The sequence below is a fragment of the Peromyscus maniculatus genome, chromosome 4, assembly GCF_049852395.1.
Source record: "Peromyscus maniculatus bairdii isolate BWxNUB_F1_BW_parent chromosome 4, HU_Pman_BW_mat_3.1, whole genome shotgun sequence".
Lineage (NCBI taxonomy): Eukaryota > Metazoa > Chordata > Mammalia > Rodentia > Cricetidae > Peromyscus > Peromyscus maniculatus.
Window position 1 is genome coordinate 131155927 of NC_134855.1, and position 62210 is coordinate 131218136.

General features: G+C 46.7%; 1 protein-coding gene across 11 annotated transcripts; it reads left to right on the forward strand.

Moving 5' to 3' along the window:
• The first annotated feature begins 20598 nt into the window (after positions 1-20598).
• Positions 20599-60577, forward strand: Kif3b (kinesin family member 3B). Of its 11 annotated transcripts, XM_076570878.1 has the most exons (12): positions 20646-20759; positions 31874-31976; positions 40267-40436; positions 41328-41479; positions 46013-47480; positions 50477-50578; positions 50788-50910; positions 51016-51134; positions 52984-53097; positions 53741-53846; positions 59284-59462; positions 59742-60577. In XM_076570878.1, the coding sequence occupies exons 5-12, from the start codon at positions 46077-46079 to the stop codon at positions 59836-59838; spliced, it is 2244 nt and encodes a 747-aa protein (XP_076426993.1). In that variant the 5' UTR covers positions 20646-20759; positions 31874-31976; positions 40267-40436; positions 41328-41479; positions 46013-46076; the 3' UTR covers positions 59839-60577. The 11 variants fall into 11 exon arrangements, 8 of the variants coding, with proteins under 8 accessions (XP_006985528.1, XP_076426993.1, XP_042132436.1 ...); XM_042276502.2 differs by lacking the exon at positions 31874-31976; XR_013050877.1 differs by lacking the exons at positions 31874-31976; positions 41328-41479 and having other exon boundaries at positions 20654-20759; positions 59742-60056; positions 60305-60577.
• The last annotated feature ends 1633 nt before the right edge of the window (positions 60578-62210 follow it).

Below are 62210 nucleotides of genomic sequence, written 5' to 3' on the forward strand. Positions count from 1 at the left end.
GGCACTGGGCACTTGCCAAGGTCCCCTCACCGAGGGTACCTAGGAAGCTTGCAGGGAGAGACTAGGAAGATCTTCATGCTTCTTATTACTTTGGGCAATCCTCTGCAGCCCAGGCTCACTCCTGGCTGCCTCCCAGAGGGCTGCAGCAGCTCTGCATTCACAACTTTTTCTATTTTTAAAAATTTGGACAAGGTCTCATTATGTAGCCTTAGCTGGCCTTAAACTTGCTATGTAGACCAGGCTGGCCTCAAAGATCCATGTGCCTCTGTTTCCCAGGTGTCCCATGGGATTAAACCACTCCCTGTTTTAAATTATTTTTTGCATGTATACATGGTATATGTGTACATGTTTGTGTGTGTGTGTGTGTGTGTGTGTGTGTGTGTGTGTGTGTGTGTGTGTAAGCCAGAGATCAATATTTCTTCCTGATTTGGGTGCATATGTGTATAATGTATGTTGTATATGTGTGTGATGTGTGTGTAAGTATAATGTGTGTGTAATGTATGTATAATGTGTTTGTGATGTATATAAGTGTTGTGGAATAATCTTTTTGTACACTGTGAAGATGTGTCTTTGCTAAGACACCTGATTGGTTTAATAAAGAGCTAAATGGCCAATAGCTAGGCAGGAGGAATAGGTGGGACTTCTAAGCACAGAAAGGACTCTGGGAAGAAGAGAGGCAGAAAAGCTAGCATGACATGGAAGAGTTGGACACAGAATGGGAGAGAGGTAAAAGCCACATGGTAGAATGTAGATTAATAAAAATATGGGTTAAGGCTGGGTGGTGGTGGCGCACACCTTTAATCCCAGCACTTGGGAGGCAGAGGCAGGTGGATCTCTGTGAGTTTGAGGCTAGCCTGGGCTACTGAGTGAGTTCCAGGAAAGGCACAAAGCTACACAGAGAAACCCTGTCTCAAAAAATTAAAAAAAAATATATATATATATATATATATATATATATATATATATATATATGGGTTAATTGAAGTTATAAGAGCTAGTGGGACAAGTCTAAGTTAAGGCTGAGCTTTCATAATTACTGTAAGTCTCTGTGTTGTTATTTGGGAGCTGGCTGGTGGGACAAAAAGAACTTATTACCTACAAGTGTGTGTGTGTGTGTGTGTGTGTGTGTGTGTGTGTTAACATGTCAGAGGATGAACCCAAGCCTTGTTTGACACAGGGTCTCTCTTTTTGTTCACTACTGCATATGCCCAGCCAGTTAGCCCAAGAACTTCGCAGAGTTCCCCTGTTAACCCCTTCCATTTCTTACAGGGCACAATGGGATTACAGACAAGTGCTGTCGTGTCCAGTTTTTAGGGGTGCCCTGGGGATCCCAAGTCAGGTAATTAGACTTGCACTACACATAGATTTACCCACTGAAGTACCTGCCCATCCTCCAACCTTGTTATTGAGACAGGGTCTCTCACTGAGCCTCTCACCAATTAAACTAGATTTCTTGACAAGTGAGTCTGGGGACCTTCCTGTCCCTGACTCCCCTGCACTGTGCTGGGATTACAGGCGTGCACTGTGCTTGCTGGCTTTATTATTGTTGTTGTTATATTAATGTGTAAGTGTTTGCCTGCATGTATGTCTGCATACCACATCAGACAGAAAGAGGGTTTGGATTCCCTAGAACTAGAGTTACAGATGGTTGTGAGCCACCATGTGTGTGCTGGGAATTGAACCCAGGTCCTCTACAAGAGCAGCCCGTTCTCTTAACTGCTGAGCCATCTCTCCAGGCCTCTTCCCAGCTTTTTTGCATGAGTTCTGAGGTTCAAACTCAAGTCCTTATATTTGCATAGCAAGAATTTCACCTACTGACTCATCTCCCCAATCAGATGAAATTTAATTGTATTGGAACATAAAAATTATACTTGGAGACAGTAAGATGGCTCAGCAGGTAAAGAAAGGCATTTACCACCCAAGCCTGAACCCCTGAGTTTAATCCCTGCATCCCATGTAAGAGCCAAAGAGAAGTGACTCCACAAACTGTCCTCTGGCCTTTACACATGCTCCCATTCCCCTCCCCCATCATACATACACAATAATAATAATAATAATAATAATTATTATTATTATTATTATTATAATGTATCTTTAATCGTACATACTAACGCCGCCCCAGCCCGTGAAGCCTGTGTGACCTCACTCCACTCTGCCCTGCCAGGTCACTGTGAGCACTGAAATTGCAGTCCTAGCCAATGCATCGCAGGTGCTTGGTGATGCCACAGCATCGCCATTCCAGGAGGCTGCTCAGCCTTTCTGAAGCTGTTTCTTCAACTGTGAGCAGTGGGCACAGGACTGCCAGAGAGATCAAGCCATCCTGCCTGAAATGCCTGGGGAGGCTGGGAGAGCCTCAGAAGGGGTTGAAGCAGTCCTGGGAGTGTGTCACCCTGCTGGGCACTGCCTTCCAGAAGGGTTCTTGTGCTTTCCCACACTGTTTGCTCAAGGTGAGACCATCTTTCCCAGCTGTTGCCAGAGAGCAAACAGGAAGTTGAGAGCTTAGCTGCCTGGGGAGGAAGCCCCTCCTGCCTCCAGAGGATTAGGATTAGGCTTCTGGGGGTAGAGCTCAGAGGGCCCAAGGCCTGCAGTCAATGATGTGAAAGGGATAGTGAGAGGTAAAAAAACTCCTTGCTGGTAACAGGCTCTGTCCACTCTGTACCATTGTCTCTTCTTCAACTGTGAAACTGAGGGTCTGAGGCTGGATGATCCTTTGGAAAGGACACCAGGCTTGTGACCCAAAGGCTTGTGCACATGACCCAGCTTTACCACTAACCAGTGTGTAACCACTTACAACTGGCTTGATGTTCTCATCCATACAAAGTACAGGGCCAAGGAAATGGCTCAGTAGTAAAGTGTCTGCTGTGTAAGCCTGAAGACCTGTGTTGGGATCCCCAGCCTCCATATGGGAAGGCCTATGTATGGCAGTGGTCACCAGTAACCCCAATGCTAGACTTGTGAAGACAGGTGGTTCCCTTGTTGACCAGCCAATGTAGCAAAACAATGAGTTCCAGGATCAGAAAGAAAACCTGTCTCAAAAATTATGGAGAATGTCCACCATGGTGCACATCTTTAATCCTAGCACCTAGGATGCAGAAACAGGCAGATCTCTGACAGTTTGAGGGCAGTCTGGATTAAACAGTGAGTTCTAGGCTACCCAGGGCTACATACTGAGATCCTATCTCAAAACAGCAACAACAAAAAATTAAATGGAGTGTAGCACAAATTCTAATTGATCTTAATAATAAAAACCTGGAGCCAGATATTGGGGGTAGTGGTGTAAATGCTGAAAGATCAGAGAAGCAGAGCAGCCAGCCACTAGAAAGATTTACAGAAGTAAGAGAATGGGAAAAGTCCAAAGGCAAAAGGCAGACAGGATAATTTAAGGAAAGCTGGCAAGAAACAAGTCAAGTTAGACCAAGCATTTATAAGTAAGAATAAGCCTCCATGTGTGATTTATTTGGGAGCTGGATATCAGGCCCCCAAAAGAGCCAAAACAAACAACAACAATGATAGAGGAACACCTCTGGCCTCCACATGCATACATACAGGTTGAAAGCTTGCATACACACGTGCACGTGCACGTGCACATCACACACACACACACACACACACATGAATCAATATGAATTAAGTCCCTGCTCCCATTTTTAATAGATAAGAAAGAGTTTGGAAGATTACAAATTTCAAGACAGACTGAACTACGTAGTGAAACTCTAAAAAAAAAAAAAGAAAGGAAGAAAGAAAAAAGGAAGGAAGGAAGGAAGAAAGGAAGGAAGGAAGGAAGGAAGAGAAAAAGAAAAAAGGAAAAGCAACAAATGAATCATGTATTGTCTCTCAGTTTATACCCACCAGGAATTCCAGAGCATGGCCCAGGGTCTGTGGTGAGGCCACAGTCAGATGCTGGCTGGAGCCCAGGCAGTTGCCTAGAGGCTTAGCCAGCGCCAGGAGCTCCATTTCCAAGGACTCCAGCTGGTGGGCTGGAGCTGGCAATTGACTGAGAACATTGTTTCCTCCCCTAGGGCCACTCTGGAGTTTTTGCGGCAGTGGTCCAACTTCCAGAAAGTGCATGGCTCTAGACATCTAGAAAAAAAAAATGACCAGCTTCAGAAGTCACACGCTGTCACTTCTGTAATTTTTCTGGATCCCTAGGCTAGCCCTGGTTAGTGGGAGAGTAGACACCAGGTCACAAATACAAGGAGGCAAGGGTGGTTGTGGATCAGCTGAGAAGTTGGCTCCTACAGGCCATTGGTTTGTCTTAGTTGACAGTAAAATTCACCCTGTTCTCTTTCTGCTGTGTACAGATAGTTTTACAAATTTTCACACATGCGGGTTTGCATAATCAACACCGCAAACAGGATACAGAGCAGTTCTGTCGCCTGAAAGAAAGAAAAAAAAACCTCGAATTTCCCCTTTGTAGTGACACAGCCCTCCCACCCCCAACCTGGGCAAACACAGACCCATCGCTGTGGTTTCACTTTTCACATAAGCGACATCCTATGGAAGTAACCCTTTTAAATGTACTTTTTATTTTAGGTATGAGCATTTGCCTGTGTGTACATCTGTGTACCATATGCTGTGTGCAGTGCCATTGGAGGCCAGAAGAGGGTGTCAGATACCCCTGGACCTGGAGCCACAGATGGTTGTCACCATGTGGATCCTGGGGACAGAACTCAGGTTGTCAGGTTTGGCAGCATGCACCTTTATCTGCTGAGCCATCTCTCTAACCCTTCTTTAGTTCCTCCTCCTCCTCCTCCTCTTCTTCTTGTACTTTTGTTTTGTTTTTTCAAGACAGGGTTTCTCTGTGTAGTTTTGGTGCCTGTCCTGGATCTCGCTCTGTAGACTAGGCTGGCCTCGAACTCACAGAGATCCGCCTGGCTCTGCCTCCTGACTGCTGGGATTAAAGGCGTGTGCCACCACTGCCTGGCCCTTCTTATACTTTTTATATATTTTTAAACTTTTATGGTTTTTTTTTTTAGCTAGGCTATCATGTATCCCAGGTTAGCCTTAAATGTATGATGTTGCAAAGGATGACCTTGAACTTCTGATCCTTCTGCCTCCACATCACACTGCTAAGATTATACCTGTGTGCTACATCTAGTTTATGTGGTACTGGGTATTGTTTGTTTTTGCTCTTTTGGGGGGCCCACCACCCAGCTCCCAAACAAATCATACACATAGGTTTTTTCTTAATTACAAATGCCCGGCCTTAGCTTGGCTTGTTTCTAGCCAGCTTTTCTTAACTTAAAGTATCCTGTCAGTCTTTTGCCTCTGGGCTTTTTCCTTTTCTTACCCCTTGATCTAGCTCCCTTCTCCAGATTTCTTCTATTTATTCTCTCTTCCTGCCAACCCCACCTCTATCCCTTCTCCTGCCTTGCTATTGGCCATTCAGTTCTTTATTAGACCAATCAGGTATTTTAGACAGGCAAAGTAACACAGCTTCACGGGGTTAAACAAGTGCGACATAAAAGAATGCAACACATCTTTGCATCATTAAACAAATGTTCCACAGCCTAAACAAATATAACACCTCTTAAAATAATATTCTGCAACAACTGGGGATTAAATGTAAGGCTCAGTGTATGCAGGGCAAGTACTCTATCAACTGAGCTGCATCCCTAGCTCCAGGGGAATTCTCAATTTCAGCATGTAAGTTAGGAGTCACTGACAAGAGCCCTTGAAGGGGACCTTTGGTTTCAAGCCCCTTTCTACTTCCCATGCTTGCCTCCTGGCCACAAGTGCAGTTTTACTCTACCATGAGGTCCGGCCACAATGTGTTCCCTCAGCACAGCTCCCAAAAGCAATAGATCCAGGGACTTTTTGTTTTTTTGTTTGTTTTTTATTTGTTTGTTAAGAGACAGGTATTCTTTGTGTAGTCCTGGCTGTCCTATAACTCATTCTGTAGACTAGGTTGGACTGAAACTCAGGGATTCACCTGCCTCTGCCCACCTAGCCAGACTAAACTGTGAGCCAAAACGAACCTTTCATATACATAAACCGATTTATCTTGAGTATCAGTTTCAGTAATGACATTCTGCCCAATATGCTTCAGCAAGCCTCAAGTGAAGGATGACGGGCTGGGACATGGTGAAGGCCAAGCGCTGTGAGAGAAGGCCATGGAAGTCAGGAGCTGGAGCCGAAGTTAAAAGGTGGATCTTGAGCTCTGGTTTCTGTAAGTTAAAGAAGAACAGGGCTGAGGAGACGGCTCAGTGGCTAAAGTGCCTGCTACACAATCATGAGAACCTGCGTTCAGATCCCCAGAAGATGGTATCAGGTTAGTAAGAGGCCTCATTGGTAAAGGCACCAGCCAGCAAGACCGAGGACCCGAGTTTGAGTCCTGAGACCCACATGGTAGAAGGAGAGAACTGACTCCTGCAGGTTGCCCTCTGACCTCCACATGCATCATAACATGCACACACCTCCCCATAAATATATATGTGTGTGTGTGTGTGTGTGTGTGTGTGTGTGTGTGTGTGTGTGTGTGTGTGTGTTTGTACACACAGATATACACAGACAAAGTAAGCAAATTTGATTTAAAAGAGATAAAACGCTATGTGTGAGAGGTCATGCCTGGGCTGGTGCAGAGGTGATGGGAGGCTGGTGGGGAAGGGGGAGGGAGAGACTGATAATTGGATCCCTACAGTCAGTCTAGCCAAACTGATGAACTTCAGATTCAGTGAGAGATTTTGGTCATCCCCCAAAATTGTTGAGCCATTGAGGAAAGACACCTGATGTCTACCTTGGGCCTTCACATGCATACACATACACACACACACACACACACACACACACACACACACACACACACAGAAAAAGGACAAGTGATATTTTCCACATGTGTGACGAGGGGAAGCCCCCACCCTCAGATGAGAGACAGGATGTGGGGATACAAGGGGGTGATGAGAGCTGGGCAGGGAAAGGTGGCGTCTCTGGGGAGGGAGGGGCTTGTGTTCACAGCCACCCAGCTTCTCTGGGGCCGGGGGAGCTGTGAGAGTGGCCCAAGCTGTGTCACCTTATTTCCAAAGGGCACATGAGATGGAGCGTGTGGGAGAGGATGTGTCACCCATGCAGATGTGGCTGTGACAAAGAGCCCCAGCTTCTCTCCTTTTTTGGACCATCTGTTTTGTATATTACCACGAATAAATCACCCCCAGCTCAGCAGGGAAGGCAACAAACAGTGCCTGAGGGTAAGGGATCTGGAATCAGCCTTGCTGGGTGCTCTGGCTCAAGTTTCCTTTTTCTTTTTATTTAACGTGTGTGTGTGGGGGTTCTTTTGTTGTTGTTGTTGTCAGTTTGTAGTGAAGATGTTGACTGGGGCAGGAGATCTACTTTCAGGATGCTGTACTCAATGGCTATTGGCTGCTGAAGTTCCAAACAGGCTGTTGTTCAGAGGCCTCCGTTCTTCGTTCTTCGTTTGGACCTCTCCACAGGGCTGCCCCCAGCTAGCCTTTCCCGTAGCAGAGGGTCTGAGAGACAAGACACCAACACGGGAGCTGAACTATCTTTGTCAACTGAACCTCACAAGTGGCTCATAACTTCATTTCTGCCATATTTTATTGGTCACACAAATCATTCCTGGTTCAGTGTAGGAAAGGACCATGCAAGGATTTAATACAAGGTGGAGATCATTGAGAGCCATCGTGGAGGCTGGCTACCACAATACGTTAATGTGTTATCAAATTGAAGTTATTCTGTAAATTTAAATGGATCACTGAGACACTCATGGGGAAAAAAGGACAAATTACCTTGTCTCTGCATGTGTATATGTGCATGTTCGTGCATGTTTACGTGTGTGCAGTCATATGTGAGCAGTTGTGTGGAGGCCTGTAGTTGACATTGGGTGTCTTCCTCAATCACTCCCCACCGTATATATCAAGGCAGGGGCTCGTGCTGAACTCCGAGGTCGCCATTTAGGCTAGTCTGGTTGGCCGGCTTGTTCTGGCTTCTCGCCTCCATCTCCCCAGCACTGGGATTACAGATTTGCTTCTGTGTGAGTGCTGGGATCCGGATGCAGCAGGTGCTTTACCCACTGAGCCATCTCTGGAGCCTTCCGCCCTCACTTTCCAGGTGGTCTCTCACTGAACGTGGAGCTCACTGATTAGACTGGTTAAGCAGCAATCCCTAGGAATCCTGCTGTCACCATCCCAGCTCTGGAATTACAGATGGACCCTGCTTTTTACATGGATGCTGAGGATCTGAACTTGAGTCTTCATGATTTACAACTTCACCAATTAAATCATCTCTCCAGTACTGGGATGAAACTCCCCCCCCGCCCCCCCCAAAAAAAACAAAAAAAAAACAAAAAACCAGCCACAGACACAGATTTGTTTATTATGTATACAGAAGAGGGTACCAGATCTCATTACAGATGGTTGTGAGCCACCATGTGGTTGCTGGGAATTGAACTCAGGACCTCTGGAAGAGCAGTCAGTGCTCTTAACCTCTGAGCCATCTCTCCAGCCTCCACACAGATACAGATTTTAAAAATCCATTTTAAAGTCTAGTGTGGTATCCAATAACTTTAATCGGAGCAGAGGCATAGGGATCTCTGTGAGTTCAAGACCAGCCTGGTCTATACATCGAGTTCCAGGACAGCCAGGGCTCTGTAGAGTGACCCTGTCTCAAAAAACAAAAGCAAAAGAGAGTCCATTCAAAGCAGTGGTTCTCAACCCGTGGGTCTAGACCCCCTCAGGTGTTCAAATGATCTCTTCATAGGGGTTCACCAGAGACCATTGGAAAACACAGATAGTTATGTTACAATACATAACAGTAATAAAATTACAATTATGAAGTAGCAATGAAAATAATTTTATGATCGGGAGTCACTGCAACACGAGGAGCTGTATTAAAGGGTCACAGCGTTAGGAAGGTTGAGAACCCCTGATTTAAAGCAAAGAGCCAGGTGAATGAAACCCAAAGACACAGCAAAGGGTGCTCAGGTGCACCCCCCATCCCCCCCATTCCTCCTAGCTGCCACCCCAGACTGAGCTCCTTACCACTTCTCCTGGAGCTCAAATATCACAGGGAAACTGAGGCAGTTGGAACTTAGACTTTTCTTTTATTTCCTTTCAGCACCTGGAACCAAGCCCTTGAACAAGCATTTAAGTAGAGGTTAGTTTGTCTTCCATGCCGAGTCCCAGAAAGGATTTGAGGAAGCTTACAGGAAAGCGTGTAAGAAAGAAGTCAGACACTAAACTCTGCCAACAGGTGAGACACAAGGGTGATTGGGAAGGAAAGACTGAACTAGTAAGCTGAGACCAAAGGGGAAGTTAGTTACTGGTCTTCAGCCAGCCTTAAGTAAGTATTTGCCAATGCATGCCTGAGAGGAACGCTGCAGCTCTGAGTTGCCTCCCTACCTGGCTTTTTGAAAACTTATATTTATTGTTTGAGAACTTCATGTGTACATACGCTGTGTTCTGCAAATGTGTTTCCACTCCCTCCCTCCCAACTCCTCTTCACCTCCTCCTCCCTCTCCCTCCAAACTTCATGGGTTTTTTGTTTAACCCGCTGAGTCCATTTAGAGCTGCCAGTATGTCTGTGGGTGTGGGGACATCCGCTGGAGCATGCGCAACACCACCAGGGATGGCATCCCTGAGGGGAACGGACTCTCCTTCCCCAGCAGCCATCAATTGCCAATAGCTGCTCCTCAGCTATGGGCGGCAGTTCGTGAACCTCACTCCCATTCATGCTGGGATTTTGGCTGGCTTGATCTCGTGCAGTTACAGCCCTTGGGAGCGCTTATGTGAGATGTCCCTGTCATGTCGGGAAAACATTGTTTTGCAAGGCTCCTCTGCAGCCTCTGGCTCTACAATTCTTTCTGCCCCTGTTCCTTGATGATCCCTGAGCTTTGCGAGGAGAGGGTGTGAAATCCATGTCCCATTTAGGGCTGAGCATTCCACTGTCTCTTATTCTCTGCATTCTGACCAGTTGTGAGTCTCTATACAAATTGCCGTCTACTGCAAAAAGAAGCTTCTCTGATGAGGGTTGAGAGCTGCACTAATCTATAGCTATAAAGATAGCTATTATGTCCATTTAGCAAAATAATAGTAGTAGGTTCTCCCCTAGCGCCTATGACCTCGCCACCCATGAGTCTATATTCGATAGTAATATACATGAGTTCCTTTTCTTTTCTTTCTGGTGTGTGTGTGTGTGTGTGTGTGTGTGTGTGTGTGTGTGTGTGTGAGAGAGAGAGAGAGAGAGAGAGAGAGAGAGAGAGAGAGAGAGAGAGAGAGAGAGAGTTGTACACCTGACTAGCCTGGAATTCACTATGCAAACTAGGCTGGCCTTGAACTCACAAGACCCATCTGCCTTGGCTTCCCAGGTGCTAGGATTGAAGGCATACATTACCACATCTGGTCTTGATTTCCTTTTCCTGAAGCCGGTAATAAATCCATCAGAAAGTGGTCGATTACTCCCATAACGCTCATACCGTTATTGCATCAATGGACACATCTCTCCAAGCTAGTTGTTGTAGCTTCCGGGGTCACAGTCTCACAGCTGACTAAAACTGTTGATTACTTTTCTACCCAGCAGACCGTGTAGCACCTTTCGGCACTAAGAAAGCCAGCCAGGAGGGATGAAACTTCTAGGTCATTACCAACTTGATTTCTCCATATCCTGTGACACAAGTATGTGGTTATCTTTAGCAATAGGGTCTTACTGTCAGGTTCTGAATGGTAACCAAGAGCAGTGGCAGTACCTGTAATGCTTAGAAGCGGAGGTTGTCTATGGGACCTCCCTGGTCAACAACTCAAAGAGAGATAATCCACATCTAACACTGATCTTTTTGTTTGATAGTCTCTGGCATCTGGGAGCATTAGCACCCTGTCCCCAGTATAGGGTAACTTCATTTAAACTCTTTTTACATATGTTCACATTCATATATACACATGCATACTTTACAAAGCTTCTGAAAAAGATCTTTAGTGTTTATCCCTCCTGATAGCCCCTTCTCTGCTCTGTCCTTCCATCCCCTTCCCAACTCAAACCCTTCCTTTCTCTCTTCAGACCACTGGTGTTTTCCTATCTTCACCCCTTAAGAATGCTCTGAAAAGTGCTAAGTAAGTGTTCACCATTTCCGCCTGGAAGGAGCTACATCTGCATTCTGTAATCTAGGTTCTCTAACTGCATTTGGTTTTGTTTTTAAGATCTGTATCCCAGGCTGACCTCAAATTTGCCAGGTGGCTGAGAAGAAGATGGCCTAGAACTTCTGGTCCTTTCGGGCTCCATCTCCTGAGAGCTGGAATTATAGGCCTGTGTCACCATGCTCGTTTTTTTGTGCTGTGCAAGGGTTCGATCCCAGGGCTTTGAGTATGCTCGGCAAGAGCTCTGTCAACTGAGCTACATCTCCAGCTACCCCTTCCCAGGCTTTTGAAATCCCTACCTACGACCTCTAACAAGTAGCTCCTGAGCCTCAGCTCAGTATAAGTTCAGTGTGAGGGAGCCAGTATAACTTGTATAAGTTCAGTGTGAGGGAACCAGTATAACTTGTATAACTTCAGTGTGAGGGAGCCAGGACCCAGTCATTCCAACTGATATGAACCCAGCATGGCAAAGTCAAATGCTTCTAAGAGCCAGGCAGGTAATGAGAAGAAAGGAGACAGACTGGGTGGGAAAACATCAAAGGAAGTGCACATTTCCTGCTTAGTAGGGGTATACTGCTCCTTTCTGCCACTGGCTGTCATGAGAAGCCTCAGGGCCAGTGTAGCCAGGTTTAGGGATTTGGATTGTGTGTGTGTGTGTGTGTGTGTGTGTGTGTGTGTGTGTGTGTGTGTGTTAGTATGTGCATATGGATGCAAGTACCCATGGTGATCCGAAGAAGGCATCAGATCCCCTAGAGCTGGATCTGGCAGTTGTGAACTGCCTAATATGGGTGCTGGGAACCTAACCTGGGGCCTCTGGAAGAGTAGCCAATGTTCTTGTTTTGTTTTGTTGTTGTTTTAAGACAGGGTTCACGTGGGTGCCAAGTGTTGTTGTATGGGTGTCAGTTTGCTTGGATCTGTGGAAAGAAGATACAGTGCGCTTTTAGGATGTCTCTAGCCTTTCCAGCTGCAGGGGAAATCAGCCTCTCTCCAGACTGAGACATCTTCCCTCGGCCAAGGGCATTTTTATTGTCCTCCAGATTTACATTTTTAGCAAGTTGATTTCCATATCCCCAAAACACCTTGAGGAAACTTCCAAAGAGACAGTGCCAAATGCAAATTCTCAATTAAGGAATATCACAGTTTGCTGGATTTTTCCCAAACAAGTTTTGCATGTGCTTGTACCCTTGGGAAACTCTCAGACAAGATTCACATAGAGAGCAACAAGAGCAACAAGGTAACCAATAAACAAAAGATGGATTAAGGCTAGGTGCTAGCGTTTTGGAGCCAGGCCAGGTATAACCCAATGGGAATTCTTTTATCAGGGTTTCCCTGTGTAGCCTTGGCCATCCTGGCTAGGCTTGAACTCACGGAGATCTACCTGCCTCTGCCTACTGAATGCTGAGATTAAAGGCATCATGATTTTGTTTTTTGAGACAGGCTTCACTTTGTATGCCAGGCTGGCCTTGAACTGGCAATTCTGCTTTAGCCTCTTCAGTGCTGGGGTTACATGTATGTGCCACCCTGCTCAGCATCTTACCCTTGTACTGACATCTCCCCATTCCTCTACTGTTGAACATGTTTTCCTGCTGGAAACTGAAGTCAGGATGGGGATGTAGCTCGGTTGGTAGAATGCTTACCTAGTTAGTACACATGCAGCCATGGGTTCGATCTCCAGCACTGTATTAGTGCCAGGTATGGTGGTGCTTGGCTTTAATTCCAGCGTTTGGGAAGTTGTGGGAGGGGAGCAGGAAGATCAAGAGTTTAAGATCAGCCGGGTGGTGGTGGCAGGGGCAGTACAAGCCTTTAATCTCAGCACTGAAGAGGTAAAGGTAGGTGGATCTCTGTGAGTTCCAGGCCAGCCTGGTCTACACAGTGAGTTCCAGGACAGTCAGGGCTACACAGAGAAACCCTGTCTTGAAAAACAAACAAACAAACAAACAAAGAGTTCAAGATCATCTTTGGTTACACAGAGATTTCCAGACCAGTCTGGGCTGTAAGAGACCTTGAGACAGAAAGAAAGAAAACGTTGGAAGGAAGGAAAGAGGAAGCAGAGGAAGGAAGGAAGGGACAGAGGTGGATATGTCTAAATCTTTGGGAGCATGTCTCATCGTTTTCTGAAAATAAAATCTAAAAGGAAAAAGGTTCAACTGCAGTGGCTTCTCATAGCTGAGTTTTCCTTACTGTCTGGGCCAGTTTCCCACTGTCATCCTCAGGGGACAGAAGCACTTCGCTCTCCACCCTTTACAATACTAATATGAGGCTTAAAAAAAAAAAAAGCTGCTGCCAAGAAATAAAGGATGGCTTTTTCCTCCTCTCCCTGAAGATCTGCCATGTAGTCCAAGCTGTAGTTACTCTTCTTGTTTGTGTGACCGACTATATGATAAAAAGGAACTTCAGGAAGGAAGAGCTTATCCTGGCTCATGGTTCAAGGGGACACAGTGCACCACCCTGGGGGAGGCATGGTGGCAGCAGCAGGTGGTGGCTGGTCTCACTACATCTGCGGCCAGCAGAAACCACAGTGCTGCTCCGTATGATTTTTCCCTGTCTAATCCATAGCTGAACCCTGGGCCGTCCCCACTCAGTCAAATCTTTCTGGAAGCACCCTGCTAGACATACCCAGAGGTAGGGCTCTGTGATGATCCCGAGGGAGTCAAATTGACAAGGACAATTAACCATAACATTGCCCTTGAGCTTGCAAGCCTCCTGCCTCAGGACTCTGGGAGCCAAGATCATGGGTATGTGCCACTACCACACTTTAAATAGTATACTTTTTTTTGCCTTGGTTTTTAGAAACTGCTTTTCTAATTGTGTGCGAGGGTGGATGGGTGGGAGACTATGTGGTGTACGTGTACATGTATGTGTTGGGGTGGGTTGCACATGCCTGTGCATAGATGCACATGAGGAAGTTGGAGGAAGATATCAGATAATCCTGTACAACTTTCTGCCCCATTCCTTGGAAGCAATCCTGTTGCTGCTGCCCACAGCACTGGGGTTATAGGCTATCTCAAGACCGTGTCTGGGTTGGTTGGTACATGGGTGCTGGGATCCAAACTCAAAGTCAGCATGGTTTGCACACTAAACACTCTTAACCACTCAGCAATCTCTCCAGGCCCCTATAATTTATGTTTTTAACATTTATTTATTATGTGTGTGGGTGCACATGTACCATGGCATGCATGAGGAGGTAAGAATTTGGGAATTCTATCCTTCCACCATGTATATCCGGAAGACTGAACTCAGGTCATCAGTCTTAGCAGCAAACATCATGCTAGCCCTAATGTGTGCTTCTCCTTGTTTTGTTTTTGACAGAGGGTCTCACTCTGTAGCCCCGGCTGGCCTCACAGAGATCCGCCTGCCTCTGCCTCCCAAGTGCTGGGATTAAAGCCTTCTAATGTATGTTTTTAATAGGTGTCTTTGTATGCTGCTATGCGCTGGCCACTGTGATACAGAGATGCACATACAAAAGACAAAATCCAGTCCTGGGAGCTATGTACAAGCCCTGGTTTGGTTACCTGGGTGCTGTGACTCCTGGCTCTGATGGTGACACATTACTCTCACCATTCCTTGTCATTTAGTGTGCCTTACATTCAGGGTAGTGTTTCATGCTTATTATCCCTTCAGCAAATCCTCACAGGAACCCTTCAAGGAGACACCATGGAAAATGAGGTCCAAGGGTTAGAGATTTAGATCAGTGTAGAGCTTCCCTAGGAAGTTCAAGGCTGTGGGTTACATCCCAGCACTGGGGGTGGGAACTGGGGTGGGAGGGAGAGAGAGGCGAACATGATCAAGGTCACATAGCCATTAAGTGCCTGAGGAGGAAGCAATTATCATCCAGCTCTTGCCTGGCTTGCTTCAAAAACATCAAAGATGTGAATTTAGAAGCTGTTAGCTCCATCCCAGTCTTCTGAGCCTCTCTCTCAGGTCACACAGTCTCATCCATGCTGAACCTGGGCACCTAGCCAAGTGACAACCATTAAGCCTGTCTCGTGTACTTGGCCTCCATCCAAGCTCAACGTCTTATTTCCTCTTGAAAGGGGCTCAGGGATACCACCTCCTTACCATGCAATAAATAATTCCCATTCCTCTACTGTCTTCTTACACAACCCCCTTACAGCCCTCTTCCCCAAATAGCATCAAATTTCAAAGAACTCTGAGCTCTATTACCGGCAGGGCTTCTCACCTGGGCAGTTGCTGGTCCCCTAGGACACCAGGGGCCTATCTAATAAAGTTTTGTGTTTTTGTTCTTTCCCATCCATGGGGTAGGGATTGGAATCCAGGGCCCTGTGCTTGCTCATCAAGTGCTGTAGCACTCACTCCATAGTTCAAGCTAGACCAGAACTCCTAATGCCCTTGCTTCTGCCACCTCCCAGGTGCTGGGAGGAGGGGCATGCTACACCATACCTGACTCCATATTTTATCTAGTATGTATGACAAACCTGGACAGTGTCACTTATGGATGTATTTTACAGGTGGAGAAACTGAGTCCTAAAGAGGTGAGTGACTTACATTGGGTCACTGGCTAGATAAAGGAAGGAATTGGAATTCAAGCCTCAAATGGTCTACACCTGAAATCTCTGTTGGATAGCCTGGAACTGTGCTGTGTAGTATGACAGCCAGTAGTCACAGGTAACAACTCAAATATAAATTATCAAAACTAAGTAAACAGGACTCAGGTCCTCAATAGCTCTAGTATTGTTTTAGAAACTGAGTAGCTACATGTGACTGCTTATTGGATGGTGCCAATATAGAACATTTTCACCACAGTCACAGACCTGTCAGCCCTGTTCTAGAATGTCAGAGAAGAAGGGAAATGGTCCTTTTGCCATGCCATGGAAAGCCGGGCCATGCTATTGGTCAACTCTGTAGGAAGTTTATGAGGAGTTCCTTCCTGTAGGCAAGTTCATAATCAAGACCAGGGATGCTGGCACAAGCCTTTAATTATAGTATTCAGGAGACAGATGCAGATGGATCTCCATGAATATGAGGATAGCCTGGTCTACACTGTGAGTTCTATACATAGTGAGACCCTGTCTAAAAAAATCACAGTAAAGCCAGCCATAGTAGTCTAGGGTGATAGCTCAGTGGGTTGTCTCCACGAGAGATCATGGAGATCTGAGTTCAGTCCCCAGCACCCATGTTAAAAAGCCACATGGGGGCTGGAGAGTTGGCTCAGTGGTTGAGAGCACTTATTGCTCTTGCAGAGGACCAAGGTTCAGTTCCCAGCACCCACATGGCAGCTCACAACTGTCTGTAACTCCAGTTCCAGTGGATCTGATACCCTCTTCTGACCTCCTCAGGAACCAGGCAATCACATGGTGCACATACCTACATGTAGGCAAACACTCATACACATAAAATAATAAAATAAAGAAGTCTAAAAACAATTAAAAATCCATGTGGTATCATGCATTTGTAATCTGAGTGCTTGAGGGCAGAGGCAGATGCCAATAAAATCCTCTCTTTTATAAATTACACGGGTCATGGGTTTTGTCAGAGCAATAGAAAAATAAATACAAGGTTCCTGTCCTTTCTGTAATATGAAGTGGATTAATCATCTCCCCCCATCTAGGAAGAATTACCCCTTAATTGGTTCAAATTTAAGAAACATCCTATGGATTGCCCCTACATATCTCTTTCCCAGAGTCTCAGGAACAAAGCACCTTTAGATCATGATGCTTTCTTGACATCCATGATTGGCATATGGCCTGCTAGGACCCTATCGTGATGAGGATTACAATTATAAGCAACTGTTCCTAACTATAAATACAACTTCTCCACAACCTTCATTCAGGGAGTAACCCAGCACAGGGAGTCAGTATCTTTGACAAGAGGCTCCCTGGCAGGAGACGCAGTTCTCCAGCTGGAGGTGATACAAAAGCCAGTGCTTGCCCCCAGAGCTACCCAGCTGAAAGGAGACCTAAGTTCCCGAGGAACTCAGTTCTAAGCTAAGATGGTATCGGTACCTATCCAGGCCAAGGCACTAAAGATGTTCAGTATCCTAAGAAGGGGTTCCACTGGGGGATGCTTTGGGAATCCACACACACACACACCCTGCTCTCCTTAAGGGAACACACTTTCGGATGAAACAGACCAGCCGTTCTCCATGTTCCCCTCCTTTCATCTTCTCCCGTCTCCATTGCAGGCCATCATGGAACACTCCCCCTTTGTTCTACCGGCCTCTGCCTTTGAATGTATCCCTAACCACTGCTCTGCTGACCCATATGACCTCAGAAAAAAGCACATTATATTCTACTGAAATACTGTGTGACCTCAACACCAACTGGGAGGTAGAAAAAAACAGGCCTCACATGGCATCTTTAACTATAACCCTGCCTTTCAGGTAGATATTGACTGCAAAAGGCAAGAAAAACAGCCTGAGATCCCACATGTCCAGGCGTCCATGGCCCCCTCACCGAGATATCTCCAGCTACAATAGAACCCGGAAAACCAAAGGGGTTTCAGAGGTCTAGTTCATTCTCATCAAGGTGGGGAGCATGGTGACACACAGGCAGACATGGTGCTGGAGAGGTAGCTGAGAGTTCTACATCCAGATCAGCAGGCCCCAGGAAGATGGAGCCACTCCGCCTGGCTTGGGCTTCTGAAACCCTGAAGCCTACCCCCAGTGACACACTTCCTCCAACAAGGCCACATGTCCTAATTCTTTCAAATAGTGCCACTCCTTATGAGCCTATGGGGGCCGTTTTCATTCAAACCACCACCCCATCTTACGACCTCTGTGGGCACCATGCATGTACACGGTACACATACATACATACATGCAGGCAAAACACTCAAGCACATAAAATAAATAAATGTAGCTGGGTATGGTGGCACAAACCTTCAATCACATCACTCAGGAGACAGAAGCAGGTTATCTCAGTGAGTGCAAGGCCAGCCTGGTCTACAAGTTGCAAGCTCAAATGTCTGCAGATGAGCATGCTAACCTGATGTCTAAGAGGTGAGACCAGACTCCTTCCACAGAAGAAGCAGATGGGCCCGGAGAAGTCACAGAGCAGAACACAAAAGCTAAAAAGAGAGAGGTGAGGAGAAAAACAAGGAGAAAAATTGTAAGTGGGGTTCACAAGGAACATCTCCAAATAATGAAGGTGTAGAAGGGTGAAAAATGAGAGAAGAAAATTACTAAAGAAATAATACATTTCTAGATCAGAAGAATATAAATCTCTAAATGAAAGAACCCAACTAGCCTTGGATGTACAAAATGGAGAAGTGTTTCAAATTGTTTAAATGTCATGGATAAATAGAACTATCTGGAGGCTGAGGACATGGCTCAGTGGATGAACTGCTTGCCATGTAGGCATGAGGACCAGAGTTTGGATCCCCATGACCCATGTAAAGCCATACACAGTAGTATGCATCTGTAATCCTAGTACACCTGAGATGATGTTAACAAGGCAGCTAACCTGTATATGTATACCCAGCAGTGAGCCATGAGTGACCTGCCTCAAGGAAGGAGAAAACAAACTTTAGCCGGGATTTCATAAAGTTAAACAAATGCAACATAAAAGAATGCAACATATCTTTGCATCATTAAATAAACAAATATTCTGCAGCATAAACAAATGTGACACATCTTTAACTAATATTCTACAACAGGGATGGAGAGATCTCAATAGTCAAGAGCACTTGCTGTTCTTGCAGAGGACCTAGGTTTGGTTCCCAGCACCCACATGGTGGCTCACAATTGTCTCTAACTTCATTTCAAGGGATCCATGCCCTCTTCTGATCTCCTTGGGTACCAGGCAAACATGGGGTGCACAGGCATTCAAGCAGACAAAACACCCATACACATAAAATTAGAACAAAACAAAACAAATAAAAAGCCCTACCAAACAACTAGTCTAGTCTGAGTGTGGAGCTCAGGTGATAGAGTTCACATCATGCATTCATGATGCCCCGGGTTCCATCCTCAGCACCGCGTAAATGGGACGTGGTGCAACATGTGCCTGTAATGTCAGAACTTAGGCAGCAGCAGGAGGACCAGAAGTTCCAGGTTATTTTTGCTTACATAGTGAATTTCAGGCCACCCTGGAATGGGAGAGGGTGCAAACAGCAACAAAAAGAACTAAGGAAAATGGGGGGAAATTTTGGTAATTATTAGCTCTAGAAAATACCAAAGGTTGTATGAAACATAAGCGCATATATTGCATTATGTGTTATTTGCTTGGCACAGTAAAGCATTTGTAACTAATACAGGTAAGCTTTACTTTAAGTCAGTTTAGTATCTTTTTATTACATTCAGTGTGTGTGTGCGTGTTTGTGTGTGTGAGTGTACATGTGCTGAGGTCAGGCGACAACTTTAGTTGTTTCTTTCCTTCTGCCCTGTGGGTCCCTGGGCTCTTCAAGTCCTCAAGTGCCTTTATCCACAGAGCCATCAGAGACGCTGTCTTTTTCCTACAATTGTATGTTGTTGTTTTTGTTTGTTTTGTCTTGGTTTTGGAGACATATTTTAAATAAATTTTTAAAAACCTTATTTATTTATATTTTATATATGAGTGCTCTGCATTATACCTGTGTCCCAGAAGAGGGAGTCAGATCTATTGTAGATGGTTGTGAGCCACCATGTGGATGCTGGGAATTAAACTTAGTATCTCTGGAAGAGCAGCCAGTGCTCTTAACCTTTGAGCCATCTCTCCAGCTCCCCAGAAGGAGTTTGTGTATCCTTGGCTGTCCAGGAACTAGCTTTTTAGACCAGGCTGGCCTCAAACTCACAGAGATCTACTTGCCTCTGCCTCCGGAGTGCTTGGATTAAAGGCGTGCGCCACCACCGCCCGGCAAACTATGTAGATTCATTTTGATATTTGGGGAGGGGGGTCTCGCTGTGTAGTTCAGTCTGGCCACAAACTTGCTCTAAACCTGTCTCCACTTCCCAAGTGCTAGGATTACAGGCACGAGTCATTATGCTCAGCCAAGGCTTTTTGTTTCATGGTGAGAGTAGCGGGACTCCAGAGATGCTATCAAGGGAGGGTGACGTGAGGTGTTTCAGGTTTTAAAATTATTATTTAGGTCATCTCGTCGGGAATGGATTGCCAGAGCAAAAAGTTTATAAACAGAGTAGGAGTAGCAGGTTAGGCTAAAGAAGACAGTGGCCTGGCCTTGTTTGTGGTGCTATCCCTTGTTGGCGAAGAAATGCAGGGATATTTGAAAGGCAGACCGAGGGACGCTGTGGCTGAATGGAAGTGACAGACAGAGGAGAGTCGAGGATTTTCCTAAGGATTTGGCTTCATCCCTGGGTGCCCTCTAATTGGGAGCCGCTCGACACTAATCTGAGACCTAGATCAGAGAACTGACGCAAAAGAGCTCTTGGAAGGGGACGATGAAATCGCGTAGTGCGACCAAGGCACCGAGTTCTGTTTCATAGAAGGAGACGCAGAGGCACGGGAGACCCGCGGATGAAATCGGGGCTCCTAGGTGGGTCAGAGTGTCGGCGCGCGCAGGGAACCTGGGAAGTGCCACTGCACACCGGGTCCCGCCCCTCGGTGGGCTGTCTGCGTCCGAGGCCCAATAAAGTTATTGAAATTGACGCGGTTGCTAAGGAAGTGGGTCGCCGAGCCGGGTTGCTAAGGAAGTGAGCGGCCGCGTTCTCTCCCCATCCGGGGCAGCGGGGAATGGCTGAGCCCGGGGTTCGCCGCCGCCGCCCGCTCTCGGCTGCGGCTGCAGGTGAGTTCGGGATGCGGGGTCCCCGCGGGGCGCCCAGCGTTGTCCCGGCGTCGCTGCTCCGCGAGCCGCAGTATCCTCTGCCCGGCCTCTGGGTTAGCTGAACACCAGGCTCCTTCTCGGGCGCGGCCGGCAGGACCCCCAATCTCGGCCGCCCCTGCGAAGTCCTCACTGCGGTTCCGCGGCCGTAGTCACAGGTTCCGGCTGGGAAAGCAGCCCAGGAAGCAAGCACCTGAGGTCCGAGCCTCGGAGCTATGCCTGGCTGGCTGTGTGACCTTGGACAAACCCCTTGCCCCCTCTGGCAGCAACAGACCTGTCTGTTCAGTGGGGTCCTGACACTTGCAGAGGAGAAGTGTACGTGAAAGGGCTGCAGGTGGGGAGAGGGAGAGCCGCCAGGGTACTCTACTTGGGGACCAAGAGTCCTGTTTGAAGTCTGTGTGCTTGAGTTTGAAGCTGCATCGCGTGGCGCTGAGTCTTTTGCTCATCTGTAAAGTGGGATAATGGTCTGCTGTGGGAAGCCAGTGGGGCAGGGCATCTGGAGTAGCTTGGCACATCTGGCTTTTTATTTATTAATTAGCAGATGTTAATTGCACATAATAACGGGTTTCATTTGTGTATATAATGTATTTTGGTCATGTCCCCCTCCCACTTGACCCCCTTCCCTTCTTCTAGCCCCTTCTAATTCCATTCCCTAGGGCAGCTTGCAAAAACTTGGTACAGGGTTCTTTGCAGGGGCGTGGGCATTTTACCCATGGCTACACTACAGAAGAAAATGCCTCTTACCCCCTCAATCACCATTAACTCGTCTGAGGTGCCGGGTGGGATGGGGGGCCAGCAGGGCACCTCAGGAATGGGCGGGGTCTTGTGAGCCCCTCCCCCTAGCAACCGTTAACTGCCTATAAATCCTCGTGTAGGCGTGGGTACTTGTGAGCCCCCCTCTACAAAACACCTGGTTAGTGCTTACCACACTATAGTGAGGTATTTGGAATGGGATGGAGCCTTCCGGGAGGGGAAAGATGACTTGGGACCAGGGAGCTAAGGTGTGTAGCTTGCCAGCTCCCGGGTATTCCTACCACCCTGGCCATTCCCCACCCACAGTTTTACTTCTTGATCTGCTCAGAGAAGAGGAGATGTTGACCTCTCAAGAGGTCCTGGTGGGAAGAAACCCAGAGATAAGACTTTGTATATGGCGGGGGTTATGGTTTCGTTTTGTACTTGTGCCTTGTTCTTCACCGGTGAATTTATAAGAAGAACAGGGGTATAGCTCTCTCTTCTGCGAAGTGCGTAGAGAGTAGTGATCATTTAGAGCTTGATGATTAAGAAGGTTTTTGAGGCGTGTTATCTCATATAATCTTCACAGACTCTGTCAGGCAGCCCATCTTGTAGATGAGGAACCTGTGCCTGAGAAAATTGAGTTGGCTTGCCTAAGAACCTGAGGCTTCCAGTGCTGGACATGCATTTTATGCCCTGCTCCCCGATGCCTCTGCTTTCTCAACAGTAACTGCTAGGAGGCCACAAGGGTATTTTGAGTTGCTTCTAATTGCTTCGGCTAGAGGTTGTTCTCCCAATGGCATGGAGACACGATCTCAGAAAAAACTTCGTTGCGTTTGTTACTAGCAAACATTCATTTTATCTAATAAATTTCGTTGACCTTTAAAAATACCTTTATTGCTGTAGTTTGTGTGTGTGTGTGTGTGTGTGTGATGTGTGTGTGTGAGTGCCGATATGTGCTATGGCATGTGGAGGTGAGAACTCAGCTTCGTGGAGTTGATTCCTTCCCCCTTTATGTGGGTCCTGGGGATCAAACTCAGGTTGTCAGGCCTGTGTGGCAAGTGCTCTACCCGCTGAGCCGTCTCCCTGCCGCACTGGGACTCTTTTATACGTGAATATAATGTGCTTTGCTCGTATTCACCCGTTATCCTCCCATTCCTGTTGATCTCCTTTCTCTCACCAAATACCCCTCCTTCCACATCTCCCCACGCCTTTGGCAACCCAGCCAGTTTAATTAGGATCGCTTATAGGAACGGGATCCCGCAAGGGTTGGCTATCTATCATCTATTTATGTATTTGTTTATTTGCTTACTTACTTATTTTTGAGGCAGGGTTTCTTTGGCTGTCCTTGAACTCACATAGATCCTCTGCCTCCTGAGTGCTAGAATTAAAAGCATGTGCCATCCCCGCCTGGCAGTGAGGGGTTATTTCTAAGAGCACGGGCAGCTAACTAGTGTTTGGGTGACTGAAGGAAGTGCCTCTTCCTCAGCAACCATCAGGTGCCTGTACCTCCTCCCGGAGGAGTGGGCCTCCCGGAACCCTTCTCCCTCCATGACTGAACATTGACGGGCTCAGTCTCGTGTGTCTACACACAGGTAAGCACAGCTGCTGAGAGTTCAGGGGGCCACAGCCACGTCCTGCCCAAAGACAGCATTCCACGCACTCCACTCCCCGTCCTCTGCCTCTTACGTTCCGTCTGCCTCCTCTTCTGTGGCGTTCTCTGAACCTTGGAGGGGGTACATTTACCCCCTAGGCTGAGCACCTTGACCAGTTATGAGCCTCAGTCACCACTGCCCACTGCCGAAGAAGCTTCTTTGAGCAAAACTGACCTCAGCACTAAATATTTAGAACTTAGTTTGGCAGATACATCGTGTCCATTTAGTAATACAATAGTCGCTTCCCACTAGGGCCTATGTCTTCTCCATGGGCCTTTGACCAGGTTGCAGTACCAGCTGGGAACTCATTTCTGTAGAGCAGGCCTCAGATCCAAGCAGAAGCTGTTCGTTACCTGGGTTACCTGTGACAGTCACGCCTCTGTTGCAGCAGTGGGTGCATCTCCCTGGGCATCCACACCCTATGACACTGTTGGTGACAGTTCTTCCCCCAGCAGGCTGCAGCACCTTCCAGGCCTGTGAACCACAGCCAGCGGCAGGGAGAACTTCCAGCTCAGTTCCAGCTTGGGTTCTCTTGTGTCAGGAAACCAAAGCTTATGTGCCTTCAGCATTAATTCTTACCATCTCATTCTGGCGGGCAACCAGCGGCTGTGGCATTAGCCTGTTGTGGGTCCCTCAAGGGCATCTCCAGTGATTTGAATGGGGACTGCTGAGACATCCAGCCCTGTGGATTGAACAACTGCCTATTTCTTGGCCACTACAGTGAGTAACAGCCATTGCTGGACTACTGCATCCTGTAAGCGAGTCTAATAAATTACCTTTTAATAAATACATTCATTCTCAGTTCTGTTCATTTAGCAAACCCAGACCAAAATAGCATCATTCTCCAACAGCTCATGGTGAGGTAGCCCACTCCTGGTACTAAGGTTTTCCTATAATAATTTATGGCGCTTAGGGGGGAAAGCATCATTGAAATAGATAGCATTCAAAGTATGAATTCCCCCACCCCATGCTGGAATGTGTAAGAGTGGCATTCTGTATCTCTTGGCCCCTCTTTAGTGAGGGGTTTTGGCTGGATGGTACTAAAGGCCCCATCAGTGCTGTTGTGGTTCAAGTCTGCAGTTGGCCTGCTGGGTTAAAAGCTTGGCCAGCCACCTTCAGACTGCACGCCACCCAGCAACGCTTACCGTGTGTATCACCGCTTCCTCACCCTCAGAGCAGATAACATCTTGCAAGGCTATTAGGAAGAGTGACTTGAGCCTGATCCATGTGAACTGCCTAGCACATTTGGTAAACATTAGCCGTCATTATTTGGGTTTAACCTAGCACCTGTACTATATTTCATATCCTATTTGTGGTTGATGAATGAGTACAGTGTGTGGTTATAACCTCAGGTCTGTCAATCTTACAAGATCATCATAAGCATGAGACACTTGCCACTGTGGCCTTATGTAAATGTTGGTGTTATTGCAGGCTTTCTCCAGGAACCAGGACTTCCATGCCAGGATGGGCTGCAAAGAAAGGGGAAATCTGGGGCAAGGAAGGGAGTGTAGATCAGTTGGTAGAATGACTGCCTAGTATGCATGAACCCTGGATTTCACCTCTGGTGCCACATAGAGCCTGGCATGGTGGTATGTGTCTGTAATCCCCGCGCTCAGGTGTTAAAGGCAGAAGAATCAGAATTTCAAGGCCACTTTGGCTATATATCATGTTTGGGGTCAATCTGAGTTACTCAAGGCCTTGTTTTTTGGGTTTTTTTGTTTGTTTGTTTTTCTGGAGCTGAGAACCAAACCCAGGGCCTTGACACTGCTAGGCAAGCGCTCTACCACTAAGCTAAATCCCCAACCCCTCAAGGCCTTGTTTTTATTTGTTTGCTTTAAGGAGGAAATTGGTTATAGAAATCGAGGTTTTGTTGTTTGGCACCAAATTCAGTAAATCTCTGTCCCAGGGATATACAGAATATTATACCCCCACAACCTTCAAGGAACCTAGAACTTAATTTGTAAGTAACTGTCATTTAATAGAATTTGATCTCCCTCCCCCCCCTTCAGTGTTATGGGTTTACCAAGGCCGTGTGCGCGCTAGGCACTCACTCTGCTAACCGACCCCATCTCCGGCCTCTTGGCTTTTGTCACCCTGTTGCTCTGGCCACCCTCTAATTTCCAGGCTCAAGTGATCCTGTCACCTTAGCTTTCCGAGCAGATGAGGCTGGTTATGTGTCAACACACCCGCCTTGACCTTCTGAAGGGATTCGTGTGTTGTGTCTGTCTGGCCAGAGTCAGGCCACTGCTGTCTACTGTGTCCTGAGATGTCTGCCAGGTACCTGGGGGTGGGAGCAGCGTGGGGCGGGGTGGGGTGGGGAGCCTCAGGTTGCGTCTACACCTCTTTATTTCCGTTTTCTTTCCTTCCCCTCCTTTTCCTTTCTCCTCTCTTTTTCCTTCCATTTCTTCTTGTCTTGCCAGGGTCCTGTCATGGAGCCCAGGCTGGCCTTGCACTTGCAGTTTCCCTCCATGCCGGGATCACACATTTCATCTATGGATTTTCAGGTCACTGAGGAACAGCCTTGTCTTGTGGTAGTTGACACACTGCTGTCTGTGTGGATCTTGATGCTTTTGAGTTCTGAAATGGGCTTTACTCGGGCTCACTGGTACTCTTGAGGAAGGGGAGGTGCAGATTCAGCTCTCTAGTGGATGATGGGGAACCCTGAGGAAGAAAAAAAAGCCTTGCTTCCAGGAAGTGGCCCACCTCACATTGGTGCCCGGGTTGTCTGACTCGAAGCACAGTGCGCTTGCTGCTGTGCTCTTGGCTTCATTTGTGTGACATCTGCTGAGCAACTGGTATGTGGCCGCCCTGTGTCGTCTGGGGATGACAGTGAAGAGATGGCCAGGTCCTTGGTCTCACGGTTACAGTTCAGCAGGTGCAAACTGAAAACCAAAGAGTAGACAGACGAGGGAATCTGAGCAGGGTGAGCTCAGTGGTGGGTTAGAACATCACTTCTGGGGGGCGAGGTGCTGCTGGTTCAGTTGAGTGATCAGAAAGGTTATCTGTGAGGAGGTGGTAACATATTTGTTGAGGCTCACTTTCAGGAAGGGGCTCACACTGTTTGAAGGCATACCAAAAGGATAAAGACTCCAAGGTGGGAACAAGCTTGGTAAGTTCCAGAAACTACAAGAAGTGGCTGTGGTGGAGCGAGGTAGCTGGAGTGCCAGTGGGAGTTTCCCATAGAGGGACTAACAGGCGGGAGTAGTCCAGAAGCAGGTGTCATGATGTAGGTGTTCTCGTTTTTGTCGGCTTTTTTTGGAGCCTGTCCCGGATCTCGCTCTGTAGCCCAGGCTGGCCTCGAACTCACAGAGATCCGCCTGCCTCTGCCTCCCGAGTGCTGGGATTAAAGGCGTGCACCACCACCGCCCGGCTTGTTGTTTTTGAGTGGGTGTGGATGTTTTGCCGGTACATGTGCTGGTGTTCCACTTTCAGCATGTCTACAGAGGCCAGAGGAGGTGTGGGATCTCTTGGAAGTGGAGTTACTGAGGGCTGAGAGCCACCATGTGGGTGCTGGAACTTTGGGAAAAGCACTTCCTGAGCCATCTCTCCAGCCTTAGCTGCTTTTTAAATTTATTTAATTTTTTTTTTTTTTTTTTTTTTTTCTTTTTTTGGAGACAAGGTCTCATGTAGCCTAGGCTAACCTTAAGCTCTCTATGTAGTCAACTAAGGATGAACTTGAACTTCTGATTCTTTTGCCCGTCTCCTGTGTGCTGGGGTTTTAGGTACATGCCACGACACCAGCGCATATGGGGCTCGGGCTGAACTCAGAACCTTGTGTATACCAGAGAAGCCCCCCACTAACTGAGCTACACCCCCAGCCCCGAGTTTTTTGTTTTGTTTTGGAATCACTTGGAGGGCAGATGGTGAGGTCCAGTGCAGAGTGCTCCCCTAGTGTGGCCTGCCCTCTGTTCCGTCTCCAGCATCGCAAAAGGAAACACAAGAGAAAGTGAATTCATTCTGGCCTCTGGCTTATGGATTTGGGAGAGCTTTCAGTGGCAGCCAGAAGACTAGGTAGGAGGTTAGTAAGATGGAGGTGGCCTTCTAGGGTGGTGGTAGCAGAAAGACATGTTTTGGAGGTGAGGCCAGCAGGATGGGAGGATTAAGGATGACTCCTAGGTTTCTGGCCCGAGCAGCTAGGTAGATGTTCGAGGGGCCATCTGTCTCCAAAACATTAGAGGACTTTTTGGTGAGGTGCCCTGAGAGAAACAACTGAATTATTCCCAGAGGCCCAAGGTGCAGACAGTACCTTAGGCCCTTGGAAAGAATCTCCAGCTTCTGCTGAAGGAAGGCAGCCAGGAGCATCTGACGGAGCTCCACCTTGGGCACCCAGAAGACCTGCTCTCTCTAGGCTGGCCGTATGCCAGTCTGTGGAGCGGTAGGTGTGGGCCCTGCTAGGGTCGTGCTTACCTGACTCAGGCTGTTAGCATTGCTGTCCTGACTTGTGGATCTTGGCTGATGGAGGTTGGGATGAGCCTAGCCAGCCAGCTCCGGGGGAGCGCATAGACTCACTAGCACAGTTCACTCCCAGTGCCTCAGATGGTCATGTTCTCCCTGCCAAAGTGCCTCTTTCCTGGCCGCTGGACAGTAGGTCTAAAGGTTCAGAGCATGTTAGATGGGGGGAAGGCTTTGAAAAGCTGCTATGTTCTGCCAGAATTCCTAGAGGACTCTTGAGAGTAGTAGCTCATCCAAGCAAGAGATCCAGGCCTCATTTCACATGTACCAGTGACAGCCGTGGTAAATTTGGCATTCAGTGATGCATGTGCAGCATCGTGGACAGTGAGACTTACGACTACACCGTCTGCTACGTGTAGCTCTGGTGTTTATGGTGCTCCTTCCTGGGCTTCTCGTCAGCTGATTCCCAGTCAGTCGTGGTCATGTGGAGTATAGATTGTCCTGTTTTCAGGTGAGGACATTGAGATACTGAGAGGCCATTCCTGTCTGTTAGTGTGTTAAGCGCCCGCAAGTGCTGAGGTAGGTCGATTCTTGCTGGTCCAAGTGTGTTGTGCCTGACAGAAGTACTCTTGTTACTGGGTGCTTCTCGACAATGCAGTCTAAGCCTAGATCGGAAAAATCAGGGTCTGGATTTCACCACGGTCCCTAGGTACACTTGCCTACAAGATCTCTAGTATACTCACCTAGGTGATGGGAAGCAGAACTAGGGACGCCTTCCAGTCAGGCCACTGTAGCTGCAAGCAGTGCAGCCATGACCAAGAAGGAGGAGCTACTGGAAGATCTGAGGGTGGAGCCACCCAAAGAGCTGGATGAATTTTGGGTGGAGCTATTCAAACAGCTGGATGATCTGAAAATGGAGCTGCCCCAGCTGCGGGTCACTAAAATAACTGTTGTTGTCACCATTATCTGTGTATCCAAGATCTGAGTTGTCAGATCCATCTCCCGTGTCACCATGGTGAACCAGATTCAGAAAACCCTATAAGGGAAGAAGTACAAACCCTTGACCCAAAGCCTTAGATGCTGAGAGCCATGCACACCCCCCCCCCACCTCCTTTACCACGGAGTGGCTGTTCCTGTGCAAGGACGGGGTCATGGCCTGAGGTTACCTCATTGATGAAACACAAAGCTGGCTGAAGAAAAACCAAAACCCTCGGACTTGGTAGTGGTAACAGTGAAGTGATAGTGTGTAGTGATAGCTGACGTTTGCTGAGACAAGCGCTTACAGGCCTCTTTCGGTTCAGAGCAGGCTTGCACAGGAACTGTTCCTCCCCGTTCCCAGAAGAGGGAAGGAGAGACACCAGGAGTCAATATTTCCCCTCATACGCTGATCCAAGTCACTGCTCAGCCTGTTACTCACTTCTCTCTAAAGAAAGCTATTTATTTATGAGCCGGTCAGTGATGACACATGCCTTTAATCCCAGCACTCGGGAGGCAGAGGCAGGCGGATCTCTGTGAGTTCGAGGCCAGCCTGGGCTATAGAGTGAGTTCCAGGACAGGCTCCAGAGTTACACAGAGAAACTCTGTCTCGAAAAACCAAAAACAAAAAAAGAAAGCTATTTATTATGTATTATTGTGTATGTTTGTGTGTGCATGGTGTGTGTGCCACAGTGCACCTGTGGAAGCGAGAGGGCATTCTGTAGAGTCAGTTTTCTCCTCCTTCCACCTTTATGTGGGTTTTAGGGTTCAGACACTGCTGTCCACTGAACCATGCCGCTGGCTCTCTACTACCCTCCCTCCCTTCCACAGAGCCCAGAGCCTCTTGCATGCCAAGCACATACTCTACCACAGATCTCCATCCTTGGCCCCATCTGTTCTCCAGTGAGCAGTGACCACAGCGTCCATGAGGTTTGTCACAGGGCTCTCTTCTGTACCTGGATAAGTAATTTGAAATGCTAATAGAAACAGGACACCAATCCAGGTACAGGGCACTAGGTTATAATCCTAGCACTCAGGAGGTGGGCGCAGAAGGGTCACGTGTCCAGGGTCAGGGCTACACAATTCCTTTGAGGTCAGCTGGCCTTACAAGAGACCCACTCCCCCACCCCCCATCTCAACACACAAAGGAGCAGACCAAAAAGTGACGTCAAAGGCTGTTTGAGGAGCTAGGAAACTCCCTGGGCTGTTTTAGAGTAAAGATGAGTCTCAGTATTTGATGGCTGAGGCTACAGAGACCCAGCTGTGGGCTAGCTAGACTAGCCCTCATGCTTTGTAGTAGTCTAGCTCTGGGCCTCTCACAGCTGAAGCTGGACCCCTCAACTGGTTCTTCTTCCTGCCCATCACATCTGCAGGGGGGAGGAGAGGGCGGAAGTCCTGCAGCACCTTTAGAGAGTTTCCTGTCCGGGGCTGGTAAGATGACTCAGTGGATAAAGGTGCTTGATGACCTGAGTCCAAAGTCGAAGACACACTTAGTGGACAGAAAGAAGCAGCTTCCGCAGGTTGTCTTCCAGCCTCGTGTGCACGCACAGTGGCGCTCACCCATGGGTGCACACACAAACAGATCACCACATGTAACAAACGTATTTTTAAAAATTGAAAACAACACAACACAAAACTGGTGACGCGTGCCTTTCCCCAGCACTCAGGAGGCTGAGGCAGGTGGGTCTCTGTGAGTCCAAGGCCATTGTGATCAACATAGCCAGTTTTAGGCTAGCCAGGGCTAAATGGCAAGACCCTGTCTCAAACTCATTCCCCCAAATTTAAAAGTATTTTCAAAGATTTATTGGCCAAGCCTATGCTAGCACAGAAAATTCTGGCAGGATTGTAGCAGTAATTCTGCTACTTTTTTGTGACGTGGCAAATAAGTCAACTTGTCTGGACCTCAGTGTCTGTCTGTCTCTGTGTATGTTTATGTATGTCTGTAGCTGCACACACAAACACACGGCTGGGCCCTGAGGTGGACATTTTCTTCTCTCTTGGTGCCTCTAGGCTGGTCTTTCTCCTAGACCTTCTGGGTGGGGCTTTCAGGGCACATTTCTTAGTCGGCTCTTCTTGTCATGTATCTTTATGTATGTATGTATGTATGTATGTATGTATGTTTGTTTGTTTGTTTTCAGGACAGAGTTTTGCTGTGTAATGGCCTTGGCTGTCCTAGAACCCACTCTATGCACCAGGCTGGCCTCAAACTCCCAGAGATCCGCCTACCTGCCTCCTGAGTGCTGGAGTTAAAGGTAGGCGCCACTATCAACCAGCAGCATTATATCTTGAGGTGGAAATGTTTAAGGATCAGTTAATCCTGGTGACACATTGTGTCTCCTCACTTTGTCACCTGATTGCAGACGCTGAGCTCTTCACTGCTCCAATCTATCTTTAGCATGCTGTTGTATTTAAATCATAGTTTGCATTAGAGATCTCTCTCACCAGTGATAATGGGTTTTTAGTTTGGGCACTAAGCTTTCGTTTTCTTACACTAGAGCACAGTGTAGATGTGGATGTGGTCCAGGCGACATAGAGAGATGACTAGGATTTGGGACAAGAATGCACTGTCACCCACACTGGGGTCCTTCATGGCCCCTTCAGCACTGGTGTCAGTGGGGCTGTGTGGCCTTTTGTGTAGGACACAGACTGGGCAGAGTAGGACTCTGCACGCAGCAGCCCAGGTTGATGACTCAGGAACCTGAGCACAGAGCTCACTGGTAAATGGTGGAACACAGTGTCTGCTCGGGTGACTGAGATGACCACAGAAGGTGCTCTTCGGTTTTTCAGGAGGAGCGATGAGGAGTTAGAGACGCCCTGAGAAATGGCGCCTCTCCTAGGTGCTTCACCCGGCAGCCTTTGTACAATGGGAAAAATTTTCCTGTTTATGAAAAGAAAAATTATTTCCATTGAGGAAATATCAAGGAAATCATGAAAAGGTCAAAGTAAGGTTCACCCCAAGTCCTATCACCTAGAAATAACCCTGTTAGCTGTTATTGCTAGCTGTTCCATGGGTGCAAATGTGTTCTGAAGTGTGTTTGACCTTCGAGATCTGCAGGTTCTGCGTGTGTCCCCTACTGTCCCTAAGGCTGTTTCCAGGGTTTAGAGACTATAAATAATGCTACTGAGAAAACGAGGTAGCGATGGTTCTCCTCCTGCAACTGCATCCTTTGTCCACATTTCTGGTTTTTGTTGTTGTTTGCTGTTATGGTGTTGGGACTGAAACTAGTGTCTCTTGCACACTCGATCACTAATCTGTGTCGTATCTCCCCCCCCCCCCCCCCCCCCCCCCCCCCCCGCCCATTTCTTCATTTTATTTTGAGACAGGCTCTCACTAAACTATCCTTGAACTCAAGCTGGCTTTGACTTTCCATTGTTCTTGCCTCAACCTCCCCAGTGACACTGCTGGTGTGTTCTACTGTAGCTGGTTGTAAGTGTTTATATTTTCAACCATAATTAAAAGAAATTATTTAGTGAAAAGTCATTGGCTAGAGAGTGTTTTTCCCCTTTCCCATTTTGGAAACCTCAAGCACAAAAAGTAGAAAGGAGCTGGATGTGGTGGCACACGTTTTTAATCCCAGCACTAGGAAGTCAGGGGCAGGTGGATCTCTGTGAGTTCAAGGCCAGCCTGGGCTACAGAGTGAGATCCAGGACAGCTAGGACTGTTACACGGAGAAACCCTGTCTCAAAAAAAACAAAAACAACAACAACAAAAAAAAAAAAGAAAGAAAGGAAGGAAGGAAGGAAGGAAGGAAGGAAGGAAGGAAGGAAGGAAGGAAGGAAGAAAGAAAGAAAGAAAGAAAGAAAGAAAGAAAGAAAGAAAGAAAGAAAGAAAGAAAGAAAGAAAGAAAGAAAGAAAGAAAGAAAGAGAAAAGAAAATAAGAAAGTAGAATTAACCGTGACCTGTCTCCTCCAGCCTCTACCAGCATCAGGCAGGCCCTCCACTGGCCCCATCTACTGCACCCTGATTATTTTGAAACAAATTATAGATCATTTAACTTTATCTGAAAATGTGTATATCTATCTAAAAAGATAAACTTATTTTTTAAACATTGATTTTTATTTTATGTGTGTGTGTGTGTGCCTTCATGTATGTGTGTGCAGCACATGCAGAGAGGTGTTGCCCATGGAGATCAAAAGGTGTCAAACCTCCAAAAACTGCAATTACAGGTGGTTGTGAGCCATCTAATATAGATGTTATGAACAAATCTGGGTCCTGTGCAGGAGCAGCAAATATTCTTAAGTGCTGAGCTAACTCTTCGGTTCCTCTTTTTTTTTTTTTTTTTTTTTTTTTTGGTTTTTCAAGACAGGGTTTCTCTGTGTAGCTTTGTGCCTTTCCTGGGACTCACTTGGTAGCCCAGGCTGGCCTCGAACTCACAGAGATCCACCTGGCTCTGCCTCCCGAGTGCTGGGATTAAAGGTGTGCGCCACCACCGTCCAGCCTCAGTTCCTCTTTTTAAAAACATTTTATTTTATTTTATGTAGTGTGTGTGCTCACAGGTATGCGTGTATATGGTGTGTATGTGTGTGCAGGTGTGTGTATGTATGGTGTGTATGTGTGTGTGTGTGCATGCACATGTACATGTGCAGGTATGTGTGCACCAAAGAGTGAATGTAATAGTCAGAGGACAACTTACAGGAGTTGGATCAAATTCAGGTTGTCAAGCTTGCTGGCAAGTGTTTTTTACCTACCGAGCATCTCAGTGACCCTAGAAACTTCATGTCTTCCCTGATCAGTACATGGAATGAGAAGTTTTTGGCAGGAAGGCTTTCCCAGCACAGCGGGAGTTCAGAGAATGGTTCTGAGTGTCTGGGGACTCGGAGAATGGGGTGCACTGTGGGTGAGTTGACAGATGATACAGCCTGGAGAAGGGACAGGGCAGTGCCTTCTGTCAAAAAGGAATGTGCACAGCAGTTTCACCTCTAGGAGGGGCTCCTACTGCTTCCTCCCACCCGTCCTCAAGTGTAAGCCCAGGGCAATCTTGACGGCACTGTTAGAGAACAACCACTCCACGGCATTTAGCCATGATTAAAAGACCTGAGGTGATCCATGCAAGAGAAGTAGAATTGTTTATTGTATATGCCACCTGAGTTACTATTGTTCATAAAGAAGTAGGGGATGGGGTTAGGAAAATGGTTAGTAAAGTGCTTGTCATGCAACCATGAGGAGATGTGTTCTGATCTCCAGAACCACCTAAAAAGCTGGGCATGGCGGTGAAGTCTGTAATCCCAGTGCTGAGGATGTGCTGACTAGCCAGGCTAGCAAATCAGTGAGCTCCACATCCAGTGAGAGCCCTGAATAAAGAAATAAGGTATAGACGTGATTAAGGAAGGCCTCTAGTTTCCACTCCCACACCCATGCACACCCACACCCACACACAAGAAGTAGGGGAATAGGGCAGGTGTGGTGGTGCACACACATCATCTTAGCACTTGGGAAGAGAATGCAGGAAGGTCAGGAGTTCAAAGTCATCCTCAGCTACATAGCTCATGGGATGGGGCTAGATAGCCTAGGCTACAGGAGACCCTGCCTTACGAAAAGGAGAAAGAAAGGTGAGGTGAATATGAATGGAGCTTTGCCACACTGTGAGTGGGGGCTGCTGATTGACACAAAACCCAGGCTCACTGGAAGGTGTTCTGGAAACTTGAATCTATTTGTAGTAATTTATGAGTATTTCACTATTAAATACAAAAAAGGTTCCTGCCTTTCCTCCGGGTAAATGCTTCGTTTGAATCACCTGATGACAGTGTTTAGCACCACTTTGGATTCAGGGCGGGCGTGCACTGCTGATCTTACTGGCTGCGCTTTCCAGTTGCTTTCTGAGAATGTGTCTTGTCTTCAGATGCTCAAACCCAAATCAATATGCTAGCCTTGTTTCCCCAAGCAGGGAATGGCTTTATTGTGTCCTCTCACCTTGATTAAAAAAAGCAGATAGGGGGCTGGAGAGATGGCTCAACTGCTAAGAGCACTGACTGTTCTAGAGGTCCTGAGTTCAATTCCCAGCAACCACATGGTGGCTCACAATCGCCTGTAATGAGATCTGGTGCCCTCTTCTGGCCTGCATGTGTACATGCAGGCAGAACACCATGTAATAAATAAATGAATGAATGAATGAATGAATGAATGAATGAATGAATGAACAAATGAACGAACAAACAAATAAATTCTGGCCTGCAGGTGTACATGCAGGCAGAACACTGTGCAATAAATAAATAAATAAATAAATAAATAAATAAATAAATAAATAAATAAAGTAAGTAAGTAAGTAAGTAAGTGAATAAATAAATGAGTGAATAAATGAACAAATGAATGAATGAATGAATGAATAAATAAAACAGATACATGAACCCATCAAAAAGTCCAAAGAACAGAAAGACAGACAAAAGAAGACATGTAAACTCACTAACCAGAGAGCACTGTCTTCCCCTTCTCCCATTCTCCCCCCTCCCCCATCCCACCCATGGCCACAGTTCTTCAGGGCATGTTTCTTACCAGCATCACTTGATGGACGAACTTTTGTTTTTAAGGCAGGATCTGATAGTAGCACTGGATGGCCTGTCATTTGCTATTTAGACCAGGCTAGCCTCAAACTCACAGAGATCCACCTGCTGCTGCCTCTACTGGGATTAAAAGTGTGCGCCACCACTGCTCTGCTTACATAAGATTCTTAAGCCTGAGAGCTAGTGAAAGGCAGCGCTGATGCTCATTCCTCTGGAGCTCTAAAGATCATGCTTTGATTCTTTTTTTTTTTTTAATCACAGTAGGCAATTTTTTAGATTTATTTTTATCTTAAGTGTTTGAATGTTTTGCGCCTGCAGAGGTCAGAAGAGGGTGGTGGATCTCTTGGAACTGGGGTTAAGGTGGTTGCGAGCTGCCGTGTAGGTGCTGGGAACTGAACTCAGGTCATTGCAAAAAGAAGTGCACATAACTGCTGAGCCATCTCTCCAGATCCTACCTACATTTAAAAAAAGATTTGTCTTATTTGTGTGTGTGTGTTTGTGAGTGTGTGCTGTGTATGTTTAGTTGCTCAAAGAGGCCACAAGAGGGAGGCAGATCCCTGAAGCTGGAGTTACAGACCATAGTAAATCACCATGTGGGTCCAGGGAAATGAACCTGTGTCCTCTGTAAGAACAGGCAGTTCTCTAACCACAGAGACATCTCTTTAGCCCCCTAATTTAATTGTTTTAACTAGGTAACATTGACATTATTCAAAATCATTTTTGTTTCTGAGATAGGGGCTCATGCATCTTATGTAATTGAGGCCAGCTTCAAACCCGGAATAACTGAGGGGGATTTGAATTCTTGACTCCTTGCCTCCACCTCCCCAGTGCTGGTATTATAGCTGTGCACCACCATGTCTGGGTTTATCTGGTGCTGGGGATCAAACCCAGGGTTTCTTTTATGCTCGGCAAGCTTCTACCAACTGAGCACATTCCCTAGCCCACAATTTAAAAAAGGTTGGCTAGATAATATATTTCCATACGATTTAAAATCCAGTAGGTATAAAAGTCACACAGTGACGTCCTTCTGACCTTGGCCTTGCTACCTGGCTTTCTTAGGGAGACCCAGCTATACCTGACAGCCATCATTGCCATCTGGCTCCTGTATCTGTCTCCAAATATTTGGAGGTTGGATTTGTTGGTTTTGGTATTTTGAGACAGATCGCTCGATGTTGTCCGGGCTGGCCTTCAAGGCACCATCTTTAACCTTAGCCTCTTGAGTGCTTAGAGTACAAGTGTGTGATACCACACCAGGCTCCCCTCGAGCTATGTTTTATGCACTCCCAAGAAAATGCAGATACCACGTTCTTTTAAATCTTCTGCAAGATAGCAATGGTTTGTAACCAGAGATGAACACACACACTCTGTGTGTGTGTGTGTGTACTGATCTCAAACCCCTGGGCCCTGGTGATCACCCCACCTTACCTCCCTAATGCTGAAGTCACAGGTGTGAGTCACTGTGCCCATCTGGGAATCTCGTAACTCCCGATGTGATAATGTCATCCTAGGGACCAGGGTGCAGAATGTACTTGCCAAGGGTGTGCTTCAGGATTTCAGAGTCTGATACAGAGACTAAGGCTTCCCTAGGCGAAGCCTGCACTTGGAGGTGGCTTAGGCTGGCTGACAGCGTTGCTTTTATCTTCCTGTGGTGCTTTTCTGACAGTGCTCATGATCTATGACAGGCTGCATTTCTGACACTCCGTCCTTGAACCCTGGGCTAGGCAGTTGGCAGGCGGTTCCCTGGGCTCTTAGAGGACCCGAGTTGCAGTGTATTGATTAGAGATGCATTAGCGTGCGTCTGTGTGTCTGGACTGCTTCTTGCAGGGCTGCTTCTGTGGAGCTGACATTTGTTTCTATCCCCGTTTGAAGAGGCCACATACCCATGAGAGGAGATTTGGAAAATACATATATGTTGAAAGAACAGGGAAATCTGCATTCCCATCACCCAAAGTGGACCACTGCTGATGTTCAATGAGTGTTTTTGTTTGTTTGTATGTTTTTTGAGACAGGGTTTCTCTGTGTAGCCCTGGCTGTCCTGGAACTCACTCTGTAGACCAGGTTGGCTTTGAACTCACAGAGATCCGCCTGCCTCTGCCTCTGAGTGCTGGGACTAAGGTTGTGCGCCACCACCACCCAATGAGTGTTTTATTTTTATATAATCGTGATGACATGAAATCATTCAATTTTGTAAACTGCCTTTTCATTTATAACCATTTTCCAGTCATTCTAGAGCTTTGCTAAATGTCTTTTTCCCCCCTGATTTAAGATGTTTTATTAGAATTTTTTTGATAAAACCAGTACTCGTGAGACAAAATAAATTTAAGTAACTGTTTTTTTGTTTTGTTTTGAGGGGGGACAAAGTCTCACCGTGCTGTCTAGACTGATTTTTAAACTTAAGCTCAAGTGACCTCTGGCTGAGCATCTGAGATCAGCCAAGACCAAGTATCTTTTTAAAGATGGAATAGTGTGATGGGCTTTTCTTTCTTTTTTCTTTTTGAGACAGGATTTCGACATGTAGCCATGGCTATCCTAGAACTTATGTAGATCAGACTAGCATTGAACTCACAGTGATCTATCTGAGTGCCTCTGCCTCCAGAGTGCTGGGGTTAAAGGTATGTGCCACCTGGTCAGCTGATGTCTCATTCGCTCACTTTAGTTTTAAATGAGAAATTACAAAATATTGCAAGTGAAGTTGAATCTGTTTCCCTCTCTAATGCATTTTCTCACTGGTTTCCTCCACTGTCTAGCTTGGGTAGCCGGTAATCCTCATCGGTGTGTACCTTCTCTACGACTTGGTGTTGGGTTTGTTTGTTTCTTTCTTTGTTGTTTGTTTTTTGAGGCAGGGTCTCATTTTGTAGGTGAGTCTGGACTAAACTGTGCCAATTCAAGGGTTGGCTAACTTTCTCTGCAAAGTCCAGATTGGCAAATATTTTGGGTTGGGGGGACCTTATTTTCTCTGTTATAGCTACTCCACTCAGCCGTTTCATAGTCACTGTAGATCTAGGTGTGTGCAAACAAAGATTATGGCTGTGTTTCAGTGAAATGCTGTTTACGGGGATGGGTGTGGGCCAGATTTGGGCTGTGGCTTGTTTGGCAGACCTCTTATTTATTACTTTACTGACTGCTATACTGGACTGTCTGTAATATGGATGTACTGTATTTTAGGTGTAGGTGTAGGTGTCCATTTTTTTTTTTTCGTTATAACTGCTGGGGGCTGGAGATGTAGCTCAGTTGGTGGAGTATTTGTGTAAACTAGGCATGGTGGTACATGCCTGTGATCTACCACTTGTGAGGTAGAGGCAGGAGAATCAGAAGTTCAGGTTGGTCTCAGTTATATGGGGAGTTGGAGGTCAGCCTGGGCTACATGAGAGCCTGTATCAAAAACAGAAAAGAAGCATCCTTGCCTTTGTTTCCTTCTGCATGTGTGCAGGGGTCCATCAGGACAGGAATGCATGGAGAAGGTGGAGTTGCTGAGTTTTGATGCTGGAGACTGAGCCCTAGAATCCCCACATGCTAAGCACAGCAGTACCACAGAGCTGCATCTTATCATTCGTTTTTTTTGAGACGAGAGTCTCTGTAGCAGGAATCTTAAAAGTTCTTATTAATAAAATCAAACCTGAGGCGAGTTATTGGGGTCCATGCTGGTAGATCAGAGAGACAGAACGAGCCACAGCTATCTCACCTTGCCAATTCCTCAGCTGGTCCTGTTTCCTCAGACTGGAAGCTTCTGTGTCCTCATCCCAATGGCTCTCAGCTGAACTGCTGCTTAAAAGCCTGAATGCTTAACCAGCCAAAATCTTAACCAGCCAAAATCTTCTAGTTTCTGATCCTCACGCCTTATATACCTTTTTGCTTTCTACCACCACTCCCTGGGATTAAAGGCTGACTTTCTGGGATTAAAGGTGTGTGTCACCATGCTTGGCTATTTCCAATGTGGCCTTGAACTCACAGAGATCCAGAGGGATTTCTGTCTCTGGAATGCTAGGATTAAAGGCGTGTGCTATCACTGCCTAACTAGTGGCTTGTCTGTTCTCTGACCCCAGGTAAGTTTATTAAGGTACACAATATTTTGGGGAACACAATACCCCCACAAGTCTCACCATGTAGTCCTGGCTGGGCTAGAACTTACTGTGTAGACCAGGCTGTCCTTGAATTCACAGAGCCCTGCCTGCCTCAGCCTTCTGAATACTGGGTTTGTTTGTTTGTTTTTTAAAGTTACAATTATTTATTGTGTATGGATGTGTTTCTGAGTGTGAATGTGTGTGAGTGTATGTATGTGTGCATGCATGTGCATGTCATTGTATATGTGTGGAGGTTGGAGGACAACCGTTGGGAATCCATTCTCTTCTACCATGTGGGTTCCAGAGATTAAACTAAGGTCAGGCTTGGCAGCAAGCATCTACCCAATTGGCCATCTCATTGGCCTTCCCTTGTTTTATCTATCTAATCTATCTATCTATCTATCTATCTATCTATCTATCTATCTATCTATCTATATTTTTTTAGAGATTGGGTCTAACTATGTAGCCCTGGCTGGCCTGGAATTCACTATTTAGACCAGGCTAGCCTCAAACAGAGATCTGCCTGTCTCCACTAAGTGCTAGCATTAAAGGTGTGCACCACCATACTCTGCCTCCCCCTTTTTTCTTTTAAATTCATTTAATTAATTACTTAATTTTACATCTCAACCGAATTTTCCCCTCCCTCCTCTCCTCCCACCCCCCTCCTTTTTTTAAACAGCACACTGATCAATAAAATGTAAGCAGAGGGCTGTGAGTGTGGTTTGGTGGTAGAGCACTTGTGTAGCTTATACAAAGCTGTGGCCTCAATGACCACACATACACTTCAGAAAACAAAACATTTCATGTAGAATGTGGCCAGTTTGTGACCTCTGTCCTAGAACTGATAGTTGCTCAGAATGTAGGCCACACTAAATTCTAGACTCTGAGGTGAGTCTCCATGACAACCAGGAAAGGCAACATGAATCCAAAATGAAGTACTTAGCGAAGAGTGCGGAGGACTGTGGCTCTGCTGAGAAACAAGTAACTGATCTTCTCAGCAGGCACAAGCCCCGAGGCTGGAGAGCTCAGCTCTGCACAGTCAGCCCGACAGTGGGGCTTCACCTGGGATGCTGGTGCTGACAGAAAAGGTTCCTGGGAAGCAGGCGGCAGACTGCTGACCGAACCGCTGGGTTTCTCTCAAGTTGTCACTGTGATTAGACCTACAGGAGAGCAGAAAGAAGATAATAGAGAGAGAGTCCGGCATCCTCCTGACAATGCCCTCTCGGCCGAGGAGGACCCAGAACAAGATTTGAAGCTCCGGAGACAGGAAATTGAATTAGTCTGTCTTCTTGAAGTAAAGCATCAATAATAATGTCTACTCTAGCCGGGTGAGTGAAAAGCCCTAAAAGAAATGTGGTAAGAGTTAAGATTTGCTGGGCGTGGTGGTGCAGGCGTTTCATCCCGGCAGAGGCAGAGGCAGAGGCAGAGGCAGAGGCAGAGGCAGAGGCAGAGGCAGAGGCAGACAGATCTCTGTGAATTAGAGGCTAGCCTGGTCTACAGAGAGAGTTCCAGGACAGCCAGGGCTCTTATATAAAGAAACCTTATCTCAGAAAGCCAAAACAAACAAACAAACAAACAAACAAACAAAAGAGTTGAGTAGATTTAATGAGAGGACTCATCTTTAGGAATTTCTTCCTTTGTCAGGAGTTTTGAAGGTGAATGTGAATCATTAAACACATTCCTTTGTATTTATCACATTTTACAGCTCAAAAAATGTAGTAGCCAGGCTGTAGGTCTTTGCTATGGGCTTTTTATGGAACAGGATCAGGCCAGTTGTTTCCACAGGTGTGAGTGGGGACAGCCTGCCTCCTCAGGAGGATGTGACGCACAGGAGCCTGGCCTCTCACAGCCCTGCCCTTCACCTCCACCTCCTTGAACTCTGCAGTCTACGCCTCTGGCTGCCAGGCGCTGCAGGAGAGGCCCTCCCACAGGAGGCTCTGGGCCAGTGTCTCCTTGGTGCTCACACCAGCTTTGGCATGCCTCTGTTGGAGTTCCGAGAGAGTGGCATGTCCTAGTTTGCTCTGGGTCACTGTGGCTAAAACACCACGACCAAAAGTCACTTGGGGAGCAAGGAGGATTATTTGGTTTACAGGTTACAGTTCATCAGGAAGTGAAGCGAGGCAGGAGCTCAAGGCAGGAAGTGAAGCTGAGGCCATGGAGGGGGGCTACTTACTGACTTTCTCCCTGGCTTGCTCAGCCTTCTTTCTTAAACAATCCAGGCACGACACCACTCACAGTGGACCTGCTGGTCAGTCCTGAGCTCTGAGTCATGAAAATACCCCATGGGCTTGCCTGCAGGAGGAATTCTCTATGTAGACCGGGGTGACCAAGCTGGACTCGAGAGAGATCTCCCCAAGTGCTAGGATTACAGGTATGCACTGCAGTGCCTGGCTTCAGCATCAGGTTCTTTCTTCCCATCTGACAACATTTCTACTTTATTTTATTTTATTTTATTTATTTATTGTTTTTTTTTTTTTTTTTTTTTTTTTTAAGACAGGGTTTCTTTGTATAGCCTTGGCTGTCCTAGAACTAGCTCTGTTGACTAGGCTGGCCTCAAACTCATAGAGATCTGCCTGCCTCTGCCTCTTGAGTGCTGGAATTAAAGGCATGTATCACCACTGCCTGGCTCCTGTATTTTATTTTGAGACAAAATCTCAATATGTAGTCTTGGCTGGTCTTCAACTAATGATCTTACTGCCTCACCCTCCTGAATGTTTGTTTGTTTGTTTTAACGATTTATTTATTATGTATACAGTGTGCCTGTGTGCCAGAAGAGGGCACCAGATCTCATTACAGATGGTTGTGAGCCACCATATGGTTGCTGGGAATTGAACTCAGGACCTCTGGAAGAGCAGTCAGTGCTCTTAACCGCTGAGCCATCTCACCAGTCCCCTGAATGTTTTGGTTATTGATGCTTGGTTCCATGTGATGAAATCCCAACTTTTGACTATAAGACTGTAATGAATGGACTAGCCTTGTGCAATTTTCTTTAACTGACATGAAATTTAGTTCTTATTGAGTGTCAGTGGGTAGGTATTTCTATCTCAATTTTTCTTTAAGAGGAAAACTACAAACTAAACAGTAGAAAACGGTTGTCTTGTGATGTTTAATGGACAAAATTAAGGTTTAACCATAGTCTCTGCAGTGACCATTGATGAAAGTTTTAGAAGAATATTTTTTCTTTCAAATTCTGAGAACTGAACCCATGGCATCCCACATTCTAGGCATGTGCTCCTCTGCTGAGCTACACCTCCAATCCCCAACCCTTTCATAGTAATTTTAATCCATCTTCATATTAGCATACAGCTATGGTAGAGCACCTTTGTCGGTGCCTTGTAGTTTGACAGTTCTCCGTAGGAAGGGAGAATGACTCTGGTTTTTGCAGAACTTACAGAAACCACATTCAAAGAGAGTAAGAGATCTGGCTCTTCATTCTAATTTTTATTTTTACATTTTATATAATATTTTTATCAATTCTTTGAGAATGCCGTGTAATGTGTTTTGATCATATTTACCCTCTACCCTACACCTCCTTTTATTTCCTCCTAGATCTACCTTCCCTGGTCCCCTTCCAACTTCATGTTCTCTTTTCTTTTGAATAGTCCACCAAGTCCAGTTTATGCTGTTCATATACTTGTGGGTATAGGGCCGTCCACTAGAGTGTGGGTGGCCTACCAGGGACCACCCACTAAAGAAAGCTGACTCACTGTCCCTCAGAAGCCATCAACAGCCATCAACTGTCAACAGCTCCTCAGGTAGGGGTGGGGGCCTGAGAGCCCTGCCCCCACACATACTGGAATGAAAACTGGCTTGATCTTGTACAAACAACTACAGCTGCTGGGAGTCCCTGAGTGTGGTGGTCCTGTCATGTCCCGAAGAACCTACCTCATCCCTGTCCTCCCTGACCTCTGGCCTCTAGTGTCTCTTTTGCCTTTTCTTCTACCATGGTCTCTGGTCCTCGTACTGGGGGAGGATGATGTAGATGTCCCATTTGTGGCCGAGTACTCCACAGGACTTATTCTCTGCATTTGGCCAAGTGTGAGTTTCTGCATTAACTACCATCCATTGCACAAGAAACTTCTCTAATGAAGTCTGAGAACTAATATATGGGTGTAGAGATGCAAATGCAGAGTACAGTTTGATATTATATCCATTTACCAAAATAATAGTTCTGCAACTATTGGAGTCTGTGAGCTCCCTATCCGTGGGTCCTTGGCCAGATTTACAGAACTAGGCATGCATTTCCCCCTGTGGAGTGGACCTTCAATCCAACCAGAAATCAGTTGGCTTCCTCCGTATTATTCCTGCCACTATTGTACCTCTGTGCACAACTTACCACACCAGTCATTGCCGTCTGCAGGATTCACAGCTGAGTAAGACTGCTGATGACTTCCCACCCCCACCCTCAGCAGCCTACACACACACCTTCAGGATTATGGAAAGTAGCCTGCAAGAAGGAAGCTTCCGGATTAGTACGAACCTGATTCTCCGTTCCTGTGACCCAGTGTGTAGTGTCTTCAGCAGCAGGATCTTCCCATTAAGTTGTGGTGGGCAACCAAGAGCAGTGACAATAATCTTTGTAATTTGGGGGAGTCTCTGGGACACCCGTGACCAACCACTTGAAAAGAGGTTTCCTGCATGTGGCACTGAACTTTTTCATTTGGCCATTTATGGCTTCTGGGAGGAGCATTGTCCTCTGTGTAGGATAACTCCAGCTCTTCTGTATGCTGCAGTTACAAATGCATGCATCCTTTGATTCAGCAATTCAACTTCTGAGAATTTATTTTTACAAGTGTATTTGTCCACAAATGAAATGATTATGTATCCTAGGTTTTTTACAGTGGACTATCAAACAGCTAAAGTGTGTTATTTTGTTTGTTTGAGACAGGGCTTACTATGTAGCCAAGCCTGGCTTCAAGCCCATAATTCTCCTGCCTTAGTTAGGTAAGTGCAGGGATTACAGGTATGCACCGCCACATCCAGCAACATAAGTGCGCCTGTAGCAGAGGTTAAATAAGTTAGATGTATCCATACAGTGGGGTAGTATGCTGCTGTCGTAAAAGAGAAGGCTCAATCTGTTGAGGATATGAACTTCAAGATCAGTTGTAGTAAGAAGGAGCAAGATGCAAACCATTGTGTATTGCTGTGCAGAACATCACATTATTAAAAAAATTAGATTGAAAATCTAATAATGGGACTAGAGAGCTGGCTCAGTGCTTTAAGAGAACTGACTGTTCTTTCTGAGGACCTGGGTTCAATTCCCAGCACCCACAAGACAGTTCACAACCATCAATAGTAACTCAAGTCCCAGGGGGTCCAGTGCTGCCTTCTGGCCTCTGTAGGCAGTGCATGTGTGCAGTGCGTAGACATACATGCAGACCAGACACCCACACACATAAAATAAAGAAGGAAAAGATCTAATGACGTTTGTCTGTGGACAGGAGAGCTGGGTGACTGGAGAATGGCAAGGGAGTGACGTCTGTCTCTAAAAGGGCTTTTGAATACTAATTTTTAAAATATGAATCATCTGTGTTTTACAAATTTCCCTGCACCGAGGTTATCAGGAGCTTGCAGTCTTTGTGTCCCTCTTGGCTCTGATCTAGTCTCTCCTTTGTCTTTCCTAAGCACACATCCGGCCACCTAGTCTGCCTTCTGAGTTTCCTGCCAGCAACTGAGCTTCTGTTTTTCTCTTCCTTTAAATTTCCTCCTTGCATTCATAATCTGTTAAATTGATGGCTGAACGCACTGCACCATCCCACATCCCCACTGACGAGCACATTTTACATAAACCGTCTTTTAGTGATTCTTAGAATTCCAGCACAAGCTGAGGTATTGAAACATCTGAGCCGAGATGCACAGTGAGTCTTCTCTCCAAAGTGTCCCGTGGACCAATGGCTCCCCTCTCAAAGCTGAGTGACACCAAATGCCCATCAGGCCTTGTCTATGTATACCCCCCATTTTGTGGTGCTGGGGTAGATCTCACAGTCTTGTACATGGTGCCTGAGCCACCCTAACGAGGCCGTGCTATAAAGCACAGACAGACTGGCTTCTCACTCAGAATCATGCTGCTTGAGTCTCAAATGCTAGCCCTATAGGCTGCCACTGTACCCAACTTCTCCCTCCCACCCCCTTTTTTAACTTCTTTACCCTTCTGGCCCTGTTAAGCTCATATTGTGCAAACTACACCCCATGCTTCACTTATTTGCTTACTAGGTTTTGGTATGAATTAGGGATTTAGGAGTTCATAGGATATAAAGTCACCCAGGCTTTGAAAAGACTTCCAGTGAGGGCTGGAGCGGTGGCTCAGGAGTTAAGGATGTTGGATGCTCTTCCGGCAGAGTGTAGTAGTTTCCAGCAGCCCTGGTCAGGTCTCAGAGCCATCTCTAACTGCAGCTTCAGGGGATCTTGCATTCTCTCCTGGCTTCCATGGGCATCCTCACTTGTGCATGCCCCCCCCCCCAAGACACAATTCTATATAAAAGCAACATCAATCTTAAGAAAAACAAACGAAAAACAAAGGTGTGATACTTCATGCTGTGATCCCAGCACATGGAGATGGAGGCAGGAGGATTAGGAGATAAGGCTGAGTCCCTTTCTCTAAAAACAAAGGTAAGGAAAGAAGCTTCCTGTAGTTTCTACTTATAATATAAATATAATATAATAATAATATAATATAATCAAATATCAACTGAGGGTGGATAAGAATTAATATTAGTGGACTGGAGTCTTTTACTACTGAAGCAGGTTACGGTCTCGTGAGGAGAAATACTCAGTATACTAAAAGGATTAAATATGGCTGTCAGAAGGTTAGCAAGTGGAGATGGCTATTGTACCCACTGCTGTTAGGCAGTCCTCGACGACAGCTCTTCCATGCTCACTACTTTTGTTTTGTTTTGTTTTCTAGGACCTTAGCATTCTGAACCATTTTGGAGTCATAGCCCTCAAGGCTGAGCTGGTCAGAGTTCATCATGTCCAAGTTAAAAAGCTCAGAGTCAGTCCGGGTGGTGGTTCGCTGTCGGCCCATGAATGGTAAAGAAAAGGCTGCGTCCTATGACAAGGTGGTAGATGTGGATGTGAAGCTGGGGCAGGTGTCTGTGAAGAACCCCAAAGGCACATCCCATGAGATGCCCAAGACCTTCACCTTTGATGCCGTCTATGATTGGAATGCCAAGCAGTTTGAACTCTACGATGAGACGTTCCGGCCGCTTGTGGACTCTGTCCTACAGGGATTCAATGGCACAATTTTTGCCTATGGACAAACGGGAACTGGTAAAACCTATACCATGGAGGGAGTCCGTGGTGACCCTGAGAAAAGAGGGGTCATCCCCAACTCATTTGATCACATCTTCACCCACATCTCTCGATCGCAGAACCAACAGTACCTGGTCAGGGCCTCTTACTTAGAGATCTATCAGGAAGAGATCCGAGACTTGCTCTCAAAGGATCAGACCAAAAGGCTGGAGCTCAAAGAAAGACCCGATACAGGTGTGTACGTGAAGGATTTGTCTTCCTTTGTCACCAAGAGTGTGAAGGAGATAGAGCATGTGATGAATGTGGGCAACCAAAACCGCTCTGTCGGTGCTACCAACATGAACGAGCACAGCTCACGGTCGCATGCAATCTTTGTCATCACCATCGAATGCAGCGAGGTGGGCCTAGACGGCGAAAACCACATCCGGGTAGGCAAACTGAACCTTGTAGATCTTGCCGGCAGTGAGCGGCAAGCCAAGACTGGCGCTCAAGGGGAAAGACTGAAGGAAGCGACCAAGATCAACCTGTCCCTTTCAGCCTTGGGTAATGTCATCTCTGCCCTGGTGGATGGCAAAAGCACCCACATTCCATATAGAGACTCAAAGCTGACTAGGCTTCTCCAAGATTCCCTTGGTGGCAATGCCAAAACTGTGATGGTAGCCAATGTGGGGCCTGCCTCGTACAATGTAGAAGAGACCCTGACCACTCTGAGATATGCCAACCGTGCCAAAAACATTAAAAACAAGCCAAGGGTCAATGAGGACCCAAAGGACGCTCTGCTTCGAGAATTCCAGGAAGAAATTGCTCGGCTCAAGGCCCAGCTGGAAAAACGCTCCATTGGCAGGAGGAAGAGGCGAGAGAAGCGGAGGGAAGGTGGTGGCAGTGGTGGGGGAGGGGAAGAGGAGGAGGAGGAGGGAGAAGAGGGTGAGGAGGAAGGGGATGATAAGGATGATTACTGGCGGGAACAGCAAGAAAAACTGGAGATTGAGAAGCGGGCCATTGTAGAGGACCACAGCTTGGTTGCAGAGGAGAAGATGAGGCTGCTGAAGGAGAAGGAGAAAAAGATGGAGGACCTGCGGCGAGAGAAGGATGCTGCTGAGATGCTGGGTGCCAAAATCAAGGTACTGTACCCTTCTGTGGGCCCCGTTCCCTTTCAGTGCCATTTCACTGGTCAAAGGAAATACAGTGGGCGCTGGGCATGGTGACAAACACCTTCAATCCCAGCGCCCAGGAGGCAGAGGCAGGTGGGTGGCTTGTGAGGTCTATATAGTAAGTTCCAGGACAGCCAGAGCTGTAGAGTGAGATCTTGTCTTTCCATCCCCCAAAATAAAAGTCAAAATAAAAAACTAATACCAGGGCATCCGCACTTCCAGTAAGGAATAGGACAGCCCTCTTCTTCTTTCTCTCTTTTTTCTATGAGAAAGAAGGTATCGTTTTAATTATTTGATGTTTCTGTTTGTTTGTACTTTTGAATCAGGATCTTGCTATGTAGAGCAGGCTGGCCCTGACTCACAGCAGTTCTCCTGCCTCAGCCTACCAAGTGCTAGGATGACAGGCGTGCAACACTGTGCCCAGCATTTTTGTTTTGTTTTTCAAGACAGGGGGATTTCTCTATGTAGCTTTGGAGCCTGTCCTGGAACTCACTTTATAGACCAGGCTGGCCTTGAACTCACAGAGATCGCCTGCCTCTGCCTCCCCAGTGCTAGGATTAAAGGCATGAGTCACAATGGCCTGGCAGCAATTTTTTTTTTTAAGGCAGGGTCTCATATAGCCCAGGCTGGCCTTGAACTTGATAGTAGCCAAGAATGAGCACAGGCATGTGTCCCCATGCCCATTTTATGTGACGCTGGGGATCAGGGCCCTGGATTGTGCATGTGGGACAAACACTCTACCAGTTGAGCTGCAGCCTCAGCGTCCACTTCCTCAGATCTCCTGTGTTCACTCCTCCAAGGGTGATCGTCTTGGATCCAGTGCTTGTTGTTGCCTTGCTTTTTTGTTGTTCGTTTTAGCTCATCTCCCTGGCTTCACATGGGCTTAAGGTGCTGCCACAGTTTGCTTTCCTTTCCTGATGTTGGTCCCTAAGAACCTGTACTGATGCCTGTGCTTGTGTCCATCACTGTTACTGTTCTGAGTATTCTGTGATGTTTCATTCTCCTCTTGTGGGCCATTTCCACGTTTTGCTGTGACTGTTCTTGGCTTGGCTCCAGGAAACTTGCTTGTACCCTTAGGTTCTTGAGTGAGTTTTTGTTTTGTTTTTGTTTTTTGAGACAGGGTTTCTCTGTGTAGCCCTGGCTGTCCTGGAACTCACTCTGTAGACCAGGCAGGTAGAGAACTCAGAGATCTGCCTGCCTCTGCCTCCCAAGCACTGGGATTAAATGTGTGCACCACCGCCCGGCTCTAGAGTGAATCTTTTGAAGTATCCATTGTACTCCTCATCCTACCAACAGAGGTGATTACCAGACTAACTTTTGTACACTAGTAAACAGTGTCTTTGTGTGATTTTAGCCCAGTGCCCTGGTTTTACACTGCTGGTTAGTTTTACCAGCTCCGACCCCGCCGATTTCCCTTTGCTGTTCTCTTAGGGGACTCTGAGCCCTATTGCTTATATACTTCTGACATCTGCTTTGCTCTGCCTCAGGTGCTGGGTAATGTTCTAGAGTATGGAGACTCCTCAGTGCTATTCCCAGCCACTTCTGAAGTCACATGACTGTGCATGCGCTGTCAGCGGTCAGGCAAAATGCTTAGTCACTCCAGGGCCTTACGTCCTACATAATCCATGTGCAGCGTGGTCACATAATGTGCATGCAGCGTGATCACGTCATTTATGTGCATGCGTGGTGTAGCTACGTAAGCCCATATACGCATGCGCAAGGTGACCTATAAAAGCAGGCTCTCCCTGTTCCTCACTCTCCCTCTCACCAGAGGTCGCTCACGTCTATACCTATCTCTCTCTCTCTCTCTCTCTCTCTCTCTCTCTCTCTCTCTCTCTCTCTCACACACACACACACACACACACACACACACACACACACACACACCCCGATGTGCAGTAGCCTCCTGCCTGCCCTCTTCCAGGAATCCTCCTGTTGCAGGGGTGCAGTCTTAAAACACAGTTTGATTGTGTGCGCTCATGCTTCCTGAGGCTCTTAAGATCAAGCCTGGTTTTCTTTCTTTCTTTTTTTTTTTTTAAGATTTATTTATTTACTTATTTATTTATTATGTATACAGCGTGTATGACTGCAGGCCAGAAGAGGGCACCAGATCTCATTACAGATGGTTGTGAGCCACCATGTGGTTGCTGGGAATTGAACTCAAGACCTCTGGAAGAGCAGTCAGTGCTCTTAACCTCTGAGCCATTTCTCCAGTCCCCCAAGCCTGGTTTTCTAACAGGGCTTTGAGGCTTTTGCACCAACCTCTTCTGGTGTTGTCTGTTTCCTTATTCTACCGCTTGCTAACAAAAGCCTTTTTTTAAAAAAAAAAAGCAAATTCTTATATTCTTATTCTTTACTTCAACTTTTTGTGTAGATGTCCCTTCAGACAAGAAGCTGTCCCCAACTTCCTCCAAAAGTCTGACTCCTCACCCATTAGTTACTCAGACTTCCCTCAGGACAGCATCCCATACCATCTGGTTAAAGGCTGCTTGCTTGTCTGTGTCCCTCGGTGGGCTCCGAGCCTCACTGTCCTCCCTGACAGTAACATCTCCGGTCTAGGTTTAATATGTCTAGAGTGGGATTATTGCTCTGGATAAACAACCCAATAAAGGACTTGCTTAAAAAATCAACAAAAAACCCTGAAAGCCACAGGTATCTCAAACAGCAGACCTCCAGTGTCATCAGAGTGGAGTCCCATCCCGTTATGGCCAGGGTGCATTTATTGTTCCCCAGAGTAGTTTCTTGCTTGTTTGTTTGGGGAGAGATTTTTTTTTTTGACAACGTCTCAATATGTAGCCCAGGCTGGCTTGTAACCTGTAATCCTCCAGCCTCAGCCTCCTGAATGTTGGGACCACAGGCATGCACCATCATACTTAGCCAGTCATGAGAGTGTCTTTCAGGTCTCCTGTGAGGGGTTCTGTTCTGGGAGAGACCACGGGATGGATTTTACTTTGTTTCTCACTCAGGCCATGGAGAGTAAGCTGCTTGTTGGAGGAAAAAATATAGTAGATCATACGAATGAACAGCAGAAGATCTTGGAGCAGAAACGCCAGGAGATCGCAGAGCAGGTAACTTTGCGTTCTTGTGTGGGGAGGAAGGCGTGGACTGACGTGATTGAGGCCACAGACCTGACACCTGTGGTGTGAGACCAGCTCCAGAGGGAACGGAGAGGAGCTGTCAGCCCCATACTAGCCGGAGACCGACTGGGAGCATCCAGACCCATACTGTGTAGACACGGTCGCTAGGGCAAGCTGATGAATTTTGTGGTATCGCTCAGAAACGTCGAGAAAGAGAAATCCAGCAGCAAATGGAGAGTCGAGATGAAGAGACGTTGGAACTAAAAGAGACTTACACCTCATTGCAGCAGGAGGTAGACATCAAGACCAAAAAGCTCAAAAAGGTAAGAGGTGGAGGTGCGGGGAGCCCTGGGGGAGAGGCCTTTGGACCCCCGGGGGAGGGGGGTCTTTGGACAGCCTTCCCTCATCTGTGTCTCCCTTGGCTCCAGCTCTTTTCCAAGCTCCAAGCTGTGAAGGCTGAGATCCATGACCTGCAGGAAGAACACATCAAGGAGCGCCAGGAGCTGGAGCAGACGCAGAATGAGCTCACCAGGGAGCTAAAGCTCAAGTGAGTACCTGGTCAGCAGGTCCTGCCGTCCACTCGTCCACTTGGTCCGCGAAGACCTGTCCAAGGACAGCCCGCCTGCTTCCTGCCAGCTCACCCTCTGCCACCCCACTGTCCCCTGCTGCTCCTGACAAAGGCACTTCATTTCAGCCTGTTTCTGTGAGGTCACCACCACACGGTCTCCCCTTCCCTCCCCCTTATCTTCTCGCCCCTTTGAGAAGGTCTCCCTGTTCCCTCTCCCTTACCTTTCTTGCTCCTTTGAGATTCTCTGACCTCACCTGTCACTCAAGAGAGAATCTTTAATTACCTTTATCATGAACTTTTTCCTGATTGGTCAAATGAACACCTTTGTCATCAACCAGAGCACTATAAGAACGATTGTTCTTGGGCTGGAGAGATGACTCAGAGGCTAAGAGCACTGGCTGCTCTTCCAGAGGTCCTAAGCTCAATTCCCAGCAACCACATGGTGGCTCACAACCATCTGTAATGAGATCTGGTGCCCTCTTCTGGCCTCCAGGCATGTTGTATACATAATAAGTAAATCTAAAAAAGAAAGAACCATTGTTCTCATGAAGTCTGGGCATCTTTTTTTTTTAAGACAAGGTCTCATGTAGCCCAGTCTGGCCTCAGATTTGCTATGGAGCCAAGGATGGCCTTGAACTCCTGGTAGTATGTGCCATCACACCTAGTTTATGTGGTACTGGAGATCAAACACAAGGCCTCGTGCAAGCACTCTACCAACTGCGCTGTGTCCCCTGGCCCCTGAACAATGTATTTTTTAATGCTCTGTAGGTGATAAAGCAAGGCAGCATATGTCTGTCATCTCAGCACCTGGAGGTTGAGGCAGGAGGATCACAAGCCCAACCCAGACTGTACAGTGAGATCTTGTCTTAAAAACAAACAACAATGAAAAAATCAGCTCTGAGGTGATGTTAGTGTTTCAACCAACCAACAAGCCAACAAGATGGATCTCTGGATTTTTTTTTATTCTGAGACAGGGTCTCATGGTGTAGTCCTGGCTGACCTGAAACTCACTAGGTAGACCCGGCTGGCATTGAATTCACCGAGCTCTGCCTGCATCTGCCTCTGCCTCTGCCTCTGCCTCTGCCTCATGAGTGCTGGGACACCTGGTCCTTACCTGATACCAAGAGGTAACAGTACACACTGACAGGTGCATTCAGTATTATGGAAGGCCCACCTGCAGATACTTTGGGTAGCAAATGTATGCCCTAGGATGGCTTCTGTGTCACCTCCCTGCTGACACACACACACACACACACACACACACACACACACACACACACTTTTTCCACTCACATCCTTACTCTGCCTGAGTAGAAGTGACCTTTCCGTATTTCTGGGACTCTTTTTGTTTGTTTTTTGGTTTTTCGAGACAGGATTTCTCTGTGTACTTTTGGTGCCTTTCCTAGATCTCACTCTGTAGACCCGGCTGGCCTTGAACTCACAGAGATCCACCTGGCTCTGCCTCCCGAGTGCTGGGATTAAAGGCGTGCGCCACCACCGCCTGGTTTCCTGGGCCTCTTAGCACCTGTCAGTGTGTATTGTTACCTCTTTGTTCAGGTAAGGACCAGGTGTCTTTCATGTTTGTATCTCAGCTCTGTGGATGGTGTCAGCATATAGTACCTGCTCCGTAAATGTTTGCTGAGTGACTTGACTCTTATTTTTATTTTGTTGTTGTTGTTTTTGGAGAAGGGATCTCACTCTGGCCCAGGATGGCATCATAGACTCAAGGGAACCTCCTGCCTCAGTTTCCCAGGTAGCTGACCAAGTGTGCCACTGCCTGGTTCTGTGTGCATTCTTCACCTGTATTTATCTATGTGTATTCTTACAGGCATCTTATTATAGAAAACTTTATCCCCTTGGAAGAGAAGAATAAAATTATGAATAGGTCCTTTTTTGATGAAGAAGAAGACCACTGGAAATTACATCCTATAACTAGACTGGAGTAAGTCACAGTTGACCTGAAGTAGACTTGCTGGAGGGAAAACAGACAGAATGTTGCACAATGGGACTGGGCCACTGAGATGTGGAGAGAATGTACTGGAGTCTGCTTGCCTGATTTTGTGGCAGCTACAGGCCCAGGAGGTACAAGCTGGGTCCCAATTATGATATTAGAAACTTGGAGGCTTCATCACCCGTGAGCTAGTTAGTTATAGCCTTTCCCATGACCTCAAATTTTCCTTTTCCCTGTCAAGTGAGATGTGCTAGGCCATAGGACAGAGGGCTTGTTTTCTATGTCAGTCTATACCAGGGCCATGCTGGCAATGTGGAGCTGTCTGTCAAGGATGCAGGGATAGTAGTGCTGGTGGATATGCTTGTCTGCTGTCTGAGAACAAGACGGTGACTGGGGTCCCTTCCAGGTTAAAGGAAGCCTGATGCCCACATCTGGATCGGATGGCACCTCAAAAGAAAACTTAAGCAGTTAGCACCTGGTGTCCGGTCACCCTTAGTCCTGGAAGTTACTGTTTTCAGTTCTCTCTGGCTTGGATTACTTCTCAGAGTACTCTCTGAGTATTTATCCCATGGGCCTGGGCCTGGCCTGTGGGGCATATTCCAGCAGGGCCTTAACCACTGTCATCCGTTTTCAGGAACCAGCAGATGATGAAGCGGCCAGTCTCTGCTGTGGGTTACAAGAGACCCCTGAGCCAGCATGCACGGATGTCCATGATGATTCGGCCAGAACCCCGGTACAGGGTGAGAAGACTATAGTGTTTTGGTTTGTTTGTTTGTTTGTTTTGTTTTTTAACTCTTTGTCTCTTTGTTCTTTGTTCTTTTGGGGGCCTACCACCCAGCTCCCAAACAAATCACATGGAATCTTATCCTTTTTTTTTGGGAATGCCTGGCCTTAGCTTGACTTATTTCTAGCTATTTTTTCTTCTTTCTTTCTTTCTTTCTTTCTTTCTTTCTTTCTTTCTTTCTTTCTTTCTTTCTTTCTTCCTTCCTTCCTTCCTTCCTTCCTTCCTTCCTTCCTTTCTTTTCTTTCTTTCTTTCTTTCTCCCTTCCTTTCTTTTTATTTTTCTTTCTTTCTTTCTCTTTCTCTCTCTCTCTTCCTCTCTCTTTCTCTCTCTCTCTCTTTCTTTCTTTCGAATTATTTATTTATTATGTATAGTGTTCTGTCTGCATGTATGACTGCAGGCCAGAAGAGGGCGCCAGATCTCATTACAGATGGTTGTGAGCCACCATGTGGTTGCTGGGAATTGAACTCAGGATCTCTGGAAGAGCAAGCAGTGCTCTTAACCTCTGAGCCATCTCTCCTCATTCAGTTCTTTATTAGACCATCAGGTGTTAAGACAAGCAAAATAACACAGCTTCACAGAGTTAAACAAATGCAACATGAAAGAATGCAACACATCTTTGCATCATTAAACAAATGTTCCACAGCATAAACAAATGTAACACCTCTTAAAATAATATTCCACCACAGAAGACTGTTCATGGGTTTTAAAAAATTGTTTAAATGACATTCATTTTTTTAAATGTGTGCATGTGTGTTTGTGGGGACGGGGAGGCATGTACGCACATGCTACATACAGCAAGTATCAGAAGACAACTTGTGGAAGCTAGTTCTCTTCTTCACCATGTGAGTCCCAGGGACCAGACTCAGGTTGTCATGCTTCACAGCAAACATTTTAACCCACTGGGCCATTTCACTAGCCCCAATGTGTGTGTGTGTGTGTGTGTGTGTGTGTGTGTGTGTGTGTGTGTGTTTTCAGAAGAGTTGAAGTTTGAGAAGTCCTCAGACACCATTATGCTAAGACACAGGATGCGTACCTGACTTCCCCAGAGATCTGAGGACACGTACAATAATTTTAACAAATAATACATGAAATAACAAGCGGATGATGAATACTGAATGGAAAGGCAAGGGTTGGGGGTGACTTACTCAGTAAAGTGCTTGTCTTTTGAGCAGGTCCTGAGTTCAAGCCCCAGAAACCACACTCAAGCACACCCTAGTCAGCGTGTGGAGGTCAGAGAACGACTCGCATGAGTCAGGTCTTTCCTTCCACTGCCTGAATCCTGGGCTTTGAGCTTAGGTTAACAGGCTTGGTGGCCTGCACCTTTACTCACACACAAACCACCTTGCCAGCTCTGGCGATGTGCCCTGTAATCACAGTACTGTCTCTAACAGGAAGATTCCTGGGTCTTACTGGCTAGCCATTTTAGTCTAAATTGTGAGCTCCAGGTCAGTGAGAGACCCTGTCTCAAAGGAGGTGGGCCGCATTCCTGAGGATGACACCTGAGGGTGTTCTGTGCCCTCCACAGGCATGTACATACACCGGCGCCTGCAGTCACACACACAGATTAAAAACAGGAAAGGTAGATGAATTTAGAACCCCCGGGACAAGGGGGGGGGGGGCGGGGAACAAGTGCCCTGTCCGCAGAGGCCAGTAGATGTTACCAGTTAAGGAAGCACTGACAGTTCTGTGAGACCTTTAGAAAGATGCAGATGTTTAATGTCATGACATGGGTCTGTCCTAGGGACATTTAACATGTATCAGTTGCATAGTCATGTAAAATGGCATAATTAAGCACTGTTTAATGACCCCAAATATCTTTCAATAAAATACTTCCTGTCTGCTGGGTCCATACCTGATGTCTGACTGCCCTCTCTAATTGAACTCTCCAATCTTCCCTGTGCAGTCGGTCCTGTTGTTTAGAGCACAGGTAGCTGGTAAGTGATGGACTGGGAGACACGATGTATTGCTAAGTTGTAAAGCAGTTTGTACTATTCATGATGGCACACATCTGCAATTCAGCTTGCAGGAAGTAACTAAAGGCCAGCCTCGTCTATATAACATGTCCCAGTGTCCCAGGTAAGCCAAGGTTACATATAAAGACCTTATCTCAACAAACAAAACAAACAGAATTTTAAAAAGTTTCTGCTAGAAGTGTATATATGAATTAAAAATCTGGTGTGTGAAATACATGGCAGTGTGAACTGCTTGCCCCTGATTGGTTAAGTGTACTCAATTTAAACCTTCCTTCATTGTACTTAGTTGTATTTTTGCAACTATCCATGGACAACCTGGATTAGTTTTGTAATGGAAGATTTTCACAGGATCACATTCTATAGCTTATCCTGGCCTAGAACCTATATGTATTCCATAATAGCTTCAAACTCATGGCAATCCCTCTGCTTCAGTCTCCCAAGCAGTGAGATTACAGGTGGGAGTCATCATAACTGGCTTCATTTAAAAATTAAAAGAAAAAAATTTTTTTTTCATCTCCTTCAAGCCAGAGGCAGATGAACTTGGTGCTGTTTGTCCTGGTGCTTAGTCATTTAAAATTGAGAAAGAAAAGCAAAAACTGCCTGTTACGTGGGGTTTCATATGGAGGAGGAAGGGCGGTGTCAGGCAGAAGCCTCAGAAACATTTTTCTAGCAGTTTCAGATGGTGCATAACTTGCCAGGTTTTTGTAATTGAGGCAAAAAAAAAAAAAGTCTTTAAAGTGCACAAATAAAATATTCGGCTTCCCAGGGGACAGACGTGACCAAAAGTGGAATTGAAAGCAGTAACTCTCGATGTTTGGTGATCAGTCTGCTTCACTGGAGAAATTCGGTACATAGTCTGGATGTTTAAAACTGATGAATGGGGTTCTCTGGAGTCCTAAGGCTGGACTTCCTGGAGGCAGTGGGCAGCAGCTGTGGAGAGGTGTGCTTTGCTCTCTCTGTACGCTTGTCTTTGGAGCTAGGAAGGGCTCATTCACCACATGATGTTCTGTGATGGAGGCAGTTCACAAACCAGTTAGGAAGCAAGGCCAAAACTGGTCCTTCAAGTGGAGCTCAAGCACATACCTTGCCCTGCACCTGCTTCCCAGGAGCACACAGATGCTGCTGCCTCCGAGCAGCTGGAACAGCTGTAACAACTATTAGCGATGACTGTTTTTCATCTTTGTACCTTTTTGTATCTTATATGAGACATGCTTATTGCAAAAAAACAAACAAAAACAGAAAAACTCAGGAAAGCAAGGTAGAAAATTTAAATTACCTGTTTTGAGTATGATGGCTCACACCTGGGAGGATGAGGCAGGAGGACTGCCATGAGTTTGAGGCCACTTTGTGTACATAGGATAGATAGGATAGAAGGAGATCACACACATGCATAGAGAGAGTTCAGAAGACAGCTAGAATAATCCATAAATAGCATTGAAAATAAGGCAAAATTGTTATGTGATAAAGAACATTATATAATCATAAAGGTTCTGAGAAGATCCTAACACTTACAGTCATGTATACTGCAAAGCCCAGATACATGAAGCCAGACTGAATGAACTGAAGGAGAAACAGACAGGTCAGATGTAATCATTGGCAGCTTCACTACTCCATTTCCACTAATGGATAGAACAACTCAACAAGTAATTAACAAGGCAACAATAGAGCTGAACAGTATCATAGACAGATTAAGCCTGATGCCCATCTGTGAACACTTAACTCGTTCTCCCTACACCCCCCAAATAATTCAAAACATGAATATTTTTGTTTGTTTGTTTGTTGTGTTTTTGAGACAGAGTTTCTCTGTAGCTTTGGAGCTTGTCCTGGAACTCACTGTGTAGATCAGGCTGGCCTGGAACTCACAGAGATCTGCCTGCCCCTGCCTCCCGAGTGCTGGGATTAAAGGTGTGCGCCACCACCTCCCGGCAACAACATGAATTTTTAAAATACACATCGGATGTCGTGTTTACACCAAAGAATTGAAAATACATGTCCTAGTTAGCTTTAATTGTCAACGTGGCACAGCTTAGAGTCAAAGCTTTGCTTAAAGAATTGTGTAGCTCAGATTGGCCTGTGGGCATGTCTGTGGGGAGTTATCTTGATTATTAATTGATGCAGGAGGGCTCGGCCCACTGTGGTTGACATTATCCCTAGACAGGTATCCCTGGGCTATATAAAAAAGCTAGCCAAGTATGAGACAGTGAGTGAACTAGCTGGCCAGCAACATTTCTCCCTGGTTCCCACTGTACTCCCTCACTGTTACTGTGTTCCCTGGTCAGAGATAATGCTGCATAGACTAGCAAGCAGGCCTGCTTTCAGGTTCCTGCCTCAGCTTTCTGCCCCGACTTCCCTCAGTGATGGATTATGATCTTGAAGTGTAATATAAACCCTTTCCTGCCCAGGTTGTTTTTGGTCATGGCGTTTGTCACAGCAACAGAAAAGAACCTAGGACACATGTTCACATAGAAACTTAGATGTGATGAATTGTCATTGTAGCTTTGTTCAATATTCAAAAGCCAGAACCAATCAAATGTCCATCAACTGATGAATGTACATGAATTGGGATATTTATGCAGTAACTTTTATTGGACATAAAAAAAGGGAATGAAGCATTGGTCTGGATTGCAATACGGATGACTCATAAACATAATATTAGATGAGATCTCTGATTTTGGGGCTAGTCTGGTCTACAGAGCAGGTTCCAGGACACCCAGGGCTACACAGAGAAACCCTGTCTTAAAAAAACAAAACAACAACAACACAAAAAAAAACCCACAAAACAAACAAAACAAAAACAAAATTAAATGAAAACACCAGACATCAAAGGCCACATGTGAAGCATCTTGAATAGGTCAATTCTTAGACATGGAAAGCACGCTAGTGTTTGCCATGAGCTATGGGAAGGAGGAAGGAGGGTCACTGTGTCATAGATAAAGGATTTCTTTTTAGAGTGAAAAAAATTCTGGAAATACCTTGTGATAATTGTACAGAATTATGAACATACTAAACACTACTGAATTTTACATTGTAAGATGGCTAATAGTGTATAGTATGTTTGTAGATTTTATTTTATTGTGTACAAACACAAATGTATACACATACAACTCTTTCACTTTAGGCAGGCTCTTTTTAAACATTGTTTTTCTATTATAGTTATTTGTGTGTATTTGGATGCATGTGTGTCATGACATGTGTGCAGATCAGAGGACAACTTATGGGAGTTAATTCTTTCTTTCTTTCTACTCTGTGGGCTCCAAGGATTGAACTCAGGTTATCAGGCTTGGTAGCAAGCAGCACCATTTATTGTGAGCCATTTTGCCAGCCCTCCTGGGAGGCTCTTAATGGCAAGTAGCGTGCAGTTCTGTTCTCAGAGGTTGTCTGGGTTCCTTGTACTTGCTGATGGCTGCTGTGCCTCCGCAGGCGGAGAACATCATGCTCTTGGAGTTGGATATGCCCAGCCGGACGACCAGAGACTACGAGGGCCCGGCCATTTCCCCCAAGGTCCAGGCCGCACTCGATGCAGCCCTGCAGGATGAAGATGAGATACAGGTGGATGCATCATCCTTTGAAAGCACTGCAAGCAGAAAACCCAAGGCCAGGTGAGTGGCTCCTGGTGACCGGTGTCTGAAAGGACATCTGGGCCAGGTGTAAGAGTGAATACTTTAATCCCAGCCCTTGTTTATTTTGGCCTGCATCCAAGTCCCTCCTCTCAGGTTTCCTACCTCTCCCAGAAGGTGGGTTGGCCAGGCCTAGAGGGTCATGCTAGTCTAGTCTAGTGGGTTTATAGTTCAAAGAATCCTGGTTTTCAGGACTTTGAGGAAAGGCCACCTTGGAATATACATACTGCTTAGTAATGTCCATGTGTTTGACTTTTGCAGGCCTAAGAGTGGCAGGAAATCAGGATCCTCCTCTTCCTCCTCAGGAAACCCTGCATCTCAGTTTTACCCACAGTCTCGGGGGCTGGTTCCCAAGTAACCTAGCACCCCCTCCCAGGGGGGGAACAGCATTGTCTTCTGAGAGAAGAGCGAGCACAAAACTGCAGAGATGACTTGAGCCTAACCGCAGAACCATTCCCCTGAGAAGAGATGGCCTCTGCAGACTAGCCAACTCAGTCTGCCCGAACATGCTGGTCCTGATTTGGCACTCAGCTCCTCTGGGAAGTGTCCTTGAATTAGCATCTCAGAAATGCATGGGTAAGGTAAAGTGCAAAGTCCAAGTGGACAGCAAGAGAATGACCACAACCTTGCTTTCCTTCTTCCTCCCTTCCCACCCTCCCTTCCTCTCCTCTCTTCTAGCCTCTTCCTCACACCAGGTTCCCTTCTTGTTAAACAATACGGCGTCGAGGCCTCCTTAGGACCACATGTGTGGAACCTTGAAGTAAAATGACAGTGGAATTGGGACGGAAAGCCCTAGAACTTGAACAGGTGCCTGCTTTTGTCAGGGGAAATGCGAGGTCTCACTTGGAACCAAGTCCCAGGACGGCACAACCAACGATCCGGCTTCCAGGCCCCGCATAGGAGTAGATCTGCCTGTGGAACCTGATGAATGGGGCACTGACTTCCAGTTCCTGTTCCAGAAGGACTTGGTGTTGGAAGCAATAGAAAAGACATTCCCTTTGCCTCCTGGGAGAGTTTGGGGAAATAGCTTTTTTCAAACCTCAAAACCATGACCGTCCTGTTAAAGAGCTAAGTCTATAAACAGTGCCATGTCCATCTACCATGTCACTTTACTCCTCGTTTGTCACCGTCTTTCCCCCAGAACACATGCTCTCTGCGGCCTTGTGTAGACAGACACACCTCGAGAGTGTGCCTGCAGAGCGTGCTGCAAGGGGGGCCTCTGTGTGGGAGAAGGAGGCCGGCTCTGCCTTCTCTGATGGGACTAGAGTTGGGGGAAGGCCTCGGGAAGGGGCACTCGTGAATTCCCCATTTGGGTCCATCCTGTCCTGAGAGCAGAAGGATGAGCAGGCAGATGCAGAGCTGGAGGCAGGAGACCCAGAGCAAGGGGAAGGGAAGAAAGAAATGGAAGCAAAGGAATCCTGTCTGCCGGGGGCAGAAAACCCCCTGACTCCTAGAAGTGTGGCTCCCCTAGGTGCTGGCACAAAGAGGCTCTGAGGGAGCAGGCTCAGAGGAGAGTTCACACTTGCGGTTTACGTAGACTAGTGTGGTTTGTAAGTTTTAGTTCTTCATATTATGTCCCCTGGAGCTTTGTTTTATGATGGTCATTAGGTGACAGTTACTCAGTTTCCCCAAGAGAAATGCATGAGTGTGTGGGGCTGTGTGTGTGTGCACAGTGGTGCCTGTGCTCTGGCTGCGTCTGTAAGAGAGACTGAAAACTTGCTCAGTTTAGAAGAACTCCAGTGTGCAGTCTTTGCCTTTGTCTGTGGTGAAGACCCAGTGAATGGCTAATCCAGGCTAGAAGCACACCCCCACGTGTGTCTGGGTCCATGGTCCAAGCCTGAGAGGACAGTCTTGAGCCCCCAAGTCTGCCACACCGGTGCACCTTGCTGGCATGGTGCCTCAGGAAGTTGGCAACTCAGGTGGGCCTCGAGATGCATTTTTAACTCCGCTGCTCAGTCTCCAGGCACACTTCTGGATCAGAACCAGGGGGACGGGGAGGAGGTAGCAAGGGCAATGTCTTGACCTTCTGCAGAATGGAGATCCATTTATCCCTATGTCAGTGAGCATTCTTCTGAGCCCGGAGCCCTATTCAGCAGTTCCTGGGGAATAATGGAACCTGTCCTTATCTTTTCTGGGGCTCAAACCCTGCTTCTTCCCTATGTACTAAGCATTTGCCTGTTTGAATAGGAACCAAATGATGAGATGTGTCGTCTAATGTGACTGTCTGCTGGCGACACTGTCTCTCTTACCACATTTCCTCACAGCTAATCTGAATTCTGTAGGCTGAAAACATCTGTGTGGCAAAGCAAAGGATTGCAAACTTCAGGTAATACCACACCTTAATAGTGGTGTCTTGAAGTGGCTGATGTGATGGGGGGGTGGTTAAGTGATAATAGAACTTTCCAGCCCAAAGAAGAAAGCCAGCCGACAACCACGAGGATTCATGCAAGCTTTGCCCTGTCCTCCGCTGTGTTCCTACAGTGGTCTGTGGAGACCAGGTAGAAGGGCCACCCATGTGGCAATGAAGCTGTCTCTTCCCGGCAGCCTCTGGTGCTTCTCTTTTCTCAACATGGATCCGATCCTGAAAACAGAGCAGATTTGAAAATGTCTTGTTGCTCCCAGAAGGCTGCTGCTTTGAGTTCTGAATCGAGCTGAGGGTAGAGGACATATCAAGCTCCCTGAGGGACCAGAGCTTTATGCTGATAGTTGTCTAGGATGTTCTGGGATGCT

Bases quoted from the DNA above. Each gene is read 5' to 3' on its own strand.
- Kif3b (XM_006985466.4), top strand. From the start codon at position 46,077: ATGTCCAAGTTAAAAAGCTCAGAGTCAGTCCGGGTGGTGGTTCGCTGT. The intron at 50,911-51,015 runs GTAAGAGGTGGA...CCTTGGCTCCAG, and splicing joins AGACCAAAAAGCTCAAAAAG to CTCTTTTCCAAGCTCCAAGC. The intron at 51,135-52,983 runs GTGAGTACCTGG...GTATTCTTACAG, and splicing joins ACCAGGGAGCTAAAGCTCAA to GCATCTTATTATAGAAAACT.